Source organism: Eschrichtius robustus, chromosome 4 (assembly GCF_028021215.1).
Source record: "Eschrichtius robustus isolate mEscRob2 chromosome 4, mEscRob2.pri, whole genome shotgun sequence".
NCBI lineage: Eukaryota > Metazoa > Chordata > Mammalia > Artiodactyla > Eschrichtiidae > Eschrichtius > Eschrichtius robustus.
The window spans coordinates 34,674,654-34,746,742 of NC_090827.1; the positions used below are offsets into that span (position 1 = coordinate 34,674,654).

The following is a 72,089-nucleotide window of genomic DNA, read 5'->3' on the forward strand; positions in this document are numbered from 1 at the left end:
AGAAAAAGCTTTTGACAAAATTCAACACTGATTTATGATAAAAACTCTCCAGAAAATGGGCATAGAGGGAACCTACCTCAACATATACGACAAACCCACAGCAAGCATCATACTCAATGGTGAAAAACTGAAAGCATTTCCTCTAAGATCAGGAACAAGACAAGGATATCCACTCTCACCACTCTTATTCAACATAGTTTTGGAAGTCCTAGCCACAGCAATCAGAGAAGAAAAAGAAATTAAAGGAATAAATATTGGAAAAGAAGAAGTAAAACTGTCACCTTCTGCCAACGACATGATAATATACATAGAAAATCCTAAAGATGCCACCAGAAAACTACTAGAACTAATCATTGAATTTGGTAAGGTTGCAGGATACAAAATTAATGCCAGAAATCTCTGGCATTCTTATATATCAACAACGAAAAATCAGCAAGAGAAGTTAAGGAAATACTCTCATTTACCATTGCAACAAAAAGAATAAAATACCTAGGAATAAACCTGCCTAAGGAGGCGAAAGACTTGTACTCAGAAAACTATAAAATACTGATGAAAGCAATCAACGATGACATAAACAGATAGAGAAATATATCATGTTCTTGGATTGGAAGAATCAATATTGTGAAAATGACTATACTACCCAAAGCAATCTACAGATTCAATGCAATCCCTATCAAACTACCAATGGCATTCTTCATAGAATTAGAACAAAAAATTTTACAATTCGTATGGAAACACAAAAGATCCCGAATAGCCAAAGCAATCTTCAAAAAGAAAAACAGAGTTGGAGGAATCAGGCTCCCTGACTTCAAACTATACCACAAAGCTACAGTAATCAAGACAGTATGGTACTGGCACAAAACCAGAAATATAGATCAATGGTACAAGATAGAATGCCCAGAGATAAACCCACGCACATATGGGCACTTAATTTATGACAAAGGAGGCAAGAACATACAATGGAGAAAAGACAGCCTCTTCAATAAGTGGTGCTGGGAAAACTGGACATGTAACAGAATGAAATTAGGACACTACCTAACACCATACACAAAAATAAACTCCAAATCATTAAAGACTTAAATGTAAGACCAGACACTATTAAACTCTTAGAGAAAAACATAGGACAAACACTCTTTGACATAAACCACAGCAAGATCTTTTTTGACCCACCTCCTAGAGTAATGGAAATAGAAATAAAAATAAACAAATGGGACCTAATGAAACTTAAAAGCTTTTGCACGCAAAGGAAACCATAAATAAGACAAAAAGACAACCCTCAGAATGGGAGAAAATATTTGCAAATGAAACAACAGACAAAGGATTAATCTCCAAAATATACAAACAGCTCATGGAGCTCAATATCAAAAAAACAAACAATCCAGTTAAAAAATGGGCGGAAGACCTAAACAGACATTTCACCAAGGAAGATAAACAGATGGTCAAGAGGCACATGAAAAGATGCTCAATATCACTAATCATTAGAGAAATGCAAATCAAAACTACAATGAGGTATCACCTCACGCCCATCAGAATGGCTATCATCAAAAAATCTACAAACAATAAATGCTGGAGAGGGTGTGGAGAAAAGGGAACCCTCTTGCACTGTTGGTGGGAATGTAAATTGATACAGCCACTATGGAGAACAGTATGGAGGTTCCTTAAAAAACTACAAATAGAACTACCATACGACCCAGCAATCCCACTACTGGGCATATACCCTGAGAAAACCATAATTCAAAAAGAGACATGTACCACAATGTTCATTGCAGCACTATTTACAATAGCCAGGACATGAAACCAACCTAAATGTCCATCAACAGATGAATGGATAAAGAAGATGTGACACATATATACAATGGAATATTACTCAGCCATAAAAAGAAACGAAATTGAGTTATTTGTAGTGAGGTGAATGGACCTAGAGTCTGTCATACAGAGTGAAGTTAAGTCAAAAAGAGAAAAACAAATACTATATGCTAACGCACATATATATATATGGAATCTAAAAAAAAAAAACGGTACTGATGAACCTAGTTGCAGGGCAGGAATAAAGAGGTAGACATAGAAAATGAACTTGAGGACATGGGGTGGGAGGGTGAAGCTGGGGCAAAGTGAGAGTAGCATCAACATATATACACTACAGAATGGGAAGCAGCAGCATAGCACAGGGGAATCGGCTTGGTGCTTTGCGATGACCTAGAGAGGTGGGATAGGGAGGATGGGAGGGAGGCTCAAGAGGGAGGGGATATGGGGACATGTGTATGCATATGGCTGATTCGCTTTGTTGTGCAACAGAAACTAACACAGTATTGTGAAGTAATTATACTCCAATAAAGATCTATTCTTTAAAAAATGCAAAGAAGGGAATTAGTGTGCTGGCTGAGGTGATTAATCCTCACTATCAAGAGGAAATTGGACAGCAACTCTACTATTAATACAATGGAGATAAGGAATGCATTGTCTGGAATACAAGAGATCCCTTAGGGCATCTCTTAGTATTACCATGCTCTGTGATTAAAATCAATGGAAATCTACAACAATCCAATCCAGGTAGGACTAGTAGTGGCCCAGATTCTTCAGGAATGAAGGTTTGGGTCACTCCACCAAGCAAAGAACTACAACCAGCTGAGGTACTTGCTGAAGGCAAAGGGAATACAAAATAGTAGTGGGAGAAGGCTGTTATAAATATCAACTATAACCACATGACCATTTACAGCCTTGTCATAAGTATTTCCTCCTTTTTTCCTTATGAATGTGTAATATATTTGCTTAGTATAGATAACAAAAATATTTGCTCAGACTATATATTAATATATATAACAAGTATAACAAATATTGTTTTCTTTCCTCTGTTATTCCCTTGTCACATAACATAGGATGTAACAGATAGTTATTAAGTATTGTTAATTTTACATCTCAGCATTTAAGTTACAGGATATCAGCCAATCCACAATCCTACCACTCAGTCCTCTTAATGCTTTACTTTCTACCTTATTTTTGTCTTCCAACGCGGCACCATTTCCAGTAAAGGCGAACTTTTCTCTGTAGTTTTACTTCCATCTATTGGAAAAGGAAAAGTTCCAAAGCTATTCCTGTGTTCTAGCATGACTGTCTTAGATCCATCAATTACTTCATTTCTCTTTTATCTTCAATCTCTTCCTGCAAACTAACTCGGTCTCAAGTTTCCTCTACCCAGCTCCTATCTTGTCTAAACTGCCATTCTTTTCAAGATTATCCTTACTGATGTATTAAATATATTGGTGTAACCATTTTGTAAATTGGTAAAAACCAAAACACTATTAAGCAAAGTAAACAACTTACAATTTTGTTCCTTTTTCTACTGGACATTTCAACTGAACCGTTTTAAAGTTTCGTCTGTATTACAGGGCGTTAACGTCTGATTTCAGAATCATATTAGTCAAGTCTTAACGGAGCTATAATTAGGCAATATTTTCCAACTTCAAGGCCTCCAATTAAAGCCTAAATTCTTATGGTGAATCTTTGGAATTTAACTTGAAAGAGTACAAGCATGATGACTCCATCTATTCTTTATTGTAAACCATCTTCAGTGTCAGCCTACACGTAAATACTGTGAAAATTTCACCTTTTTTATTTTCAGAGTACTCTTTCATTCTTTCTCACCTGTCATTTTCCTTACTCTCCCCCCATTTTTCGGACAACATAAATTTTCGACATGCCACAAAAGCTCATTAAAAAGATATTTGCTAAAGATAACGGATCGTCTCTAAATGTATACGGCCACCAGTACAGCCCTTACTTTAATAACCACACGCAAGAGAAAGGCAATCTCATTTAGGAACCCTAGCTCATTTCTTGATGAATGAGCCACGACCTCAAACGATTTCCCTTAAATCCGGATTTTGAGTTCTTTTCCTCACTTTCTCCCCAAATGCTCTTCTACTCGCGTTTCCAAAACTTTCCCATTCACAAGATTTTACCTAAATAAAACTTTCTCGGCCTTTCACAAGTAACCTGACTCGGACAGAACGGATAGAGATGGGAAGGTGGAACTCGTAGAGTCGTAGTCACCTCCAACGCGTCCGCTCCCGGCCGCTTCTCCCGGGAAGCCTCCTGTGACTTACACACGATCCCCAGTGACGCTGCGGTAGCCGCCTCGCTCAGCCAGAGGCAGCCGCGCCTGCGCAGCAGCTAGGCTGCGGGTCAGCGAGGTCGTCCCAGCGCGGCCCGGGAGGGAGGAGGCGATTGTGGGCGGAGGACGGTGAGAGGGGAGGGAGGAAAGGAGTGGGGCGGGGCGAAGGGCGGAGGGGCGGGCTTTTCCGGAGGTTCCGACGTCCTTCACTTCCTGTTTGCCGGACCTTCTGAATCCGGGTCAAGGGTGTCCACCTCCTCTTCTCCCCGGCTGTTGCGGCACCGTCCGTGACAGCGGCTCCTGACTCAACCCGGGGCGGGTTTCATCCCACGACCTGCCGGAGCCCGGACGCCCACAGCTGCCGCAGAACGCGGAGGCGCGCTTCCTCACCCACCGGCTCGCAGCCCCGGCCCCTGAGCACCCACAGCCGCCGGGGGACCCCGCTGGCCTCTCCGAGCTGATGCTGAGAGGGACCGCGGGCCCGGGGCGGCGGCGGAGTGCGGGCCTCTGGCTTCTTAGGCCCATCGCGGGCGGTGCCGGTTCTTACGCGCCCCAGGCTTGCCAACTCCCGCCCGGGCTTGGATGGGCCCGCCTGCCCGATAAATGTGGCTACTGAGGCGGCGGTGGCGGTGGTCGGTCCCGCTGCTGCTGCTGCGCTCCAAGTTCACCTCCGCCCCGGGGCTCTCCTGGCCCACCTCGGGGCCGTGGCCGCCCGCTCCTTCCCTCCTGGGCCGGGCCTTGCAGCGTGGCGACAATGGACAAGATCCTGGAGGGCCTGGTGAGTTCTTCGCACCCGCTGCCCCTCAAGCGGGTGATCGTGCGGAAGGTGGTGGAGTCGGCGGAGCATTGGCTGGACGAGGCGCAGTGCGAGGCCATGTTTGACCTGACGACGCGGCTCATCCTGGAGGGCCAGGACCATTTTCAGCGGCAGGTGGGCCACCAAGTGCTGGAGGCCTACGCGCGCTACCACCGGCCAGAGTTCGAGTCCTTCTTCAACAAGACGTTCGTGCTGGGCCTCCTCCAGCAGGGCTACCACTCGCTGGACAGGAAGGACGTAGCCATCCTGGACTACATTCACAACGGCCTGAAGCTGATCATGAGCTGCCCGTCGGTGCTGGACCTCTTCAGCCTGCTGCAGGTGGAGGTGCTGCGGATGGTGTGCGAGAGGCCGGAGCCGCAGCTTTGCGCCCGACTGAGCGACCTCCTGGCCGACTTCGTGCAGTGCATCCCCAAGGGGAAACTGTCCATCACCTTCTGCCAACAGCTGGTTCGCACGATAGGCCACTTCCAGTGCGTGTCCACCCAGGAGAAGGAGCTGCGGGAATATGTCTCGCAGGTGACAAAAGTGAGTAACTTGCTCCAGAACATCTGGAAGGCCGAGCCCTCCACCTTGCTGCCTTCCCTGCAAGAAGTTTTTGCAAGCATCTCTTCCACAGGTAAGGGTCATGACATTCCGAGCAAATATCTCTCGGAAATTTAGTGTGTGGCTGTTACGTACACATCGTGTTTGTTTCCCTGCTCTGAAAACATCTAAATGGGAGAGGAGATCTTAACACCTTCATCCAAATTCTTATTCACTGCCCTATTCAGGCTGTCACTTTGGACATTAAAAAACGGGCAGTGTTTCCAGTTTAGAGGTTGAGAACGTCGAGGTCTAAGACCTTTGGCAGCAAACAAGTTGCTTAACTACCCAGCTTCTGCTCAGGTTATGGAATGCTTTGAAGATGACAGCTACTATGTAAAAGCTTCTATTCATTAGTGACTAATGGCCGCATAATAATGTTTACCGTATCATTATTGTACTGTGAGTCTGTCATCTTGCCGTCATGAGTTTTTCCTCAGTTTCTTAATTTTTCCATTTTTTAATTCATGGACTGTGTGCCATTTATTATTAGATTATCCTAGTTAACTGTGTCGTTGTTGAATATTGACATTTTATGTCTTCAGTAGTTTGTGAGAGTAGATACAGGTGGATGAGTGAAGGGAAAGAGTATGAAGGCTTAAATAGGTGTTTTTGCGCTCCAGGTGTCAATAGCCCACGGATCGTGTCCTTAGAAATCTGGGAGGGATCAGGTGATACTTAGCAGGAAAATGCTTTCTCACCCGGGAATTTTACCTGTATGTTTGCATTCCTTGTTCGGACATGGAGCTTCCAGCTCTGTAAGTTGTGAAACAATAGATCCAAAACTGTGTTCACTCCCTCTCTGCTTGGTACAGTTGTTCTCTGGCTGTTGTTCGAAATTGGACTTGTGAAGGAGGTATCCTCCTTTTATGTTGAGAATCAGAAATAAGAGTAGAGTTTTAACAGGCTCCATGCTTTCCTGATGAATTAAGTACATTTATGAAAGAATTACCAACTCTATATTTGCATTGTCTGAGTTTTGGTTTGTTTTTTAATTGTAATTTTTCATGTATTGCCTGTGTTGCTAGAACAGTTCGATTTCCCCAGAACTTTTTCAGCTGTAGCAGTAAAGGTGCTCATCTTGGATTTGCTTAATTTTCATGTAGTTTAAGCAAAATCCCCCCAAAATTCACCTTAGTTTCTACTTCTTTAAGTGATTTTAAAAAATTTCCCTAGAACAATATGATGACTACTATAATTAATAGGGGTAAGTTACTTTGGAGGATCTAAAGTGGGAATTTAAATGATACCTTGCACTTCTTTTCTGACTACTGCTTTACAAATGAGTATTTTAGCACGACAATAACAATATTAAAGAATGCAAGAAAATAAAGTAATTTACGGACTAAATATGGCCATAGTGAAGAATAGTTTTTATGTAGCAGTAGTTCTGTCGAACTACTACTCTTAATCTCTCGTTTCTGCAGTTTCACATTCCTTGTATGTGAGCGTCTACCCATGAGATGGAGTGTAACAGCTGCTTGGTGGAGGGGTGGTAAATTGTTGCTCTCTCGAAACACTCCCCTTGAACCTTGTTGCCATGTTCCTTTTTCTTTTCCATTGAGAAATAGACGCCTCCTTTGAGCCTTCCGTGGCACTGGCAAGCCTTGTGCAGCACATTCCTCTCCAGATGATCACAGTGCTCATCAGGAGCCTTACGACGGACCCCAACGTAAAAGATGCGAGTATGACCCAAGCTCTTTGCAGGTACTTCTTCACAACACCACAGATGGTAATTGTAGATTTGGGAGGAGGAGATATTTTGCTGTATTTTGTGGGTAATGAAAAACTTAGGGAAATGTCTAAACCTGAAATTGTGGAATCAAATATATAAAGACTCTCCAAATTAATTGAAATGAATTGTTTACCTTACTATAGGCTTGACAGGCATCCAGTAACTCACAAATCTGTTTTCAATTCAGCTTTCTAAAATTCCAAAAATATAGCACACATATACACTTACTGTACAGTCAGGAGTTGGTTGGATTATCAATATATTTTGCTAATTTCTTTGCTCAGTATTGTTGCCTGCAACCTATTTCCTCCTTCTGGGATCTTTTTTTTTCTAAGTATATACTTTTACTTAGTATATACTTTTACTTTCTCTTTCAACCAGGGCCTCTGGGTAATACTTTCTTAGCCTTTGTTTGAAATGTGGTTTTTTTCTTGCTTATTCCCAAGTAGATGATTTGGCAAGATACAGAATTCTAATTTGATAGTCATTTTCTCTTAGCATTTTGAAAATAATACTGCATTGTCTTCTGGCATCTATTGTTGCTGATGTGGAGTCTGCAGTCAATTTGATTATCGTTCCTTTGTGAGTTAGGGTCTTCCTAGTTAGGGTCTTCTGGTAATGTTTATGCTTTTCTCTTTACCCTTGACGTTTTGCAGTTGTATTCTTATATTTCTAGGTGTAAACTTAATGTTATTTTTACTTCTCAGAACTCTTGTGCTTTTATTAATTCAATCATTCGTTCTTTCAGCTGTTCAAATCACATTTATTGAGCACTTACCATGAGTGCCAAGCAGTGTTTAAAAACCTCATTGAACAAATGGGTAGAAATATCTATCCTAACGGGCTTCTAGCTGGGGAGGCAGGCAGGCAATATCAGTAACATATTTGAAGAGCTGCATCCTGATCTCAGAGACGCTAAAATGTGGAAAGGTACAGTCATTGGTGTTCTAGTTTAGATTGCAGGACTTTTCTTGCCTTAGTGGTACATAAACTAAGTTTTACATCCTAAAACTGATTTTGTTTTAGATTTCATTAAGTATGGTAAGTAAAATAATTTCTTATGTTGGATAGTGATGAGTGTTTTTGGAAAAAAGTAGATAGGAAAGCAAGAAAGCATGGGGAATGGTTTGCAATTTTAAATAAGATAGATGAGGAAGGCCTCACTGAGAAGGAGACCCTGAAGTAAAGATATGAAGGAAATGAGGGTGCAGACCTTGTGGGGATCTAAGGGGAAGAGCATCAATACTGTCTTACAATTTACTAGTTTTTCCTTCAAAGGTACCCATTTATAGAGATTATTCCAGTTATTGAGTTTCTTTATTTCAATGACTGTATTTTTCTAATTGAGCTTTTCCTATCTTCCTGTTCTTGTTTCATATCTGTCTGGTTTTGTTTTATAATTTTTTTCCATTTTCCTATGTGCACATATATGTGTGTATGCATAGCACATTTAAATAAAATGTAAGGATTTATTTATTTATTTTTGGCTGTGTCAGGTCTTAGTTGTGGTGCATGGGCTTCTCTCTAGTTGTGGTGTGTGGGGTTTCTCTTCCCTAGTTGTGGCACGTGGGCTCTGTAGTTGTGGCACACAGGCTGTCTAGTTGAGGCGCATGAGCTCAGTAGTTGTGGTGTGCAGGCTTAGTTGCCCTGTGGCATGTGGGATCTTAGTTCGAGAAGAAGACAGGAACCCGCATCCCCTGCATTGTAAGGCAGATTCTTTACCACTGGACCACCTGGGAAGTCCCCTAAAATGTAAGGATTTAGAACAGTGGTTTCTGTGCACCTGTTATAAATTACAGTCATCAGGTAACCTGTAAACTTAAGTATTTATTTTGGGTTCTCAGAAAGCTACATGTGTACAATTCTCGCTCTCTAGCATTTAGTCTTTTTTTCTCTCTTTTTTTTTTCTTATAGTTTATTTATAATGTTCTGTATGGCACTCTTAGTCTTAATTTTTTAACCTCTTCGAAACAACCATCGTGTCCAATTTACGAATTTATTTTTAAGATATATTTGGAAATTAATTTTTACCTATGTTTTAATGGAAAGTTGTGATCCAGTTTCCGTTGCATTTCCAATTTATCTGACATGATCCTATTTAACTTAAAATATACCTGGAGTAATTATCCTTGTATTGCAAATGTAATTGAAAAGAATAGTAATGTTTACTTTTATCACACTCCCACCTTCTATTCCCCCATACTCTATGCTTCCCCACACATAGCACTTGTCATGCTTTACTGTCATTTTCTGTAATCCAAAGAAATGCAAATGCAGATATTGTACAAGAACCAGATAGTAACATTAAAGTATGAAATAGGCCAGGGTAACTGAAATAATAGGGAATGGTACACAAGCATTTTCTAAAAGAGAAAGCTGATCCTCAACTCCAGTTGTCTTGTTATCACAGGGAAATTTGAGTTCAGTGTTGCTAATCTGATTTTTCAAAAGGAGACTGAAATCCAGTTTTTATGTGGAGTTTTCTAATTTTTAAAACATTGGAACAAATAAAACTGAAGGCTGGATCTAGCCCTTAAGCTGCTACCTACAATAAAGTGAAAATTGGCTTTATTCTCTACAAATTAAGATTAAATCTATTTTGTGGCCTTTCATAATATTGCCAATTTTAAGATTTTTCAAATTGCATGTACGTTTTTTTGGCTATAGAGAGAAATGGTTTCATTTATTCAACAAATTTGAGCTCCATTTTAATGCAGATCAAAGATTAAAGATTAAAAAACAAAACAACAAGATCGCTGTTCTTAAGCCCACAATCTAACGGAGGAAACAAGATTTATTACAACTACAGCTAACTGTTCTTTAAATAGTAAGAAATTAAATCAGCCTATCAGAGTTAAGTGTCATTAAAATTCAAATTGTAACCAATACATGGTGGATAAGATTACTGTAGTTAACCATAAAAATAACTGATTCTATAGTGCCTTTGTCTGAGAGGATTGGAGCATATGTAAGTCCAATCAAATTGAAGCAATGCTAGAATATAATTAAAGTGTAGCCAAAGATGCTGCATTATACGCCAGCAGAGCTTAGTTCAGATACCAGTACTACTACTTATTAATTGTGTGACTGTTGAAAATTTCCTAATTTTCCTTATCAGTTTGAGGGCAGAAACCATATTTTACTATTATATTTTTAGCACTTAACACAGTGCCTATTATATAATAGATACTCAAATATTTTTGAATGAGTGGCTTCTAATTTGTGTTACTTCTGACTTGAAGTATCTTTAGGGTGGTTAGGAGATTGGGTACACATGGGATAAGATAAAGACTAGAGGCTTACGAGATGGGAAGCTAGAAATGGAGAGGATGGAGGAAAAGGCTGATTGGGTGATTAGAGATGATGAAAAGCCATGGCCAAGTCGAATTTTGTACTCTGCCCCCCTCACTCTTTACTGATACTCCCCTTAGACCTGAGCTAAAGGGAGTTCTGGCCTCGGGCCCTGTGTGCTAGGGAGCCCAACCTGGTTCTACTCTGGGACTTTGCTCCCCACGGGGAAGAGTCCATACAGCCAAAGAGATGTGCTCACATATACTCCTTCTCTAAACCACAAGTTTTTTTGTGTACGTATTTATGCTAAAAAAATATATACAATATGTACTCATATGTTTTCTTTTAAACAAACAAAAAACAGTTTTAAAAAGATTTACCAGCATTGTTTTCTTTTTTAATTCAACAATATCTCAGATCTTTCTGTGTTAGATCCCTGTGGATAGATTCATATTGATCTATCTCATCTTTTAAAACTCAACATAATATTTCATAGTATCAATACCATAGTATATTTAGCCATTTCCTTATGATGGACATTTAGATAATTTGCATTTTTTCTGTATCACAAGCAGTGATGCAGTGAATATACTCTTTGTACACAAATGCAAGTGTCTCTAGTTTCTACTTCATGTACTTAGAGTGGCCACAGACTTGTGAAAACAAGGCTAACAATAGCTGAGAGACGTGGAACAGCTGTTAGGGACTACTTTAATGACTTACAACCATCATTGTTGGCCAGAAAAACAAGAAGGGAGATAAAATGTGTGCAGGGAGCAGAGAGAACATACAGATAACTTGTAGTAAAATGAGTTTGAACTTTGGAGCCACTCTTAATGTCTGATGGAACATTTTAATCTTAAGAGCAAAAACCTTAATAAAGGTAACACTCCAGTGTTCATGTATTGATAGATAATTTATAACATATCAATATGAAAGTCAGTCCTTTTGACATGTTAGTTGCTCTTTGGGCCCCGTGTTTATGTACTTAGTATTTATATTTTACATTTTGTACAATCAGAGTATTTGTTTATTGCCACATGTGTAAATATTTGGAAGAAAGACATTCACAGTATTTCCAGTGTATTAACTCATTTAACCTTCACATCGGTCCTGTAAAATTTATCCGTAATCTACAGATAAGGAACTGAGACACAAAGAAGTTAAATAACTTACATTAGTATTTAGGGTTCCCCAGCTAATAAATGGTGAATTGAGATTTTTAAACCATATCATTCTGACTTTAAAAACCTGGTTTGTTTTACTATTTTTTTTATTATATAGTCCTCCCATTTGGATTACTGGATCAAATAATATGAACATTTGGCCCAGTTGCTTTCCAAAAGAGTCATAGCAGTCTTTTTCATTGTGGTTGGTGTTTAACATTAAGGATAGTCTCCATCATACCCCATATTACTTTATCTTTATTTCCATTAAACGGGATTGGTACTCAAAAAGAAAAACACTCATTATTACAAAATGAGGCCATTTCAGTATTTACACATGTGGTGCCCTTTTATCTATTTGAAGTTTCTTTTTGTTGTCTTTGTATGGTAAGATTTTGAAAGGGATGAAGAGACCTGTTTCACAATTCAAAATATACTCTTTTTTAACACTGCATTTCATATTTAGACTGTAATCACCAGAAAGGAGAAATTTTGGTTCGTATCTGTATGTCTCAGTTCAGATAGCCATATTTTTGTTTTTTTGATATTTATTTATTTATTTATTGGCTGCATCTGGTCTTAGTTGCGGCACATGGGCTCTTCATTGCAGTGCACGGGCTTCTCTCTAGTTGTGGTGTAGGCTCGGTAGCTGTGGCGTGTGGGCTCAGTAGTTGCAGCACTCGGGCTTAGTTGCCCCGCGGCATGTGGGATCTTAGTTCCCTAACCAGGGATTGAACCAGTGTCCCCTGCATTGAAAGACGGATTCTTAACCACTGTACCACCAGGAAAGTCCCAGATAGCCGTATTTTAACTGTTCTCCTTAGAGTAAATTTGCCTAATAAATTATTGATACCACTATATAGCATGTTTAAAACTTTGCATTTATGCAAAATGATTGTTTATCAGAAATTCTTTTTATGCAAATATGTTATATAAGAAACTGTCAGCTTACAAGATTGGAAACTCCTTGAGTTCTAGCACCCATAATAGTCATTTCTACATCTTGAATAGTACTTTTCACAAGCAAGCTCAGTTTACTTGAGTCACAAAGTGAGTGATTATAACTCCTGTTATTCTTAACTAAATAATGTTAAAGATATTTTCAATGCTGATAGTTTTGTTTTCCTTCAATTTTCAGAATGATTGACTGGCTGTCCTGGCCGTTGGCTCAGCATGTAGACACATGGGTGATTGCACTCCTGAAAGGACTGGCGGCTGTCCAGAAGTTTACTATTTTGATAGATGTTACTTTACTGAAGATAGAACTAGTAAGTGGGAGTGTATAAATCTATGGGAACATATGGACCCATATAATAAGTCTTTTCATCTTTGGGTTGTCCCCTTTAAAGTGTCTAATTTTGAATATGGTCTTGTTTTTGGTTTTCTTTTGAATGGGCTTTAGAAATTTAAAATGCTGCTTAAGATTAGGTAATTAAAATAATTTTGCTGTTTTCAGATATTTATTATGAAAACAAATTCCTCCCGTTATCTCTTGAATCCCAACTAATCAAACTTTTACCACCGTTATTCTGCCAAAGCTGTCTTTGACACCAGTGCTTTCCAGTGTTGCTTAACTCAGGAGTTATTTCTCAAGCCCTCTCTCGCTGACCTGTTAGTCATTTGACATAGCTGATCACTTCCTCTTGAAACACTTTCCTGCCTTAGTTTCCAGGACATTATACTCTCCTGATTTTTGTCCTAGTTCCCTGGCTTCTCAGTCTCCTGTAGTGGATCTTTCTAACTTTAGAGTGCCTTAGAATCGCATCTCTGGTTCACTTTCTTCTCAGTCCATACTTATAGCGACGCGTGGCTTTAAATAATGTCTCTAAGTTAATGACTGCCAGGTTTATATTTCTAGTCCATTATTCTCCCATGGACTCCATATTCACTTATCCAGCTTAGACAGTTGGATCTCAAGTTCAACTTATCCACAATCTAACCCCTGATTTTTCCCTCCCAGACCTGGTCTTCCCCATCTTAAATGACTGCTTCATCCTTCTACATGCTCAGGCCCAAAACCTTGAAGCTATTCTTGTCTCTTTTCATTCTCTCTCAGCCCATATCTGACAAATCCTGTTGACTCCATCTTTAAAATATATCCCGAATTCTACCACTTTTAACCAGCTACATCACTACCACCCTGGTCCAAAGTAATCATCACCCCTTGCTATATTGATTGCAGTAGCCTTGCAGCTCCTGCCCTTGGTCCTCTTCAGGTGTCACACAAGGTCCTACCTGATCTGGCCCACTGCTAGCTACTTCTCTCATCCGGTCTCCCACTATTATTGCCTCCGTCTCTGTGCTTTACTTACACTGCCCTCGTTGTTATATCTCTAGTCCACCAGGGTGGAGGCCTCAGGGCCTTTGCTCTGCTTATTACGCTCTTCTCCCAGTTATCTGTCAGACTTACTCTCATTCCTTTCAGTTTTTTGAAGTCAGGTATCACCTTTATCACAATGCATTTTTTAAATTCCGTATATAAAATAGCAGATCTTTTTGCCACTCAGCACTCCCTCTTCAACATACCCTGCTTTCATAGCATTTCTCTCCCATGTTACTTTTTATTGTCTCTACTCACCCTCTAGACAGTAAGCCCTGTAAGATCAGAGATTTCTTTTTTTTTTATCTACCATTGTATCTCCAGTACTTAGAATAGTGCCAAGCAGCAGTAGGTGGTCAATAAGTATTTGCTGAATGAATTGAATGAATAAAGGACCAGGGAGCTATCACCTTGTAAACATGGTTTGACAGATTTTTATTTGATCAGGGAGTTTTCAGAGTTGGTTAGGTCATTATATTCTCTTGATCTCTGTCATATTATTTCCCAACTTTCTCCCTTTCCCAGAATTTAATAACATATGTTATGACAGAACTTCTCAGGAAAGGGGATATTCACACAAATAATTTTTGGCCCTAGGAAAATAACCACTGATTGGATTAATTATTTCCCTACCAACTCTTAAAGTGGATGTCTTATCTTTTCTGCAGGTTTTTAATCGGCTTTGGTTTCCTCTTGTGAGACCCGGTGCTCTCACAGTTCTTTCTCACATGCTGCTTAGTTTTCAGCATTCTCCAGAGGCATTCCATTTGGTAAGTTATGACACAAGCTTTCTACACCGAAAAGACTTGTTTTAAAATTTCAATTTAATATTGAGTCACATTTGTATTTGTGAAAAGATTGTAGGTTGGTCCTAAATCCTTAACTATTTTCGTGTAGCTTTATGATTCCTTTTAAAATTGAGATTGTGAGATTTCCTTCCAAAGAGTATGTTTTTAGAATGTTTTGGGTCTCACCAAAATTGCTCCACTTGCAATCACAACCAGCAATTGAAAGTTAAAAGTAACTCTTGTACATGAGAGATGTCACATGTCAGTGTCACTGTTGGTTGTCTGTTGCACAGGTGAACAGTGTAGGAGAAAAATGGTTTAAAACCACTGACTGCTTTAGAATTTCAGAAGCATGAAACCATAAGTCTTTGTTTTGTTGCCCCAGAATTAGGGCTTTTCATTCTCTTTCAGCCCATATCCTACAAATTCTGTTGATTCCACCTTTAAAATATAACCAGAATCCTACCACTTTTAACTACAGCAGCTACATCACTGCTTTTGATTTGATTTGATTTTGATTATTTGATTATCAGTTATTGCAGGTAAAAAAATGACAAAATGTTATTTTGGGAACCTGTCCATTTTTCTACCTAGGGGATCACAGGAAAGCAGTGGTTTATGCGGTTACTTGCTTCCTCCAAGGTCTGATCCTCAGTTTTACAGGACTAGAAACTCATTATCAACACACCCACAATGTTAAAATCTTAGGAATACGGACCCACCACAAACGAATTCAAAGGAGACTGATAAAGTGCAGAATTTCAGTTGTTGATTGTCAGCTAGAAATGTAACTAGCCTCAGAGAATTATATACTCACATAGGCTACTTGGTGCCTCATTTCCAAAATCTTCAGGCTTAATAGAAGTAAACCTTACTAACAAGTAATTACATTATACATTATCTCTTAGGGTGAGTGATTTCTGCAGTTCATTGCCCTAATTGGTGAGCTTGATCATCACTTCATAACCTTATATCCATTACACAAACAAAACTCAAACTTGAGCTAATACAGCAGCTATACTAGCAAAATCTTCCAAGAGAAAAAAAACAACTATTTTTCCCTGTCTTCAGGCATGATCATGTATAGGCCATTTGAGAAAAGGTTTATTTTCAGAATTTCTGGGAAGGAAATCATCCATTCTAATATTTATTGCTCTCCATACATTCCTTAATCTCTCTGAAAAGTCACTTTTGCTGTACTCTAAACCTATTTCTTTGCTCAATTTTTTAAAAGATAGAAGATATCTCCTTACCTTGTATTGCTTTTTTTTTCCTGAAAAAAGTAATTGAAATGGCAAATGGTTGACTTTGAAATATTTGGCTACTGAAATAAGTAAATATTAAATCATTTATTTAAAGAACAGTTAGATCTAAAGTAGAAAATTGTGATCTGGCCTAGTAAAGTCTAAAAACAAAGACCTAATAACTCTCTACATTCTGTGTGTAGCCTGACCTGCTACTCAACTAAAATTAACTTGGGCATTTAGTAGTGGATCATGTGGTAGTTAAATCACCTATAACTCTAAATAACTCAGTGAAGGACTCAGGTTTAGGAGTTGCTAAGAATGAACAATAATCTGGAATCACCAGCATCATTATTCATTGTATTATACATTTAGAATATTTTAGAGCAAACTGAGATTGAAATTATAGTGTGTGTTATTATGGACCAAGTTGCTTTTCGTATGCTTTTTATAAGTGGGAAAAAATTTTTAAACAAAAGAGAAAATATCAAAGCTTCTAATTAAATAAGTTATACACATTTTCTCAAATAGTAACTTAAGTGTAATGAGTATCACAATAATGTCTGCAAATATTTAGATTTGCTCATTCAGGAAAAAAATCAACTTTCAGATATTTAGAAGGTAATAACCTGCTTGGATGTCTATCTATATGCTCGTGAAGAACTTAGTCTTATTTCCACATCAGTGATCATTTTGACCACATAGGATGTAGTAGTAGACAATTATGTATATTATCTGACTGCAGAGATCCAATCTACACTAGGAAGATTGTACGCTAGCTTTTAGAAGATTTGGTATTTGTAAATTAAACAATCATTTAAAAACTTCTTTCCTCTTCTCTTCCATCTCTGTCTCTCCTGTCACCTCTGAGGAAACAATATTTTGGATTTCTGACTATTTTAGCAAGGGTGTATCTGATAGATACGGCTTTATGGAGCAGAATTATAATTCAGATTTGCTTTGAAATGTAGAGATGATAGCAGTAGAGTGAACCATTAGGAACTGGTAGTTTTATGGTCAGATTAATACCTTTGTTGGAGGTAAGATTAAAGAAAGTGGTGCAAAAGCTAAAGTGTGATTTAAGACCTCAAAGCATAAGAGTAAAACCAGAGACAGCAGAATGAGAATAGCAGTGTTAATTTAAGAATATGATTTTCTTTCTACAGGAAGGAAGGGAGTTGATTGGGATATAACTATAATTGTTGTCACTGCTGTTTGATGATAAGTCCATAGAGCTATACCTTCACTTTTATCACGAGTTAGTAACCAAAAAAATGTTCTACACTGCTTTTTATTTCGTTCATTTGGCTACTTTGAGAATAGTCTGAAGAAGGGCAAAGGTGGAAACAGGGAGACCAGTTAGGAGGTTTTGCATGAATTGAGTCAAGAGGTGATTGCCAGTTGAAATAAGAAAAGTTCTAGATGGTATATATGGTGTATGCCATGACATATTATATGTTATATTATATGAAGTGATATACAGCAAGCAGTGTCTTTCACTGGACAGTGGGACAGAGACTTTTTCTTTTACTTCATACAAGTTTGTATTGTTAGATTTTTTTTTTTTTTACAATAATTCATTTACAACAAAATTAAACTTTTACAGAAAGATAATATAACAATATAGGAAGTTAGTGAAATTACCTGCAATCTCACTACACTACAATTTTTATGTTTTCCATCATGATGTTTTTTTCTCTATATATTTTAACAAGGTTGTATTTATATTTGTAATCTATATGCAGTTTTTGTATCCTTCTTTTAAAATTTAACATTACATAATAAATATTTTCCCATGTTGCTACACAGAAAAGTTCTTCAAGTAGAAAATAAGAAGATGCTTTTTACATGTGAACTGTAAATATGTAGTATCAAATTATAATTAATAATTAGTTGAGACAAGTATAGCACCGTACTAATGGAATGAGCCATTGCTGCAAAATAGAATTTATTTTATTTTGTTAATAACCTCTTAAATATGTGATTGGCTCTGTATTGACTTTTTATCCTAATTTTATAATGAAAGGACATTGTTGTGCTTATTATCAGTATTAATAGTTTTCTACATATTTATGAGCAATGAGCATTTTAGATTTCGCTTTCATTTTTAACCCCAATTCCTTAAAAATAAGAGAAATTTCTAATTCACTTTCATCTTAGAACTGTCTCTTCTTTTTGGAGGTGGGCATGGGGATTGTTAGCAAGGATAACCATGCTTACATAAGACACCGTCCCTAAAATAGAGGTAGTCCCTTATCTTAAAGAGAGGTACTGCTGTAGCCTGAGCTGTCATTTTATTTTTATTTATTTATTTTTTATGACTGTGTTGAGTCTTTGCGCGCGGGCTTTCTCTGGTTGCGGCGAGCGGGGGCTACTCTTCGTTGGGGTGAGTGGGCTTCTCATTGCGGTGGCTTCTCTTGTTGCAGAGCACGGGCTCTAGGCACACGGGCTTCAGTAGTTGTGGCTCATGGGCTCTAGAGCACATGCTCAGTAGTTGTGGCACACGGGCTTAGTTGCTCCGTAGCATGTGGGATCTTCCCGGACCAGGGCTTGAACCTGTGTCCCCTGCATTGGCAGGAGGATTCTTATCCACTGGACCACCGGGGAGGTCTGATCTGTAATTTTAGTTACATGCATAAATTATCTTGAAGGTTTTTTGAAGTAGACTTTAATGTCTACTTAATGTCTAATTACACTCCGTATAATTCTTTCAAGTGAAAAATCTAAAATTCACACTAGATGGAGCTCTTAAGCTAATTCTGGGTTTATCTTTTAAAACTTTCTCCCTACTGAACAATCTGGTGAATATAATAGCCCTAACATTTTTCAACTTAAGCCATTTTTTAGAATGGCGGCAGTGACTAAGGCTCCTATTTTGTACCTTAATTTGTTTGTACCTTAGTTTTAGATGGAGTAGAAGAATGAGGAGAGGGGTCTTATATGGAATTACAATTATATGTGATTTAAACATATTCTAGAAATGTTTAGCTTCGTAACTTTTTTAGAAAAAGGCAGTGACTAAACATACAGAAAAGCATTTGCTGATCGTGTAACATTTGCATTCCATTTGTAGCCTAGAGGATTTGTTGACAATTTGTATAAATAGAGGAATGTTTGTCTTCTTTTCTGTTCAGATTGTTCCTCATGTAGTTAATTTGGTTCACTCCTTCAAAAGTGATGGTCTGCCTTCCAGTACAACCTTCCTAGTGCAATTAACAGAACTGATACACTGTATGATGTATCATTATTCTGGATTTCCAGATCTCTACGAACCTATCCTGGAAGCAATAAAGGTATGATAATAGTTGCACCAGTATTTGCGGAGCTGCAGCCCATGATGTGATAGATGAATGTGGTGAAACAGTCCTATAAGCAGCCATTCATTTTACTATTTTATGGAAATATGCCTTTTATATGTAATAAAATATGCAGCTGGAATCAAGGTTCATTAATTTTTAGGGAGTAATCTCTTATTTACTATAACTAATCTAAATTAATAACCATATTTCTTCAGTTCTACAATGCCAACAATGATAAGGTGTACCTGTAAATTTGTAATACCTTTGGGGGAGATTTGTTTTAAAAAATGCTACATTAAGTTAATACATACATCAGAGTTGCATCCCAATATCAGAAATGTTAAAATATGTAAGATACATCTTAGAATCAAGGAAAGACAGTTTAATAAAATATTTGACTTATGTTTCTTCTGTTTTTTATTTCATTTTTGCTATGGATTGTTCATGAATGTCCATATTTCTTAGAATCTTTACTTGAATATTTGTGAACATACTGGTTTTCAACTTTGTATAGATAACTGGATCTAAAAAGCGTTGATTCTGTTTGTCTTGAAAATGGGTCACAATAAGCACACTTTCCTCTTAGTAGATTTATTGCGTGATCAGGGTAGAGCAAAAGAATTGAAGAACTTGCCTCAGCTAGGTGTATTCAGAAGTTATTAGAAATCATTTCTATTAACAGTGTTCCTTTTTGAGATCTGAAATAAAATATAAGGTCTCATTATCTTTACTTCTTAGTTATCTGAAGTGAATTCAGAGCATGCTCTTTTTACCGTAGAGTTAGCTAAATCAAACTGAGCCCAGAACACAAGACTGTTCGGCAATTAATGTGTACTACTGGTATGACAGTTTGACACTTCTGAAGTAAATGTCTTTATGTATAAAAGGGTTTTTTTGTTTGTTTTCTTTGGTTTTTTTTTTTTTTACTTATTTTTTTGAATTTTAGAACTTTATTTTTTTACACAGCAGGTTCTTATTAGTTACCCATTTCATACATATTAGTGTATACATGTCAATCCCAATCTCCCAGTTCATCCCACCACCACCACCCCCCGCCACTTTCCCCCCTTGGTGTCCATACATTTGTTCTCTACATCTGTGTCTCTATTTCTGCCCTGCAAACTGGTTTTTGTCATGGATTTGATAGTAATGCTAATCTCTTTCTGCAGTGTCGCTGTGTCCATAGATGAAAGCTATTGCTGTTGTTAAATGTCATTCTTCACTGCTGAATGTTGAAAATTCTGATAACTGAAATAGGCTCAGAAGAATCAAGGATCTCCCTCTTAAACCAAGGGAAGCACCTTCCATTAGCTGTCAGCAACAACAACAACAAAATCAAATCCAAAGATTAAAGTTCCTTCAGAAAATGTTTTCTGAGGTCTAAGTACCTTCGATGGTAATAGTCCGAAAAAGCCTGAATGATTTTACCAACTTTCCTTATTCTCCAGTGCTCTACTCATGCTTGAAACCACTTACACTTAAAATTTTATCTCATATGTCACAAAGCAGGGAAGAAACTGTATCCTGTAATAATTTTTCTATATGGTTAAACATAAGATTGAGTTTTATTTCTTAAAGTCAGAGGTCATTGTGCTTTTATTTTTCATTCCCTGATTACTTTGAGCTTTTATTTCTAAGGGTTAATACTGGGTAAATATTAGTATTCAATGAAAAGGAGATATTATTTTCACTACAAAATTTGAAAGCAAATTGTTTGTTAAGCTTATTCAATTGTGTACTAATTTAAGTCCTCATTCTATAGCCTTTGAATAGCACTGCAGTATACTCTCTGATGTCAGAGGTTTATTTTGAAAACATTTTGCTGGCAAATAGGAAATATAAATAGTTCAAATGTGACTTGAATTCCTGGTTCTTGAGTATTCCTCAGCTTGATAAACTCTACCTTAGGAGATACTCATTCATTTTAGGAGATAATTATTTTTGCCATGTAGTGTAATTCGATTTTTTGATGACTGCTCAAGTATTATCAGTGATTTCCAAACTAAGAGGGAGAAAACAAAGGTTAAATGTCAGTGGAAGAATCTTCTTTATGGTGTTAACTTAATAACAAAAAATAGTTTATATTTTTACACTACTTTTCCTCTTTATGATCTACAGGATTTTCCTAAGCCCAGTGAAGAGAAGATTAAACTGATTCTCAGTCAAAGTGCCTGGACTTCTCAATCCAATTCTTTGGCATCTTGCTTGTCTAGACTTTCTGGAAAATCTGAAACTGGGAAAACTGGTCTTATTAATCTAGGGAATACATGTTATATGAACAGTGTTATACAAGCATTGTTTATGGCCACAGAGTAAGTTTAAATTTGAGCTTTTTTGTTTGTTTGTTTTCATTTTAACTGTTGATGCATGCTGATGAAATGTAAGATGGTGGGATTATCTTCACATTATTTCTTACATATGGCAGAAATACTCATATTTTCATATAATTACCTTATTCAGAAATGAATTGCTTTTACTGCTCAGGAACTTTTAAAATGTTAACTTATATAAATTCTACTTCATGTTTATATTATATATTGCATTTAGAGTCTTTTGAATTAACTCCGAGTTGATATTTATTAATGTAACAGAGGGATTGATTGGGCTTATTTCAGAATTTAAGGGTCCTCAAGTACTAATTTGTTATTATCCTATTTTTTTTAACCTGTGTATCTTTTAAGGTGGTCATGTTTTTTCTGCTTATAGATATTTTGATGTTTTATCAGATCAATAACTCCTTTGTTGCTGTTAAGGAAATTCAAGCTCTGCTTCCCACCCCAAGTTGATAGATACTGAACAACTGTATAAACAGACATGTTTCTTTGCCATCTTACAGATTTACTTTCAAATTCATTTTCTTTTGCAGCCAAGCAAATAGGAAATCAGAGGTTGTTAGCTATGTGAATACAATCTGTAAAGGTACAAAGTAACGATAAACTTTTCCTGAAGGCAAAAGCATGGTTGAATTTTTCTCTTCTGTACCAATAGAGTATTCACGGGACTTGACCAAAGATGTTTACAAATTGAGTTCTAAGCCTTTGTAAGTTTTTATGCCTACCTAGAGGAATCATAAACTAAAAGATAAAAGAGTTTAGCTTTATTTTCTTTTCTGGCCTCAGAATATACTATCAACACTAAGGTGTTTTTCATTTGGTCTGGTGTTTTCTTTTGTCTTTTGGTTTGTTTGTATTTGGGATTTTTTTTTTGTTTTTTTAAGAAAATGTATACTCTTAGACACAAGTGATACTAGGCATAAAGCTAAAGTAATCCATGTCTCACCACCAGAGGTCATCTAATCCAGCCGTCTCATTTTACAGATGATAGAGAAAGCAGAGACCCAAAGCAGTTATAACTGGCAACTACAATTCAAAGAGCACATCTTATTGTACAGTGGCCAATACTATCTCAGAATAAGCAGACAGGATATTTTATTTCTTTGGTAATGTGTAAATTCTTTGTGGTTTAAAAAAAATAAATCTAGAAGTACATAAAATAAAAATCAGACATTCCCATCCCCAAAGGTAATTTGTTAACAGTTTTGCTTGTATTGTTCCAAACCTATTTTTTGTACAGAGATAAGATTTATCTAGTACAAGAACAAATGAATTGTTTTTTTAAAAATATGTTTATAAAGGATCCTATTTATATATTCTTTTCCAGCCACTTGTTTTTTTTCTTTTAATGATTTGTGTTGGAAAGAGTCCCACGTTAGTGCAAATGACAGAACTGTGTCATTCTGAGTAAATAGGTGTACCATGATTGATTTAATCATATTCCTACTGATGAATATTAGATTGTTTTGCTTATAATTAATATCGTTCTGCCCATATGCAGTTATAGAGGATATTCTTTGAATAGGGTGTGCCAAATTGCTCCCAGAAAGGCTATAGTATTTGAATTTGCATACTAATACATGATTGTACCTATGACCCCATGCCTTTAGCAATACTTGATATAATTAGTCTTTAAAAATTTTTCCAATCTGGAGGAAAATGTGTATTGCTGACCATTACAGAGTTTTTCCCTCTCTAGTTTTCTTTGTTCATTTGTGTTTCTTTTTTGAATAACCTATTCTTTCCATTGTGCACCTTTCTGTTGGGTGCTTTTCTTTTTCATACTGATTTATATATACTGTGGATGATAATCCTTTGTTGCATGCTTTCTTCCAGTCAGTATGATTCAAATTTGTGGAGTGTTTTGTTTGCAATTTTTTTTTATTTTATGTAGTCAAATCTGCTATTTATCATTTATAGTGTCTGAATTTTAGGAAGCCTTCCCCTCTAAACTCCTTCCCCACCTTTTTTTTTTCTTTTAAATACTTCAGTAGTTTTGTATTTTACATTTAGCCCATTACTTCTCTGTGGCATTTGTGATGATGTGAAGTCTTAATCTAATTCCATTTTTTTCCCAAATGGATACCCATTTGTTCCTATACTGTTTTTTGTATAGCTTCTTCTTTTCCCATCTGGCACTAGTACCACGCTCTTTAAATCACTCTAACTTCATAGTAGTTTTGATGACGGCATATTTTTTTATTTCATGCAGATTTGAAAGAATTTAAAGGTTGTTTACTTAAGTTATTAGTTAATAGCTTAATCAATTTCTATTTGCTAATCCAGAAGATAGGAATAATGTGTGACTGCACGTGGCCATTGCCAGGCCACGTAGTAAGAGTTCAATTACCGTCATTCTCTTCCTTCTTCACTACATTGTAGGCAGTGACTTTGCCAGGTAAAGGGCCTTCAGGTAAGTGAAATTTTACTTGAGGATAATAAGTTCTTGAACTAACTTCCCTTTAGCTTTTAAAAGAATGCATCGTGTGTATACATGTATACAAAAATTATATTTTATTATCTTTCAGTTTCAGGAGACAAGTATTATCTTTAAATCTAAATGGGTGCAATTCATTAATGAAAAAATTACAGCATCTTTTTGCCTTTTTGGCTCATACACAGGTGAGTGTGTGTGTAGTGTGTATATGTTAATTGCATTGAAAATCTTCTTTAAACTTCACATTATACCAAACTTGGTGAACCTTTTTAACTGATGAAATAATATATATCCTCCCAACACAACAAATCCACATAGAAATCTAAAAAGATACTGCCTAAAATCAGGATATGCTCTAAGTTTTTATTTCTCCCTTCTGCTTTACATTCTTGTAGATGAATATTTTACTGACTCATTATACTGATTATTATAGATAAAATCTGATTTTCTATCCAAAAATAAAGCTCCTTCATGAAGAAATCGTTAAAAATGAATCTTTAATGTTAAGTTTATAGATACTAATCGGTAGATCTTCAGAGTAATGAACAATTAAAAATGAACAATTAAAATAATTTTGTGGCATCTTGGCTTCTTTTTTCTCCCATTTCTAATATATGTACCCTTTAATTATGACTAAACTTCTAAGCTGTAGAACTTAATGGATAAACTGTTTACCTATTAAGTTCTAGAGCTTAACATTTTGTGATGATCATTTATGTCCACAGATTATTCCGAGGAAATGAGTTTATGCTGATGGCAAGAACATCACATAGTAAACAGACATTTATTGAGAGACACAATGTGCAGTCTGATAAACATTCAAAAAGGAATCCTTATGCTCGAGGAACTTATACTTTAAGTTTTGAATGATACATACGAATAATATATATCATTTATAAATAATACATATTATTTTCTGGTTATACTCTGATTGTCTTAGTTTCACAGAGGTCTAAAGGAGCAGGTACTTACAGCCAGAAGAGAGGATAGATTCAGAATCGGTGGAATTGAGTTGATAGGAATGGTTTGTTTCCTGTCTACAAGCGGAGAAATATCTCAAGTATAACTTCTTAAATGGAAAGAATCAAGACAAGATTGACGTATGAGATGATTAGTGATGGCCTATGAGATACTCAAAGGATCATTTATACTATTTTCTATCTGGGGGAAATATGTTCACAAATTAAATTTAACATCTCAGGACCAAGGGAGATGAAATCTCCTCCCTGCAACTCCCAAACATTGTTTTCTAGTAAATGGATTTATGCACTTGCTTTATCACTAGTCTGTATTTACTGTATACTGTATAGAGTCGGCCCTTGAACATCACAGGTCTGAACTGCAGGGGCCCACTTACACATGGATTTTTTTCAGTAAATATGTACTATAGTACTACATAATCCATGGTGGTTTGAGTCAGCATATGCGGAACCACAGATACGTGAACAGATACACAGTATGTCTTTACAGTATAACTTTTCAGTATTCTGTAAAGTTTTTGACTAAGCAGAAGGTCAGCACCCCAACCCCTATGTTGTTCATTGGTCAGCTGTATAGTATATATGTATGTGTGTATCTCTGCATATACATGTAGATATAAATACATTATATATACTATATTAACTTATTAAGTCAGAGCTATTGGGAAAAAATTTTAGGAGGCTTCCAAACTCCCAACAAAAGACGAAAGGAATTAAAAAGAGAACCTAATTAAAGTTCTGTCATAGTTGAGACCGTATCTGATAGCAGCCTGACAAGGACTGTTTTAGGTAGATTTTCCCTATATGATTTAAAAGGCTTTTCTTCTTATAATTAATAAAACTAACATTTATTGAGCATTTAAATTTGTCTAGCTCCTGTGCTAAGTGGTTTACATATATTATCTCTTGATCCTCAAAATCAATCTATGAGGTAATAAGGTAGCATACCCATTTTACAGGTGAAGAAATGGGACTTACATTACTTGCTTTCATGGTCATGCAAACAAACAGCAAGATTGGAATGTAAACCAAATGATTCTGGAACCCATGTTCAACCAGTCCACCAAATTCCTTTCCTTCAAAATGCCATAAACACTCCTATTTTGATAAAAAATTTCCTTAACTGAAAACTCTGTCATATACCACAAATAAATTATAAATTTTCAAGTTATAATCACAACTCTTCAGATGGCTTTTTCAGTTCTTTTTTTTTTGTCATGGCAAAATCTAGGATTTCAACCTAGCTTGCTCTAAAGTCCACTAGCAACCACTTCACTAAACTGCCTCTGTACTAAAAAAAAAAAGCAAGTCAGCAACCAGTGAAAAGTCCCTAACCAGTGTGTTCATATTCTGTACATTTATGACATGTGTACCCAGTCAAGGAAATTTTCACCTAAAATAAGTACGCATGGCTCTGTAGAGTATGCCCCTTATTACTTTAGCCAGGATATATATTCACTAACATTTTTTTCAGATTTGATTTTTTTTTTTAATTGTGGACTCAAGCACATAGAGGGATAATGCCAGGAGCATTATATTAATTTAAAGAGACTTGGGTTCTGATATAATCCCCTCTGCCATTAATTTAGCTATATGACCTTGGGCAAGTCACATAGTTTCTCTAGATCTTAATTCTCTTCTGCAGAATAAGAAGTTATGACTGAAAGTTACCTAAATTTATTTCTAACTAATTTTATGTGCCCCCATGTTTGGCACTTTGTGGTAAAGGTTAAGCCAATGTAATTTTAGTAATCTTTATTAAGCATTATATATTAAGATTTCAGTTATTTGTTTCATGGTGTGAGAATCACTCCCTTGTGTTTTCTCTATCAAAAGAGAGAAGCATATGCACCTCGGATATTCTTTGAGGCTTCCAGACCTCCATGGTTTACCCCCAGATCACAACAAGACTGTTCTGAATACCTCAGGTTTCTACTAGACAGGTAAAAAGTATTTCTAAAGCTATGATTTGAATTATGTTCTTTCATAACAGATTATTTCTACAAAACATTGTTTTTACCTTTAAAGACATATTTCAACTGTTAATCCCTAAAATACCTTGCATTTATTGTATTTTTTAATGTGTTCTTTTGTTTTCAATTTGGTTTCTTTTTTTAATTTTCTTACTTTAGACCAGCTGTTCTCAAAGTGTGGCACAAGGACCCCTAGGGGTTCCCAAAACACTTTCAGGGCTCTTCCCGTTTCGAACTGCATATCTGTGTATATGTAGTGGAGGCCAGATTTTCTTCATATACTTCATCCAGAACAACATATCACGATTGAATGCAGGGCAGATATGAGGATCCAGCCTGTCTTCTATTAAGCCAGATACTTGAAGTATTGGCAAAATGTAAAACAGAGCCATTCTTCTAAGTTTTTTGGGGTTTAGAAAATATAACTATTTTTTATTTAAAATATGTTATTTATATTAACATGTAATGAGTTTATTATTGCTTTTAAATGTATTATTACTTTTATTCTCAATTTTTGAATACAGCAAATATTAATAGGTATAACCACATAAATGAAAGCTCTTGGGTTCCTCAATTTTTTTAAAGAGTATAAAGGTATCCTGAGACAAAAAAATTTAATAACTGCTCTTTAAACCATAATTCAGTGGGTTTGGTAAATTTTATTGTCTTCTTATCACTTAGTTAATAAAACCTAGTATCTTCCTGTATTTCCCTGTCTTTGCCTCCCTTCTGTTATGTGAATGACTAGTAAAGTTAGTTGAACTCAACCTTCCTTCCATTCAGCAAGGATATGTTGAGTGGTTTCCTTGTGCCAGGCTTTCTGTGAGGTGTCAGTCAAACAAAGATATATAAGACAGTTAGTGGACATATATAATTAACTATAATAAATGCTATAAAATAGCAGTATGAAGGAAGTGTAATGAGAATATAGGGCAGGAACAGTTCCTAACTTCTCTTCTGATCTACCTGCTCAAACTGTTCAATATTCCTCTTGATTAAAGGAGGAGAAACTTGATTTTTTTTTAGTTAAGCATTATATTTGATAAGAATAATTTGGCTATTTATATAGGCAACCAATATTTTAAAGTAGAAATGACATTTAAATTTAAGCAAAGTAGCTATATAATGATATACTCTTCTACAGGCTCCATGAAGAAGAAAAGATCTTGAAAGTTCAGTCTTCACACAAGCTTTCTGAAAGTCTGGGGTGCAGTGAAACTTCTTTACAAGAAGTAGCCAATAAGGCAGCTGTACTAACAGAGACCCCTTGCACAAGTGATGGTGAGAAGACATTAATCGAAAAAATGTTTGGAGGAAAACTACGAACTCACATATGTTGTTTGAACTGCAGGAGTACCTCACAAAAAGTGGAAGCCTTTACAGATCTTTCACTTGCCTTTTGTCCTTCCTCTTCTATGGAAAACTTGTCTTTTCAAGATCTGGCATCATCACCCAGTACACAAGATGGTGGTCTAATGCAGGCCAGTGTACTTGGTCTTTCAAAAGAACCAGGAGTCTGTAATCCATCAACAGCTGCCTTTGCCTGTTACTCAGCTGTGAATGAAAGAATGGCTGACAGTCCTGATGAGTTTCGCTGTACTGAAGGCACTTCTGTCCCTAATGACTCTAGCAAGATGCTTGTTAATAAAGATGTACCTCAGAAACCAGGAGGTGAAACCACATCTTCAGTAACTGACTTACTAAATTATTTTTTAGCTCCAGAGATTCTTACTGGTGACAACCAATATTATTGTGAAAACTGTGCCTCTCTGCAGAATGCCGAGAAAACTATGCAAATCACAGAGGAACCTGAATATCTTATTCTTACCCTCCTAAGATTTTCATACGATCAGAAGTATCATGTGAGAAGAAAAATCCTAGACAATGTGTCACTGCCACTGGTTTTGGAGTTGCCAGTTAAAAGAACTCCTTCTTTCTCTTCGTTGTCAGAAAGTTGGTCTCTAGATGTTGACTTCACTGATATTAGTGAGAATCTAGCTAAAAAATTAAAGCCTTCTGGGACTGAAGAAGCTTGCTCCCCAAAACTGGTGCCCTATCTATTGAGTTCTGTTGTCGTTCACTCTGGTGTGTCCTCTGAAAGCGGGCATTACTATTCTTATGCCAGAAACATCACAGGTACAGAGTCCTCGTACCAGATGTGCCACCAGCCTGAAACGCTGGCATTAGCCTCCTCCCAGAGTCATTTACTAGGGAGAGATAGTCCCAGTGCAGTTACTGAACAGGATTTGGAAAATAAGGAAATGTCAAAAGAATGGTTTTTATTTAATGACAGCAGAGTGACGTTTACTTCATTTCAGTCAGTCCAGAAAATTACGAGTAGGTTTCCCAAGGACACAGCTTATGTGCTGTTGTATAAAAAACAGAACAGCACTAATGGTTTAAGTGGGAATAATTCAACCACTGGACTCTGGGTAAATGGAGACCCACCTCTACAGAAAGAACTAATGGATGCTATAACAAAAGACAATAAACTGTATTTACAGGTAAGTTGGAAATATAAGCTTCATCATTTGTGGAAAATATTTAAACAACTGACAGGTGGTTAAATGAGTGCCTTAATTTTGAAATCCAACTTCTGCATTTTCAAGGAATTTACAAAGTGGTGATTTCGAAATTTGAATCTGGGTTTATATGAAATGGGTTCAACCTATATAACTAAATTTTCTTTCTAATGTTACAAATTAGTTATGAAAAGTCACAAGTAGATGCAGTATAGAAGCCCTTGTTTGTTTTTAATTACAAAAGATGTGATCATTGTAAAATCATGCCATACAGAAATATAGGAAGTTTAATAAAATGGAAGTATTTTCCTCTTCCCTTCAGTCCCACCTGCCAGGGGAAACAACTGCTAAATTTGTATTTATTCCTTCTAGACCTTTGTATAAATATTTTAAGGACTAGTTATTGACAGTCAGGTGGATAAAATAAAGGACACTAAAAGGTAGAATATGTAAAGAAAGGATATTTGTCTTCTTTAAGGACCTGATCAGTAGAATCATGGCAATAATAGAACAATTAGTAAATAAAAACTATGGAATAAAGGTTTCATATGAGCTGAATTTACTTACACTTTTCGCACAGAGTTAGCGCTTTTTCTTACTTTAAAGTTAATAAAGACCTTGCTGAAAGCATTTTTCTTTGAAACCTGCCAACTTGCTATCAACATAAAGGACCAGCAGTAAATTGTAGTTAAAATTGTAGGTGTATTAACTGGGTAGTCCGAATGATTGTATGAGTTTAAATAAGTTTCTAAAAATTTTGTGTTTCAGACTCCTAAAGGATACAGAATAAGAGAAAAAATAGTACTGATTTTTACAGGGAAGTTTACTCAAAAGTTTTCAAATTTACTGTATTAAACAATACTCAAATAACGATACATGATACATTTTTAAAGGAGTATGGCAATGTTCCAGAGTCACACAAAAACAATACATTTTACAGAAAAAAAATTAGAAACTCAGAATATTCATTATTCACTGCCGAAGACTCTAACATCCAGTCAGAAGGCTTATGTTCGAGGTAATAGAATATACTCACCCATGTCCTCCTCGCTACGTATCAAATAAGCACTTAGATAGGACTCATCATGATTCTTGAAGATTGGAGAGGTGGAGTGAGGGTAAGAAGGTTAGGTTAAAATAGACATTTTGTACAGTATAAAATATGAAAATAAGGCCCAGTGCAATCTTGACTTTTGGAAATATGCAGAAACTACTCTAATTTATGTAATTGGAATGCCAAAAGCTCTTTTAACCATAACAACTACTTGTATGGCAACCTGGCTCTACATGATTTTCTCTATCTTGCCATTTACCCCATTACATCCTGATTTTACAGTGTTTGTATGTGATGAGCCATTCTTTTCATTATTATTTTAATACCCTTAGGCCATTATAAAGGAAAACCATTATGTACTTTGTTAATTCAGTTTCTCAGTGTTGTGCAGTTGTTCTGAATTCCATTTTAAGTCTCAGATAGGCCAGTTGTTTAATGCAAAAAAGATATCACTAAATTTTAAATTAAGGTATTTATTTATTTACCTGTATTAAGACTCTCAGGCTATTAAAGCTTCATTATCAAAGTGCTTTTTTAAAGCAAATTACAAAAACATACTCAACTCTTAATTAGAAACTTAAATATATTTAGACTTTATTATTTCCCTTTAATTACAGTAATATAATTGGTAAGGTTTGAATTGTGATGTTTCTCATACTGTGTAACTGAATCATCTGGCATCTTAAGTTTGTATTAGGAGACTATAGTGTTTCTTCTGTTTTCCTGATGAACATGTTCTCATAACTGCCAGGCAGTGAGAATGTGTGATGTTGAGATTTTTGTACACAGCCGTTTTCAGCTATCATTTTTTAGTTTTGAACACGTGGAACCTGTATGTGTATGTTTTTGCTCTTATTCTCAATTTTGTTTTTACATTCATTCCTGGGGTATAGTTAAAAGTTTGTGCCCATTTCATAGTAATAATGCTGTGTAATAGATTGCTATGCCTAGGATACAACTTTGGCTTTAAGAAATAGCATTATACCTATTTATAAAACAGTTGTAAAAAACTTAATCAGATCTTAGTAAAAATAAGGGTGTGGAGTTGAGTAAAGTCACAGCTAGATTTACAAGTGTTAGAAAGACTCTTGCTGTTTCTATAGTATTGGCAGGATTAGTGGTTGTGAAAAGCCTAGGCAAAAAAATCCTATCTGACAAACTATTTTCTACTCTGTATCATATAGCTGACACATAGGAGAGCAATGCGAATTGCTGATCTTAATGTAAATTTTGGAAAGGGCTTGTCTCTTCATATATATTTCTCCCCCCAACTTCCATTAGGAGTGTCTCCATTATTTTAGTGTCTGGACTACCAAAATCATGCTTTCAGTTAGGATCCAGTGAGAGAGACGCTGTGTGAGTCGCACCACCCATCCCCATGTGTCCCACACCAGCCGCAGACAGTTCTCTCCTTTCGTGCTCGGTTTCCTTCCTTTGTTTCTTTGGAGAAGGTGGGAGTTTGTCTTAATTTTTTTCTTCATCGTACATACAGAAGAGTATACATTATATCTGTGTAAAGGAAAAAAAAAAGATGGATTAATTTAATGTTTACAGATTTATTTCAATGAGAGATCTAAGTATACTGAAAGGTTTTTGTCCCAAAGCAACAGGAACTCCTTTTTGTCACTAGACCTACAGTCCACTGCTGAAATAAGAATTAATTTTAATACTTGATATAAATTTGGGATATAAATTACATGTGCTCTGAGATTCATAGTTTCTGACATTTACCTAATATTGTCATCTGTATTAAAAGAAAGAAAATGAAAAGCAGTTTCCCCTACTTTTATCCATAGTTTAAGCTTATCTTCTGAAAACAGAATATCATACATTTTTCTCCCTCAGCCATGTATGTATGTATGTATGTATGTATGTATGTATGTATGTATTTATTTAACATCTTTATTGGAGTATAGTTGCTTTACAATGGTGTGTTAGTTTCTGCTTTATAACAAAGTGAATCAGCTGTACATATACATATATCCCCATATCTCCTCCTCTTGCGTCTCCCGCCCACCCTCCCTATCCCACCCCTCTAGGTGGACACAAAGCACCGAGCTGATCTCCCTGTGCTATGCGGCTGCTTCCCACTAGCTGTCTATTTTACATTTGGTAGTGTATATATGTCCATGCCACTCTCTCACTTCGTCCCATCTTACCCTTCCCCCTCCCCGTGTCCTCAAGTCCATTCTCTACGTCTGCGTCTTTATTCCTGTCCCTGCCCCTAGGTTCTTCAGAAACTTTCTTTTTTCTTTTTTTTAGATTCGAGCCATGTATTTTTATAAATAGCTAAGAAAGTAAAAAAGGAATATTGCTTTCTTGGGAAGCTCTCTATCTTAAAATATAATATAGGTTTCAGGTGTCTCAGAAGCAGTGGAGTTACTAAGTTTTGTATTTTGTAGGTCCTTCAACATAGTTTCTGGTGAGAAATCACTTCTTAACAAAGTCCAGACAAAATTTGCCATATCTTTTGAGAGCAGAACTTCTTGAACTCTGCCTTGCATATTTACTCAGTTTTATTTATTTCATTGGGGAACATGATCTGTATCCTAAACCAGATATTGTTTCTTAGATACAGAGTCATATTTTCATTGCTTGTTTAGATAGCTTAATAGATTACAGAGCCAGAATAGAGGATTTTTGTTTCTTATTTTTGTGTCTATTTCTGATACATCCATTGCAGCTTTTATTTTCTGTCTGTAAAGTGTATGTAATTCTTACTTTAATTTTACAAATTGAAGAATGAATTACTATAGCTCCTGAAAAATATTGTGTGGTTGAACATGATACAGAAGAGCCAGCAGTTATAAATGTTGTAAATGATAGAGTTAATGAAAAAAATGTTTTTGAGAAATATCCTGCAAATTAAGTTTTAAAAACCTCTCTAAGGCCTGTCAGAGACTGGTTAATTAGGCCATTCTGCTATAAGGATTTCTTATCTAAGGTCACATTCAGCCCTAAAAATATGTGGTTCTTGATAATTTTGTGTGTTGGGAATCACACAGCAGTCGCTGTATGCTTACTGAGAAACAGGGTGTCTGTAACGTGAGGGATAGATGTCAGGGTAAGCCTGGGTTTTTTTTCTCCATAATAAAAATTGGGCATCTCATGAAGGGGGTAGAATAGTCAACCAAGAAAATTTAGCTAGAAATTGTAAAATAAAATTACCTTGCCAGGAGGAGCAAAGTAATTGGGCTTTTAGTTGAAAAATTGGAAGTAGTACAGTTTTTGTTATTAATGTTGACTGTACTGTGAAACTTCTTCAGGATGATTATACCTAACCATTTAAGGGTTGTGCTGTTGCCAGTGGCTTTTAGACCTTGTTGACACCAGTGACCTCACTTGAAAGTTACAGACTCTTTCCCAGGAACATGGACATATATCAGAATATTTTCTTCCTAGGAGTTTGTGCCAGTTTTAGAATCCAGTTCTACACCTTGCCAAATGAATTTGCAGTTTCTTTATAAATAAATAAATAAGTGCTTATTCACATTTGTTCCTTTCATGGCCAAGTACCTAATAGTGTTCTAGTCTGAAATCATTAATATTTACTGAGCACCTAATATGTGTCAGGCACATAGATGAATATGGTTCCTTATAAAAGTTCTAGTAATCTGGTAGGGGAAAGTTTTAAGTAATACTGTAAGGAGACAGGCTCCATTTTCCTTAGCAGTGTTTTTGTTTTTGTTTTTTTAATAAATTTATTTATTTATTTATTTATTTATTTTTGGCTGTGTTGGGTCTTCGTTTCTGTGTGAGGGCTTTCTCTAGTTGCGGCAAGCGGGCGCCACTCTTCTTCGCCGTGCACGGGCCTCTCACTATCGCGGCCTCTCTTGTTGCAGAGCACAGGCTCCAGACGCGCAGGCTCAGTAATTGTGGCTCACGGGCCTAGTTGCTCCGCGGCACGTGGGATCTTCCCAGACCAGGGCTCGAACCCGTGTCCCCTGCATTGGCAGGCAGATCCTCAACCACTGCGCCACAAGGGAAGTCCCTTAGCAGTGTTTTTGAGCTCTGTTATTTACTGAGAAATATTCTGAGGAAAGGGTAGGAAAAAAAATTCAGCCTTCTTTCATTATTTATACCTTTTACTGTAATCACCCACTTCCAAAATAGCTCCACTTGACAAAGTGTAACCTTTGAATTCTATGTGCTGTGTATTAGAAAAGAAATCCATTCTTGTATATGGTGATGAGTGTTGCAAGAACTGTGATATTTCTGTAGAGAAATTTTAAGACTGTGGAACTTCAGTTTCATCTTCTGTAAAGGGGGGTACTGAAAGAGAATGGCCTTTAGGATCTGTCATTCTGTAGAGTTACACTAGGATTTTGCTCTCTATCTTGTTCGCTCCATCTGTGATTAGGTACTCGACTTTAGTAAGATTTGGTAGAGATTAGTGTAATCGATATTTTTAAAGTTACTGAGATTTGAAGGATGCTTATTAAGGATTAAGGCAATTTAAAAATATTTGTGTAGATGATACCCATCCACTGTATTTAGAATTTTAATTTCATAAAAACTATTTTTAATTTTAGGAACAAGAGTTGAATGCTCGAGCCCGGGCCCTACAAGCTGCATCCGCGTCCTGTTCATTTCGGCCCAATGGATTTGACGACAATGATCCACCAGGAAGCTGTGGACCAACTGGTGGTGGGGGTGGAGGAGGGTTTAATACAGTTGGCAGACTCGTATTTTGATGCTGAAGAGTCCAAAATGCACTGGTCGCAAAACATCCAATACTATGACTGTTTAATTGTCAGACTGTAACAAATATCATATCTATCTTTTAATTTTCTTTTCATTAGACCGTTACACCAGAAAACACACTCAGTGCTTGTTTTTATTTTCTTGACGATACGTTTATTAACAAAATGCATCATTGGGAAAAAAAATCTACCTCTTAAAATTCCATTTGCTTTTATGGTTAGACATGCTTGACCAAAAATTTTCAGAGGCAAATATGTACCTGGTCCCTAATTAAGCTGCATTAAATTTAGTAGAGGCAATTAAATGGTCCTGTCCTCAGTTTTACTGAACAAAAAATAGATTTCATTTAGCATCTTTTATAAAAGAATTGGTGTTAGAGGTGAAGGAAATATCGTTAGTAAGGAAAGAAAGAAAATCTTTTATTTCCTGTGTAGTTACCCCATTATTAAATGCAAGTCTTTGAGAATACTAGAGATGATACAGTCTCTCATGAAGGCAATAACATAAACTTTATCGAGCTCTAGTACTTTTCAGGTTTGTTCAGTGCTGTCTTCAGCATCACTGTATCTACATTTCAAGTACAAATGTTTAAAAAAGGATTATTTATACATATGTGCTGAACTGATTTTAAGAAAGGTGCATGATCCTGTAGGAGCCACATTTTTACCTAAAAATTGCTAACTTTGTAGTGTTTCTAATTGTTTGAGGATTTTAAAAATTCTATTTCAGGGAGTATATCTTCTGTGTGTTTTGAAGGAGGTGAGTTCTGTATGTGCCTTGCAGTACTGTAATTCAAAAATAGGAATCTGGCTGCGGAAAAGTTTTTTACACATGTTAGGAAGTAATTTTTTGTGCTAACATTAAAATTATAACTTTTTGAAAGGTATTAGATTTTCCTGAAGTAAAATCTGATGGTTCTAAATCAATAAGTGTAATAGTTTGTTTATAACTCTTAGAAGAATTCAGAGGAAATCAACCTAGTCAACTAAAAAAATTTTCTCGATTTTGTTACTTAATCCTCAGAATATTAAACATTGATCACATATTTTTAGAGTTATACATTTGTGGGTTTTTTTGTTTTTTTCTCGTTTGAGTCATGTGTTTTGCACAGTTGTTTCTGTTTCACAGTTTCAGATAAAATGTCAAAATGTCAGCCCCTATGGTCCCACATTTTCTCTTGCCAGGAAACTGGAAACAAGTCACTTCTCCTGGGTCTTGATTATACAGTATTTAGGAGTTATCCCAATTGTCCCCATTCCTAAAAGTTTTAACTTATCCATGGTGTACATTGTTCTGAAGATTGGTCACGTATTTATTTTGAAAACATTTTAAGGAAAGAATGTTCTTTGGTGATTTGGGGTTTATCTTTTTCCCAAGCTTTTAATGGCAGTGGTTAAAAACAGAACTCCTCATCTTCATTCTACTACTTCCCACTCCTAACCTGTTTCTAGTCACCAGGAAGATTAGGAAAACTGATTGGATTAGTTAAAAACTGGAAATTCTTTTGCAGAATTGATTGAGATTTCTCTTCCCTACAAGTCACTGAACCAGAAAGTTTTTTTTATCAACTTTCTTTCCTCTGGACTTCCTATTGTTCTAATAATGAATGTCTAAGCTATGTGTTCAGTTATCCACTGGCTAGATAATGATTTATAGTCGGATTATATCAGTCTTAGCATCTATTGAAACTGGTAAAGTCATTTAATACTTGGTAGGTTGATAGTGGGCTCAGCTGCTTCTACTAGGAACTTCCATAAAGACAATGAGACCTACACAAAGTTTTATATATGAATAGCAAGTCATTCAAAGATTTTTATGTGTCAAGGTAATACATATTGAATTTTCAAAATGATAAGAGAAAGATGAAACTCTAGTTATATAATAATACTGAGCATATTTAGATAACTTCATACCACTACCAAAGACTGAAAATTAAAGATTTCCTTTTAAGATTAAAAATATAGTAACATTAATTATTTGCTTTTTATTTATTTATTTTAGAGAAAATTGATTAATTTTTTTCCCATTTTTTTAAACATCTTTATTGGAGTATAACTGCTTTACAATGGTGTGTTAGTTTCTGCTGTATAGCAGAGTGAATCAACTATACATATACATATATCCCAATATCTCCTCCCTCTTGCGTCTCCCTCCCACCCTCCCTATCCCACCCCCCTAGGTGGTCACAAAGCACCGAGTTGATCTCCCAGTGCTATGCGGCTGCTTCCCACTAGCTAGCTATTTTACATTTGGTAGTATTTATAAGTCCATACCACTCTCTCACTTCGTCCCAGCTTACCCTTCCCCTTCCCCGTGTCCTCAAGTCCATTCTCTACGTCTGTCTTTATTCCTGTCCTGCCCCTAGGTTCATCAGAACCATTTTTTTTAATTTTTTTTTAGAACCATTTTTTTTTAGATTCCATATATATGTGTTAACATACGGTATTAGTTTTTCTCTTACTTCACTCTGTATATGAATTTTTTTAATTGAAGCATAGTTGATTTACAATGCTGTGCTAATTTCTGTTGTACAGCAAAGTGATTCAATTATACATATATATACATTCTTTATTATATTCTTTTCCATTTTGACTTAGAATATTGAATATAGTTCCCTGAGCTATACAGTAGGACCTTGTTGTTTATCCCTTCTATATATTATAGTTTGTATCTGCTAGCCCCAAACTCCCAGTCCATCCCTCCCACGCCCCTCCACCCCCTTTACAAGTCTGTTCTGTATGTCTGTGTGTCTGTTTCTGTTTTGTAGATATGTTCCTTTGTGTCATATTTTAGATTCCATGTATAAGTGATATCATATTGTCTTTCTCTTTCTGACTTATTTCACTTAGTATGGTAATCTATAGTTCCATCCATGTTGCTGCAACTGGCATTATTTCATTCCTTTTTATGGCTGAGTAGTATTCCTTTGTGTATATGTACCACATCTTCTTCATCCATTCATTTGTTGATGGACATTTACATTGTTTCCATGTCTTTGCTATCGTGAATAGTGCTGCTATGAACATAGGGGTGCATGTATCTTTTTGAATTAGAGTTTTGTCTGGATATATGCCCAGGAGTGGGATTGCTAGATGGTAATTCTATTTTTAGCTTTTTGAGGAACCTCCATACTGTTTTCCATAGTGGCTGCACCAACTTACATTCCCACCAACAGTGTAGGAGGGTTCCCTTTTCTCCACGCTCTCTCCAGCATTTGTTATTTGTAGAGTTTTTAGTGAAGGCCATTCTGACTGGTGTGAGTTGGTGTCTCATTGTAGTTTTGATTTGCATTTGTCTAATAGTGATGTTGAGCATCTTTTCATGTGCCTATTGGTTATCTGTGTGTCTTTGAAGAAATGTCTATTTAGGTCTTCTGGCCATTTTTCTATTGGGTTGTTGTTTTTTTGTTATTGAGTTGTATGAACTGTTTGTATATTTTGGAAATTAAGCCCTTGTCGGTCACATTGTTTGCAAATATTTTCTTCCATTCCGTAGGTTGTCTTTTCGTTTTGTTTATGGTTTCCTTTGTAAGTTTGATTAGGTCTCATTTGTTTATTTTCGTTTTTTTTTCTATTGCCTTGGGAGACTGACCTAAGAAAACATTGGTACAGTTTCTGTCAGAGAATGTTTTGCTTATTATCTCTTCTAGGAGTTTTATGGTGTCATGTCTTATGTTTAAGTCTTTAAGCCATTTGAGTCTATTTTTGTGCATAGTGTCGGGGTGTGTTCTAACTTCACTGATTTACATGCAGCTGTCCAGCTTTCCCAGCACCCCTTGCTGAAGAGACTGTCGTTTTTCCTATTGTATATTCTTGCCTCCTTTGTCAAAGATTAATTGTCCATAGGTGTTTGGGTTTATTTCTGGGCTCGCTATTCTGTCCCATGTATCTGTATGTCTGTTTTTGTGCCAATACCATGCTGCTGTGATTACTGTAGCTTTGTAGTATTATCTGAGGTCTGGGAGGGTTATGCCTCCATCTTCGTTCTTTTTCCTCAGGATTGCTTTGGCAATTCTGGGTCTTTTATGGTTCCATACAAATTTCAGGCTTATTCTAGTTCTGTGAAAAATGTCATGGGTAATTTGTTAGGGATCTCATTAAATCTGTAGATTGTTTTGGGTAGTATGGCCATTTAACAATATTAATTCTTCCAATCCAAGAGCATGGGATACCTTTCCCTTTCTTTGAATCACCTTTAATTTCCTTTATTAATGTTTCATAGTTCTCAGCATTTAAGTCTTTTGCCTTCTTAGCCAGGTTTATTCCTAAGTACTTTTTTTTTTTTGGCGCAATTATAAAAGGTATTCTTTTTTTTTACATTCCCTTTCTGATATTTCATTGTTAGTGTAAAGAAATGCAACTGATTTCTGTATGTTAATCTTGTATTCTGCTACCTTGCTGAATTTGTTTATCAGTTCTAGTAGTTTTTGTGTGGAATCTTGAGGGTTTTCTATATCTAGTATCATGTCATCTGCGTGTAATGACAGTTTTACCTCTTCCCTTCCAATTTGGATACCTTTTATTTCTTTTTCTTGCCTGAATGCTGTGGCTAGGACTTCAGTAGTATGTTGAATAAAAGTGGTGAGAGTGGGCATCTTTATCATGTCTTGATTTTAGTGGGAAGTCTTTCACCTTTTCACCGTTGAGTTATATTGGCTCTGGGTTTGTCATAAATAGCTTTTATTATGTTGAGATATATTCCTTCTATATCTACTTTAATAAGAGTTTTTATCATGAATGGATGTAGAATTCTGCCAAATGTTTTTTCTGCATCTGTTGAGATGACGGTGTGGTTTTTGTCTTTTCTTTTGTTGATGTGGTGTATCACATCGATTGATTTGCATATGTTGAACCATACTTGTGAACGTGGGATAAATACCACTTGGTTGTGTAAAATCCTCTTCCTGTATTGATACTTTTGTCATGTTATAGTGTCCTTATCTTTCTTTATGGCCTTTGTTTTAAAGTCTATTTTGTCTGATATGAGTATTGCAACCCTACTTTCTTGTCATTTACGTTTGCGTGAAATATCTTTTTCCGTCCCCTTACTTTCAATCTATGTGTGTCCTTTGCCCTAAAGTGACTCTCTTGTAGGCAGCATATTATATAGGCTCTTGTTTTTTTATCCAGTCTGCCACTCTTATGTCTTTTGATTGGATCATTTAGTCCATTGACATTTAAGGTAATTATTGATATGTATTTATTACTATTTTAAACCTTGTTTTCCTGTTGTTTTTATATTTCTTCCTTGTCCCTCTTTTTTTGCTTTTCCTTTTGTGATTTGATTATTTTCTTTTGTATTATACTTATGTTCCCTTCTTTTTGGTGTTTGTGACTCTATTGTATGTTTTTGATTTGTTTTGGTTACCCTGTTTTTCAAGTATGTTAACCCCCTCCTACATCTACTTTGCCTTAGACTGGTAGTCATATAGGCTCAAATGCATTCTTTAAAATTAAAACAAAAAAAAAGAATCTACATTTTCTTTCTCTCGCCCCCCACATTGTGTGATTCTGATGTCCTCTTTTACAGCTTCAGGTTCATCCTTCTGCTGTTCCTTGTGCTTATCGTCACTTTCACAAATAAATTGTTTTTTCTTTTTAATCTGTATACCGGCCCATTTAAATGATTGACTTTCCTGTTGTGATTTCCTCTTTCCTATAGCTTCTTGCCTCTTTTCTATCTAGAGAAATCCTTTCAATATTTCTTTTAGGATAGGTTTAGTATTGCTGTATTCTTTTAGTTTTTGCTTTTCTAAGAAATTCCTTATCTCTTTCTATTTTAAATGGTAATCTTGCTGGGTAGAGTATTCTCAGTTGCAGATTTTTCCCTTTCAAGACTTTGAATATATTTTGCCATTCTCTTCTGGCCTGTAACATTTCTGTAGAAAAATCAGCTGATAGCCCTATGGGGGTTCCCTTGTAATTAACTTTGTTTTTCTCTTGCTGCCTTTAGAATCCTTTCTTTATCTTTAACATTTGCCATTTTAATTATAATATGTCTTGGTGTACGTCTGTTTGGGTTCATCTTCTTTGGAACCCTGTGCTTCCTGTACCTGGATATCTGTTTCCTTCTTTAGGTTTGAGAAGTTTTCAGCCATAATTTCTTCAAATACATTTTCAATCCCCTTTTCTCCTTCTTCTCCTTCTGGAATCCCTATTATGCATAGATTGGCGGGCTTTTAATTAACCCATAGGTCTCTCATACCGCTTTCATTTCTTTTCATTTGGCTTTCTGTCGGCTGTTCTGACTGGGTGATTTCCATTATTCTATCTTCCAGATCATTTACTCATTCTTCATTCTTACTTCATTCATTACTGCTGTTCATTGCCTTTAGTTCAGCTTTTGCCTCTGCAAATGAATTTTCTAAGTTTTCTTGGCTCCTCCTCCTACTTTCTAGTTCCTTTTTAAAGTAATCTGCATTTCTGTCAACAGCCTTTCTAATTCCTTCAGTATTTTCGTTATCTCCTCTTTAAACTTGGTGTCTGTTAGACTGAAGAGGTCTCTTTCATTGTTCTTTCAGGGGAATTCTCTTGGTCTTTTAAGTGGGAGTGGTTCCTCTGCTTCTTCATTTTACTTATATTTCTCTTACTCTGAGTTTAGGAGAAACAGTTATCTACTGTGGTCTTGGAAGGCTATTTATACGTGGGAGTGTCCCTGTGCAGCTTGTGTAGGTTTATTATTTTTGGTGCAAGGGCTCTTTTTAGTATGGATGCCTGCCACCTCTTCCCTCAGCATGTGCTGGCTGTTATCCCCTTGATTGATTGATAGGGGATACACAGATGTGGTGGCTCGTGCACCCTCCCAGAGCCCTCAACAGGGCAGCGGTGGCCAGTACGCACTCCCAGATCTCAACAGCAGAGGTTTGTGCGTGCTCCTAGATCCCACAACAGTGGTGGCAGCGGCTGGCATACACTCCCGGATCTCTCAGTGGTGGCAGCTCACACGTGCTCTGGAGCCTGCAATGGTAGAGGTAGCAGTTGGCACCTGCTCCCTGATATTGCAGCAGTGGCGTGCAATGGTGGCAGCAGCTCACACCCACCCCCAGGGCTCGTGACAGCAGTGTCCTGTCACCTGAGAGTGCGCACATGGGGAAAGAGTCTCCTATGGCAGGTCCGGGCCCTCCCCTCGCCTGCCCCCCAGCAATGGCGCCTCACCTCTATGGCAGGCCAAGGATTCCTCCGCTTGCACGATCGGTTACAGCCACACCATGCTCCAGCCCCTTCAGGCTGTCTCCTCGCAGCCGAGCCCGGTCCTCTCCCTGGGCCTGACCTCTGAAGCCTGAGCTTCAGCACCCAGCCCCCGTCTGCACCAGCAGACATGCATCTCAGGCTGGGGATCGCAGGGCAGCGGCACCGACAATCTGCTCGTCTCTCTCTCCCCATTTTGCCTCCCAAAAACAGGTTGCTGCACTCTCCTCCGAGGCGCCAAAGCTCCTCCTCCATCCAGGCTGATCTCCCCACCAGTGAGGGGACTTCCCAGGGTGCAGGAACCGTTCCTCTTTCACAGCTCACTCCCAGGGCCACAGGTCCCATCCTGATTCCCTTTTTTTTTTTTTTTTGTCTTTTGTCCTACCTGGTTACATGGAGATTTTCTTGCCCTTTCAGAAGACTGAGGTCTGCTAGTATGCAGTAGATGTTCTGTGAGAATCGTCTCACATGTTGATATATTTTTGATGTATTTGTGGGAGGAGGTGACCTCCATGTCCTACTCCCATGCCATCTTGATCGCTCTCCTTATTTGCTGAATTTAAAGTATTTATACCTATGGAAGATTTGGAACCAGAATAATGAGACACTTCATTCAAAAACTCATCTAACTGACCCTTTTCAATAAGCTAATACTTAGGATTGCTAACTATTGCTACTTAGCAATATTGCTAAGGATCATTTTATTCCTCAGTAATTAGCATCTCCATTGCTTTCATGCAGCTTTATTTGATTATCGTATTAGGTCTTTTCTTTCTCCCATATTCCTAACCCTTGTACTTTCCTCTGCCTCTTGCATATGTTATAAGGTCTGACTGAAGGCTGACTAGAGAACTACTATTTCTCTTTAGTTCAGCCTAAGGTAATCAGTTTAAATGAAGCTGCTTATTGCTGCTGAGAAGAGCACATTAATCCTCACTACTAACAAAAATTAAAAACTAGAAATCTAAGTCTATTCTTTCAAGGATGTTTATTGCCACATTGAGAAAAGTAGAATTTTTTTCCAGAGAGATATACGAAGAAGGAAATTCATGTGATGTCATTGGATATGTAAGCCCTTGTAACCCGTCCACTAAGAAAATGCCTGTGCACCTCTGACTCATGACATTTACATAGCTCAAGTTGGAGAAAGGAATATAGCTCATTCTCCAAGTATCTTCCCATCACCTCTCTTCCAGCTGAATAATCAGAGAAACGGGAGCATTGTGTTAGAAATCCCTGACTTTCGTTTCCATACCTTAAGTTTCCAGAAGAATCCTTTGGATGTAGAGGTAAAGATCTCTTATAATGTCTAGAGGTATTGTGGGACTTTGTGGCAAGTTCAGAAGGCCTATTATATTTTTAACTCACATTTGGAAAGAACAAAAATATTTCGAAAGTAAGTCTTAACCTCAAATCCATAATGTTCTTTGTCACTTAGTTCCGTTCTTTTTATGATAATGTTATTTACAAAAGCAGTTATCTTTTCATAGACTACCTCTTCAAAAACTTTTTGCTACCTCTTTTAAAAGGGGATTGAATGCTTATTGTGCACCCAGCACAGTTTAAGGAAAACATAATTGGCATAATCTGTCCAGTACACAGATCTTAATAGAAATCACCATTTTGATGTTGTATTCTTAGTTCCAGTTCTTAATTCCCAGTATATCTTTTCCTATGATTATGCACTTCACATAATATGCACTATACAAAGAGAGCTTTTTAAATGAATATTTCAGAGAAAATAATATATTTATATATGGCATCTTTTCTCATAAGTGTACTTTGTATATATTTTTACCCTCTGTTTTTTCTAATAAGTTTAGATTTCTGAAACTAAATAGTCCTGAAGTAATGGATAAGTTATTCACATCTTAGGAAAACTTATTAGGAAATGTTAACTATGATTAATAACTTAGTAACATAATCTACAAGAATAAGGTTAAACCTTGGGTAATGTGATCTCGTAACTAACAGGTTAAAGTAAAAGCAAGGAAATTTGAATTGAAGTTAACCCAATGACTCTCTTCCACTGGAAGGGAACCAGAAAGCATGTTGCCATTGTTGCTGCTCATGGTTTTCTTTCGGTAGTGAAGGATGTCACCTTGAAGACAAAACCTACACACAAAGGAGGGCAAAGCAAAGCAAAGCAAGAGAATTGTAGCGAAATGGTGCTGGAGTCCTGACTGTACTTCACTCAGTCCTCATGACCTGAGTTTCTTGCTATACCAGGGATGGAAAAAGAAATAACTGAGAGGAACTTGGGACAAGATGGCAGAGTAGAAGGACGCTGGGCTCACTTCCTCTCACGAGCACACCAAAATCACAACTGCTGAACAACAATCAATAAAAAAGACTGGAACCTGCCAAAAAAGATAGTCTTCATCCAAGGATATAAAGAAGAAGCCACAAGATGGTAGGAGAGGTGCACTTGTGATATAATCAAATCCCATACTCCCTAGGTGGGTGATCCACAAACTGGAGAAAATTATATCGCAGAAATTCTCCCACAGGAGTGAGAGCTCTGAGCCCCACGTCAGGCTCCCCAGCCTGGGGGTCTGGCATTAGGAAGACCCAAAGAGTATTTGGCTTTGAAGGCCAGTGGGGCTTGACTGCAGGAGCTCCACAGGACTGGGGGAAACAGAGACCCCACTTTTGGAGGGTGCACACAAGGTCTCGCACATACCAGGACACAGGGCAAAAGCAGAGTTTTCATGGGAGCCTGGACTGGACCTACCTGCTGGTCTTGGAGGGTCTCCTGGGGAGGCGGGGTGTGACTATGGCTCTCCCTGGGGATGTGGACACTGGTGGTAGAGATTTCAGGGAAAGTTCAGCTATGTGGACTCGAGAAGGCAGACGTCTTGCTTGTTTCATCAGCATCAAGACCTGGCCCCACCCAACAGCCTGTAGACTCCTGTGCTGGGACGCCTCAGGCCAAACAACCAACAGGGTGGGAACACAGCCTCACCTATCAGCAGACCAGCTGCCTAAAAACTTCCTGAGCCCACAGCTGCCTCTAGACACACCCCTTGACATGGCCCTGCTCACCAGACTGCCAAGACCCAGCTCCACCCACCAGTGGACAGGCAGCAACTTCTCCCACCAGGAGGCCTGCACAAGCCTCTAGACCAACTTCACCCACCAGGGGACAGACACCAGAAGCAAGAATACTACAATCCTGCATCCTGCAGAACTGAGTCTGCAAACACAGAAATTTAGACAAAATGAGATGGCAAAGGAATCTGTTCTAGATGAAGGAACAAGATAAAACCCCAGAAGAACAACTAAGTGAAGTAAAGATAGGCAGTCTACCCAAGAAAGAGTTCAGAGTACTGAATGTAATGATGATCCAAGATCTCAGGAAAAGAATGAATGCACAGAGTGAGAAGTTACAAGAAATTATTAACAAAGAATTAGAAAATATAAAGAACAACCAAGCAGAGTTGAAGAATACAATAATTGAAATGAAAAATACACTAGAAGGAAACAATAGCAAAATAAATGAGGCAGAAGAACGAATAATTGAGCTGGATGACAGAATGGGGGAAATCACTGCCACGGAACAGAATAAAGAAAAAAGAATGAAAAGAAATAAGGACAGATTACGAGACTTCTGAGACAACAATAAATGCACCAATATTTGCATTATAGGGGTCCCAGAAGGACAAGAGAGAAAGAAAGGGCCTGAGAAAATATGTGAAGAGATAACAGCTGAAAACTTGCCTAACATGGGAAAAGAAACAGTCATCCAAGTCCAGGAAGTGCAGAGAGTGCCAGGCAGGTTAACCCAAGGAGAAACCAAGACACATAATAATCAAACTGACAACAATTAAAGACAAAGAGAACATATTAAAAGCAACAAGGGAGAAGCAACAAATAACATACAAATTCATCCCCATAAGGATATCAGCTGATTTTTCAGCAGAAACTCTGCAGGCCAGAAGAGAGTGACATGATTTTTTAAAGTGATGAAAGCAAAAAACCTATAACCAAGAATACTCTACCCAGCAAGGCTCTCTTTCAGATTCGATGGAGAAATCAAAAGCTTTACATACAAGCAAAAGTTAAAAGAATTCAGCACCACCAAACCAGCTTTACAACAAATGCTAAAGAAACTTCTCTAGGTGGAAAAGAAAATGCCACAACTAGAAACAAGAAAAGTATGAAATGGGAAAGCTCACCAGTAAAGGTAAATATACAGTCAAGGTAGGACATCATCCACACACAAATATGTCAAAACTAGTAATCATGACAGCAGGAGAGTACAAATGCAGGATATTTTAAATGCATTTGAAATTAAGAGATCAGCAACTTAGAATAATCATGTATATATAGACACCGTTATATCAAAACCTCATGGTAACTGCAAACCAAAAATCTATAATAGATATACACACAAAAAAGAAAATGGAATTCAAACACAACACTAAAAATAGTCATCAAATCACAAGGCAAGAGAACAAAAGAGATAAGGAAGAAAAAAGATCTACAAAAACAAATCCAAAACAATTAACAAAATGGCATTAAGAACGTGTATATCAATAATTACCTCAAATGTAAATGGATTAAATGCTCCAACCAAAAGACACAGACTGGCTGAATGAATAAAAACACAAGACCCATATATATGCTGTCCCCAAGACACCCACTTCAGATCTAGAGACACATAAAGGCTGAAAGTAAGGTGATGGAAAAGGTATTCCATGCAAATGGAAATCAAAGAAAGCTAGAGTAGTAATACTCATATCAGACAAAATAGACTTAAAAATAAAGACTGTTACAGGAGACAAAGAAGGGCACTACATAATGATCAAGGGATCAATCCAAGAAGAAGATATAACAATTGTAAATATATATGCACCCAACATAGGAGCACCTCAATATATAAGGCAAACGCTAATAGGCATACAAGGTGAAATTGACAGTAACACAGTAATAGTGGGGGACTTTAACAACCCACTTACATCAATGGAAAGATCATCCAGACAGAAAACAAATAAGGGAAACACAGGCCTTAAATGACACATTAGACCAGGTGGACGTAAGTGATATTTATAGAGCATTCCACCTGAAGGCAGCAGAATACACATTCTTTTCTAGTGTACATAGAATATTCTCCAAGTAGATCACATGCTGGGCCACAAAGCAAGCCTTAGTAAATTTAAGAAAATTGAAATTATATCAAGCATCTTTTCAGACCACAACACTATGAGTGAAAATCAACTACAAGAAAAAACCTGTAAAAAAAACAAACATGTGGAGCCTAAACAATATGCTACTAAACAACCAACGGATCACTGAAGAAATCAAAGAGGAAATCAAAAATTACCTAGAGATAAAAACGAAAACACGATCCAAAACCAATGGGACACAGCAAAAGCAGTTCTAAGAGGGAAGCTTATATTGATACAAGCTTACCTCAAGAAACAAGAAAAATGGCAAATAAATAACCTAAAGCAACCAGAGAAAGAAGAGCAAAAGAACCCCAAAGTTAGTAGAAGGAAAAATATCATAAAGATCAGAGCAGAAATAAATGAAATGGAAACAAAGAAAACAATAGCAAAGATCAATGAAACCAAAAGCTGGTTCTTAGAAAAGATAAACAAAACTGATAACCCTTCAGGCAGACTCATCAAGAAAAAAAAGGGAGAGGGACCGAATCAACAAAATTAGAAATGAAAAAGGAGAAGTTAACAACCGACACCACAGAAGTACAAAGGACAATAAGAGACTACTACAAGCAACTGTATGCCAATAAAATGGACATAGAAGAAATGGACAAATTCTTAGAAAGGTACAATCTCCCAAGACTGAACCAGGAAGAAATAGAAAATATGAACAGACCAATTACAAGTACTGAAATTTAATCTGTGATTTTAAAACTCCCAACAAACAAAAACCCAGGACCAGATGGCTTCACAGGCGAATTCTATCAAACATTTAGAGAAGAGTTAACATCTATCCTTCTGAACTATTACAAAAAATTGCACAGGAAGGAACATTCCCAGGCTCATTCCATGAGGGCAGCATTACCCTGATACCAAAACCAGGCAAAGATACCACAAAGAAAGAAAATTACACACCAATATCACTGATGAACTTAGATGCAAAAATCCTCAACAAAATACTATCAAACTGAATCCAACAAACGTTAAAAGGATCATACACCATGATCAAGTGGAATTTATCACAGAGATACAAGGATTTTTCAACTTCCACAAATCAAGCGGTTTGATACACCACATTAACAAACTGAAGAATAAAAACCATATGATCACCTCAGTAGATGCAGGAAAAGCTTTTGATAAAATTCAACATCCATTTATGACAGTAAAAGTGTAGCTGTTTGCAGATGACAGATACATAGAAAATCCTAAATATGCTACCAGAAAACTACTAGAGCTTATCAGTGAATTCTGTAAAGTTGCAGGATACAAAATTAACACAGAGAAATCAGTTGTATTTCTATAAACTAACAATGAAAGATCAGAAAGAGAAATTAAGGAAATAAACCCATTTACCATTGCATCAAAAAGAATAAAATACTTAGGAATAAACCTCCCTAAGGAGGCAAAAGACCTGTACTGCAAAAACTATAAGATGCTGATGAAAGACATTGAAGATGACACAAACAGATTGAAAGATATACTGTGTTCTTGAATTGGAAGAATCAATATTGTTAAAATGACCATACTGCCCAAGGCAATCTACAGATTCAATGCAATCCCTATCAAATTACCAATGGCATTTTTCGCAGCTCTAGAGCAAAAAAAAAAAAATCTTAAAATATTTATGGAAACACAAAAGACCCTGAATCATCAAACGATCTTGAGAAAGAAAAATGGAGATGGAGGAATCAGGCTCCCTGGCATCAGATTACACTACAAAGCTACAGTAATCAAAAGTTTGGCACTGGCACAAAAACAGACTTATAGATCAATGGAACAGGATAGAAAGCCCAGAACCAAACCCACACACCTACAACAAAGGAGGCAAGAACATACAATGGAGAAAAGACAGCCTCTTCAATAAGTGGTGCTGGGAAAACTGGACAGCTACATGTAAAGAATGAAATTAGAAAATTCTCTAACACCATAAACAAAAATAAACTCAAAATGGATTAAAGACCTAAATGTAAGGCCCGATACTATAAAACTGTTAGAGGATAACATAGGTAGAACACTCTTTGACACAAATCACAGCAATATCTTTTTGGATCCATCTCCTAGAGTAATGGAAATAAAAACAAAAATAAACAAATGTGACCTAATTAAACTTAAAAGCTTTCGTACAGCAAAAGAAACCATAAACAAAATGAAAAAGACAACCTAGAGAATGCGAGAAAATATCTGCAAACAGTGTGACTGACAAGGGATTAATCTCCAAAACATACAGCCAGCTCATACAGCTCAATATCAAAAAAAAAAAAAAAACCCAATCAAAAAATGGGCAGAAGATCTAAATAGACATTTCTCCAAAGAAGACACACAGATGGTCAATCACATGAAAAGATGCTCAATACTGCTAATTATTAGAGAAATGCAAGTCAAAACCACAATGGGGTATCATCTCACACCAGTCAGAATGGCTATCATCAAAAAGTCTACAAATAATAAATGCTGGAGAGGGTGTGGAGAAAAGGGAACACTACACTGTTGGTGGGAATGTAAATTAGTAGAACCACTATGGAAAACGGTGTGGAGGTTCCTTTAAAAACTAAAAATGGAGCTACCATATGACCCTGCAATCCCACTCCTGGGCATATATCTGGAGAAAACCGTAATTCGAAAATATGCATGCACCCCAATGTTCATAGCAGCACTATTTGCAATAGCCAAGACATGGAAGCAAACTAAGTGTGCATCAACACATGAATGGATAAAGAAGATGTGGTATATATATATCAGTACAATGGAATATCACTCCATTGTATAAAAAAAGCCATAAAAAAGAATGAAATATTGCTATTTGCAACAATGTGGATGGACCTAGAGTTTATCATACTAAGTGAAATAAGTCAGAGAAAGACAAATATCATGATATCGCTTGTATGCAGAATCTAAAAAAATGATACAAATGAACTTATTTACAAAACAGAAAGAGACTTGCAGACAAAGGAGACAAACTTATGGTAACCAAAGTGGAAAGGTGGAAGGAGGGATAAATTAGGAGTTTGGGAGTAACATATACACACTATTGTATATATATAAAATAGATAACCAACAAGGACCTACTGTATAGCATAAGGAACTCTACTCAGTATTTTATAATAACATATATTGGAAAAGAATCTGAAAAACTGAATCACTTTGCTGTACACCTGAAACTAACACAACATTGTAAATCAACTATACTTCAATTTAAAAAATAAATAAAGAAAATTTAAAAATAAAGAAAAAGATAAGCCAAAAAAATTTAACCCAATGAAGCTTAAAAAAGAACTCTAAAATATAAGTTCTTCCATATATATATATACTTAAGCATTTACCAAACTGTCATATCATTATAATGTTAGCCTTATTTTTTGTTTTACTAAGTTAATTTTCTTACAGCGTCCTTTTTGGAAGTGAATGAACCTCAAAATGAATGAGGGATTTAAAAAAGCAAGGGGGCTTCCCTGGTGGCACAGTGGTTGAGAATCTGCCTGCCAATGCAGGGGACACGGGTTCGAGCCCTGGTCTGGGAAGATCCCACATGCCGCGGAGCAACTAGGCCCGTGAGCCACAACTACTGAGCCTGCGCGTCTGGAGGCTGTGCCCCGCAACAAGAGAGGCCGCAATAGTGAGAGGCCCGCACACCGCGATGAAGAGTGGCCCCCGCTCGCCGCAACTAGAGAAAGCCCTCGCACAGAAACGAAGACCCAACACAGCCATAAATAAATAAATAATTAATTAATTTAAAAAGCAAGGATTCAAAGTAAACAGCTCTTTAAAAAAATAAATAAAAAGGAAAAAGTTAGCTTATAAAGAAACTGCAGGTTTCCTGTATGAAAAGAAATTTTGCTATAGAAATAATTTTAAAGAAATAAAGAGTTTTATTCAACAAATTAACTATCTGGGCTTTACAAAATCAAAGGGATTTGTTATGTAAAACCTTTAGCCACAGTGTTACATAACCAATGTGGATTTAAAATTAAAAATAGCATCTAAGAAGTCAGCCAAGTGTGTAGCCAGCTCTCATCAGTGTCAGCTATGGCCTGCAGTCGTTTTTCTCTTAATAAATCTCGTATTTTCAAGTTTTGCTTTGTATGCTAGACACACACACACACACACGTCTTGATTTCAGAGGGATAAAAAGGTCAGCCTTTCCTGGCTAGATCAGCAGTTTTCAACCTTGTATTATGTTAGAAACACTTGGAAAGCTTTTAAAAAATAATACCATGACTGGCCCTGGCCCTGCCCCAGGCCTATTAAATTACATGGGGACTGGGCACCAATACTTTTTGAAGTTCCTGACATGATTTAAACGTGCAACCTTGGTTGAGAACTTCTGGGTTAGAAAAGGAGTTGTTTTCTCTAGGGCTTTTATCCAAGGACACTAACATGTTGAGTGTCTATCATATGCTGGATACTAATAGATATTTATATGTCTTTTTAACTTATATCAGCCCTGTAAGTGAGTTCATACCTTTACCCTCCCTTACCCTTTCATGGATAAAGAAAGTGAAGACTCAGATTAAGGAACTTGCTCAAAATTATGCAGCTATAAAATCAGAAATTGAGATTTTTTAAAATCATAATTGAGATTTTAATCCAGGTCTTCAGAACTCCAAAGTCAATGCTCTGACAGAGGGCCAGTAACAAGTAGGAGAAAAATGTGAGCAAAAGACCTAAGCAAATTACATATTAATAAGGGCTTGCAATAAACTTAATGAAATAAAATTTCTATAATCTGTATCAATTATTCTTTTGCACTCCAAACATTATTCAAAAAAAAAAAAAAGTGAGACCTGCTTTGCTAAAACTTGTATGGTTGAGAAACATGGTTCTGAGCAAACTCATTTGCTACACCTGTTTAATCTCTGTTTCCTAGCCTTATTTCTTCCATTCTTCCTTTTCTGTCCTCCCAAGTCATATTGGACCTTGCATAGTTCTTATTCAGACAACATTATATACTTGCCATATCTAGGCTTTTGCACATGCAAGTCTCAGTATAGCACACCATTCCCCTCACCCCACTTTTCCCTCCCTGTTTTCATTTGACTAATTGTTGCTCACCTGTCAATATGCTCAAGCCTTCTTATAAAAACCTCCCAAACTGACTAGTCTCCCCTTTTTTCCTGGGTTGTGTCTTTTGCTTCTCCTTGAAAAGACCATGGCTTAGTAATGGAGCTAAATTAGCCTTAAAAGCTGATCCTCTATAGCAACAAAGATTAAAAGCAGGTCTTAACACAGACAGGCTATTTTAGTTAGCATAAAATTCAAGTTAACTCATGTATAAGCCAGAATGACTTCCTTATATTTCAATGTGTGAAATTTTCTTTTATCATTTCCCTGTTACAATTACAGGATGTTCTTTCCAATCTCCTTCCTCTACTCTTCCTGCGAAAGACCCTGCACCCCACTAAATCATGTTACACAAACATATAACTATAATCCAGGTACAAACATTTCCCCAAAGACCCTATTTTTCTATAAAACAATAGGTCGATGTTTATATTTAACTCTTAATAAACACTTAAATTTTGGGGGAGGAAAAAAAAGCTGACTTTCAAAGGATCAAACTCATCTGTAAGTAATTTAACTGCATGCAGAACAAAATCCAACACTCTTTAAAGTAATACGACAAACCAAGTACTTAAGAAAATAAAATTCACAATATTCAGGATCTGATAAAAAAATTATTAGGCATTCAAAGGAGGAAAATATGACTCATACCAAGAAGAAAAACCAATCAATAGAAACAGACTCAGAAATTATGGAAAGGAAGGAATTGACAAACTAGGAGCTTAAAAGAATGTAAAGAAAAACATGAACAAAATGAACAAAAAGTATGAATAAAGAAATGGGAAATCCAAGAAGCTCAACAAACCATCAGCAGAATAAGCATAAAAGAAACTACACTGGGCTTCCCTGGTGGCTCAGTGGTTAGGAATCTGCCTGCCAATGCAGGGGACACAGGTTCGAGCCCTGGTCCAGGAAGATCCCACATGCCGCGGAGCAGCTAAGCCCATGCACCACGACTACTGAGCCTGCATGCCATGACTACTGAAGCCCACGTGCCTAGAGCCCATGCTCCACAACAAGAGAAGCCACCGCAGTGAGAAGCCCGTGCACCACAACAAAGAATAGCCCCCGATCGCTGCAACTAGAGAAAGCCCGTATACAGCAACAAAGACCCAACGCAGCCAAAAAAAAGAATCATTAAAAAAAGAAAAAAAGAAACTACACTAAGTCACACCATAATCAAATTTGTTAAAAACAGTGATAAAGAGAAATTCTTAAAAGCAACTGGAGAAAAAGAACACATTACATATGGAACAGAGGTTAGCACACTATATACAGCCCTCAAGCCAAATCTATCATGCCTCCTGTTTTTCATAAATAAAATTTTATTGGAACACTGACACACCTATTTGTTTACCTATTGTCTACGGCAGTTTTTACACTACAATGGCAGAGTTGAGTAGTTGTGACAGAGACCATTTATCCTGGAAAGCCAAACATAGTTATTAAAGTACTTTACAGAAGAAGTCTGTGATCCCTGATATAGAAAAACAGCAGAAAGACAGCAGTCTTCTTACTAGAAAACATGCAAGCTGGAAGGCAATGGAATCATCTAAAAAGTGCAGAAAGAAAAAACTGCCTAATGAATATTTGCTGTATTATACCAGTGAAAATGTCATTCAAAATGAAGGTAAAATAGACATTTTTAGACAAAAGCTGGGAATTTTTTTTTTAGTATTTGCACTACATGATATGTTAAAGAAAATTCTTGGTTTCCCTGGTGGCACAGTGGTTGAGAATCCACCTGCCAACGCAGGGGACACGGGTTCAATCCCTGGTCTGGGAAGATCCCACATGCCGTGGAACAACTAAGCCCATGTGCCACAACTACTGAGCCTGTGCTCTAGAGCACGAGAGCCACAACTACTGAACTCACGTGCTGCAACTACTGAAGCCTGTGTGCCTAGAGTCTGTGCTCTGCAATGAGAAGCCTGCACACCACAATGAAGAGTAACCCCTGCTCACCGCAACTGGAGAAAACCACGTAGCAATGAAGACCCAATGCAGCCAAAAAAATAAATAAGTAAATTTATTAAAAAAAAAAGAAAGAAAATTCTTCAGGCTGAAGGAAAATGATACTAGATGGAAACTTGGATTTACACAAAGAAATAAAGAGTGCTGAAATAGATTTGGCACAATTGACTCAATATCCAAGAAAGGAGGGATAGCTTTGGAAAGCTCAAGACTCACACTGTGCCCATGAGCAGCAATTTGGACCTCCTGCTGCATCCACCATGCATCCAACATACCATACAGACAGACGAGACTCCCTTCCAGGAAAAGAAGTATAAACATGGACTACAGCACAATTTGGCAAACTCAGCCTATGAGCCAGCCATCTGTTCATGTAGAAAATCCAAAATAATTAAGAATGTTTAACTTACATATAAAATTTTAAAATTAATAAGCGAGTTTAGCAAGTTACCTGAATATACAGCCAATATACCAAATTCAAATGTATATTTATATATCAGGAATAAGTATTAGAATATGAAATCAAATAATGAAACATACAACAATATAAAAAATCAGTTTTTTAAACACTTAACAATAGATACACAAGACCTTCACACAGAATGCTAAAAAACATTACTTAGGAAATTAAAGAAGACCTAAACAATTCATGGCTTTGGAAAACTCAATATTATAAATACCTAATTTTCCTCACACTGACCTATAGAATCAATGCATTCCCAATCTTGGAATTTTTATTTATATTAATTGAAAAGCTGATTCTAAAATAGAAATGAAAAAATTCTCAAAATAGCCAAGACTCTCTTGGAAATGAACAAGATAGGATGACTTTCTTTATAGGATAACAAGGTTTATTATAAAACGAATTAAGACAGAATGGGCTTATTATTCTGTTCAGAAAAGAGAATCCAGAAATAGACCCATACTTATGCACACATGATTTATGATAATAGTAAGATAACCATCCATCCTAGTTTGCCTGAGCCTGAGGCTGTTCCCAGGATATAGAACTTTCAGAGCTAAAACAAGGAAAATTAGTATAAGTTGGTCACCACAGACAAAGGTGGCACTTCAGAGCAGTGAGGAAAGGATGGCCTTTTCAATAAATTATAGTGGGGCAATTGGATAATTATATAAAATAAAAGAGACTTGACCCTTACCTCACACTATATACAAAAATATATTTCAGATGGATTATAAATCTAAACTGAAAGGCAAAATAACACTTCTTAAAGATTACTTAGTAGAATATCTTCAAAACCTAAGAATATGGAAAGATTTCTTTAAAAGGACCCAAAAAGCTCTTGTCATGAAGAAAAACAATGATAAAATGGATAACATAAAATGAAAAACTTCTGATCCTCAAAGACACCATTCAGGGTGAAAAAGCCGTGGAGTGGAAGATATTTGCAACTCATAAGTGAATATATAAAGAACTACAAATTAAAAAAATAAAGACAATCCACAGAAAAATGAGGAAAAGAGAAGCAGGAACTTCAAAAGACAACAAATTTCTAAGAAACATACAAAAAGATACTGATCTTCATTAATCATCAGAAAATGTAAGTAAAACCACAGTGGTACACCATTAAATGCTCATAAAATGAATCAACTTAAAAAGATTGACAATAATCAAATATGGATGAGGATGTAGAATGTAAAGTCTCATACTTACAGGAGTATGGATCGATAAAACCATTTTGGAAAACCAGCAGTATCTTCAAAAACTGAACCTATGAGTACTCTATTACCCAGTAACTCACTGCTAGGAATAGATTCTACAGAAATGTGTTCACAAAACACATTTTAAAAGGTTTAATGTGATATAAATCATAATGGCCTAAAAGTTGAACTAATCAAAGTGTTTCTGAAGAGTAGAATAGATAAATGAATTGTGGTATATCATATGTTAGATACCTATACAGCAGTGAAAATGAATGAACTCCAGATACACGTTACAACATGGATGAATTCCACAAGCAAAATTTAAGGAAAACAAACCATTAATATAAAGCAGGCAGTCTGTGGATGTAAGAAGTATGGATGTTACCTTTGGAGAAGGGGAGAGGGAAGTGATCACAAAGAATCATGAATGGGGACTTCTGTGGTATAATTCACGTTCTATGTCTTACCTAGTTGTTCATTTATCAGTTGTGTTCACTTTATGATAACATATCAAACTGCATACTTATAATTTTGTACTTTTCTGTATGTCTTTTATACTTCAAAAAAACATTGAAAAATTTCATTATAACTGGCATTTTTTTTTAATTAATTAATTTATTTATTTATTTTTGGCTGTGTTGGGTCTTCGTTTCTGTGCGAGGGTTTTCTCTAGTTGCGGCAAGCGGGGGCCACTCCTCATCGCAGTGTGCGGGCCTCTCACTATCGCGGCCTCTCTTGTTGCAGAGCACAGGCTCCAGACGCGCGGGCTCAGTAGTTGTGGCTCACGGGCCTAGTCGCTCCGGGGCATGTGGGATCTTCCCAGACCAGGGCTCGAACCCGTGTCCCCTGCATTGGCAGGCGGATTCTCAACCACTGCACCACCAGGGAAGCCCAAACTGGCATTTTTTTGAGACTGGCCTAGCAGAGTGTAAAACTAAAGGCCAGAAAGCAGTTAAGAAGCTACTCTGAGAGCCCCAAGGCTGGATGATGGACTTAAGAGAGTTGAAGAAAACTGGAGAGGATGAGAATGAACTGTTTGCATACATCTAAATCGAGTATCTATTTTAAATTTTAAATTAAATTAAAATGTCAGTCCCTCAGGTACACTAACCACATTTTACATGGTCAGCGGCCTCATTTAAGCGGTCGGTGGCTACCATAATGAACAGTACAACCCTCAAAAATAGTGATGAACCACACTGGTGGTAAACTACATCTTATAATTTTACGCTTCCTTCCCATCCTAACTAACCATCATCTGGATACCCTTATAAAAAATTAAATACATGTCTATTCTCTATGAAATAAATGAAAATGTTTAAGAAAAAACTTCTGGGTATCCATCTTCCTGGAAATTTCAGCCTCAATTCTATGTAGAGAATGGACCATATATGACTTCTGAAAGGGGAACTTGTAACAATATTAAAGACTTCCCTATTATTAAGGCCACAGAGCAATAGACTTATTTTTATGCTGCTCCTGTTGACCACTTATTAAACAGTCTGTCCATGGCTATAAGAAAGGAAATAAGTCATAATGTTTACTTGCCCTTTTAGAACATCTTGTCTTCTTTTTAAGTTTATTTTTACTCCTTGGGTTCTGTCCTCTACTTCCTAGCACTGACCCTAGTTTATTTAAACAGACAGTAATAGAAGTGAATATTTTTCAGCATGTCTGCCTTGTGGTATGTGACCTTGCTACCTCACAATATTCCAGTAGAGCGCACTGCTGCCATTCAGTTTCTCCAGGATCATCTATACTTGGCTAATTCCCAGGCACGTGTTTATAAATACTATTCATGCTGTAATTTTGACAGCTTATATTTCCTGAGAACTTCATCATTTTCAGGTGTGAAGGACAGGTTTGACCTTAATTTGGTTCTGTCTGGAGCAGTTTGTTCTTAAACATGGTCCAGAGTTAATGAGGAAAATATTAAAATCTAGGTTCAAAACATGGACAAGTAATTTGCTGTTGTAATTGATGGTACACTCCTGTATGTCTCTGCTGAAGAGTTTCTTGCCTTGGATAATTTCTACCCTCTCAGCTTTTGGTAATAATAGAAGCAACTGCATAATCAAACCAGCCAATGGTCAGAGACAGGTTTATTACTTTCTTCACCCATGGCTAAGATGAACACAAAAGAAAATTAATAATAATGGTAATAATACAAAACTTGCCTCTCAATCTCTACTGCCCTTCCCTGAATCCCGACAAAATAGTATTGGGGAAAACTTCCAAGCTAAACTAAGAATCTTGCTTTGGGAACTGACTGCCCAGAATATTCTGTTGTGTCTTCAGCCAGGACACTGGCTGCTGATATAAACAGGTCAGCAATTGTCTGGAACAGTTTTTGAATATTCCACTATCCCTTGTTGGAACATCATGGGTAGACATTTATAAGTATGCAAAGGGCTGAGTTTGTGTTAAATACTAGAGACAAAATAATAGATTGGCTGCCATCTGGCAAATAAATTCTCTTCCCAGATCTACTATTGACTCAGAACAAGTGCCTTAAACAATCCACATCTCTATTTTCTAGGCAACGCAGTGTCAGTTAACAACACCTAGTACCCTGGAGGCGTGGTTTTGAAGAAGAACAATGAGAGTAATAGTATTTTTTATAAAAAGGATCTTCATTTTTGAAAAAAGTATGATTACAGTTGGCAAGACTTCAGTGATAACCCCAAGCCTCACATTATTCAATTATTTTACTCTTTCCATAGAAGTTTAAGAGAGCTGCTAACAAGGAACCACATGACTATTCTCCTCTGGTACACCATTTCTAAGTGGGGAGGTGGTTTTAATTTTCATACTTTAAATAAATTGATTGATGTAATTTTTTGCCATTTCAGTTTCCAGCAAAAAGGTGTGTTTAACACAATCTTCGTTAAAGTGTCGAGTACATGAAGACAGCCTATTGTTAATTTTGTATATTTGGGGATATGACTGTCTGCAAATAGATTGCATTCCCTCTAAAAGAATGCCTTCACCTTTGCATCCCAATGTCTACCGTATCATCTGACATTTAGTAGGCACTAAATAGATGCACATGAAACTGAACACAAGGTCGTGTTAGGCAGGATCATTTTCCGAGAGCTGAGAATTTTGAATCTTGAAGAAGTTGATAGACCTAATTGGTCAAGAAGTGTCTGGATGGTATGTCAAGGAGAAAGCATGCATGAGGATAAGTGGATGGAAGTACTTCATGCTTTGGGGGATGTGCGCCCAACCAAGACCCTGGGCATAACTGGGTCGAGAATTGACATCCCACCCAAGGTGAACAAATTAGATTTCCTTCCTAGAAATTTGGAATTAGGACTTATAGATAATAGTAATTCTATACTAAAGTAATGTATATCTATTATATTATATTGTATTATATTGTATCCTATTAGAATTTATAATTTATATATAAGAATTATATATATATATATATATATATAAAATATACAATTTATATATAAGAATTTATATATATAGCACTTCAAATGACAGAGTAAGGTAATGTGTAAAAATTTCCATTTGGGTAGAGTAGGCACTAGATTTTTTATTAAATGGGGAAAAAGTATTTGGCTCAGTTGTGCCTTAATCTGTTTAATTACAAGGCAGAGTCAAAATCCATAGGGCAAGAGTAGTAATTTTTTAGCAATTTTAGTTATCTTTAAACTCGTGTGGCTTCTGTTTGGCACTTATTTGATTCTTGGACTCTTTGACTTTTAGAATCGTGCATTGTTGTAGCCCATATTTAATTTGCTTAGATGTTCTGCCCATGAATTTTCTGAGTAGGTACAACTACTTTCTTTAGTAAGTTTAACCTGGTCTTCCACATAGAAGGAGACAACGTGGAGTAGGCCGGGCCTGAGGCCAGGTTTAGATCTTCCCTGTGCTTGAGGATGGAATGACAATTTCTTATGGACTAGCTGAACTGCTGAGAAGAAAGAAAAAGGGAGTGGGGAGAGGAAAAGGAAATAAGGAAGGAACAAGAGATTGGGTTGGCAGGCTTGAGAATTGCTGCTGGATTTTTATGATTTTACTTCATAGCTTAAGGTGCAGTTTTATGGAAAATATTATTTAATAGTTTTAATGATAATTGAGAATTGATCTAATGATATACATAATTATTGGTTGATATAAATATCTTGTAGTATGCATGTGGTAGGAACCTAAATCGATCAACTCGAAAACTTGAATGATTAGTCTTTCTTTAAGCAGCTGCCACTGCTGAGGGCACTGCTGCAGCCACGACCTCAAAGGGCTGTTGTGAGGCAGGGCGGTGGGCGGTATAGTCCTGTCTCCAAGGACAGATGTTAAGAGAAGCTAGAATCCAGGATCCGAGAAGGATAGGCTTGCAAAGGGAGTGACGCCCTCCTTTGCCATTCTCTCTTTCCTACCTATTCCCCAATCTCTGGCCTTCCCCATCTTGCAGTGGTAGATCTAACAAACACACTGTCACTTAAGTCAAGATACCTTTTATTAAAAATCCCCACGGTTTTGGTCTTCCTAAGAACTCACAATTCTGAAACTAGGGAGACAAGAGGCAAAGGCAGGATTGTCTAGTTTTATCACTGTTTTTAACTGTCAATTTTAGGACACTGCTAGAACCCAAAGCAAAATGTTCACGGAAATCCATCAGTGGATTCAGGTATATGCTAGTTTTAATTCTTATTTACACTGGCCTGTGATTATTTATCTGGAAAAAATGAAATGCTCCAGTTGTCGAGATCAAGAAAGAATTTTTCAAAACCAAAGAAAAAAATAAACGTGAGGCAAAGATCTTTTCAGAATTGTCTGTGCTGATTGTGTAAATGATAGTCCAGAAGTAAAAAGGAGCCCTGAAAAGTCACAGATTAGGGAAAGTTAAGGATTACTCAATAACTATATTTAATTTACTACCATTTGTGATATATAATTATGTTTTCTGCAAATATATTTACAATATCGCTGGAGGAATACACAATAAACTGTTAGCATTAATGTTTCCAGGGAGAGAACTGGGCAGGGGGGTGGATAGAGATAGGAGGAAGACTTGTTTTTTACAGTATTTTTTTTTGGTATTTTTTTTGAATTTTGTATCATGTAATTGTATTTTTTCAATTTTTTCTAAAGAAATAACCATTTATCTAACCAGACAGTAAGTGTAAATACATTCTGATCACTGGTGTAAAGTGTTTTTAATCAATAGTGCCTCTCCATTCTATGACTTTTTGGTTAGACCTTTTAAAAACATCAATGTTTAGGGAGGTCTTAAGTGTGTTTACAATAGAGATAATTCTGTTCTATTAGCCTTATGCTAAGGGAAGAAATAATAAGGTAGTTACTATAATAGCCTTGGCATGAATTGGCAAAACAATGGTATCAGGCTGAATTGGTACTGGCAACAGAAAAAAGGAAATAAATGAGGAAAATGAGTATTGAGGCCAGTTTTAAAATCAGCTGGCCCTTGAAACTCTGAATTCTGACATTCTTAAAGGCATTGTCATTCTCCTGTGACCTGAAAAGGTACATTATCTTTAGAGGTTTGAATCTCACGGAGTCACAGATACTCTAAGAAAAAGCCCCAATTGTGTGAAGAATACCCTACTAATATAACTTGCTAATGAGAATTTTCTCTCTCCTGTTGCCCTGTACAAAACTTACTTTTTAGACTGGAAAATTTCAAAGATACAAAAAGATAAGATGTATGATGAACGTTCATATACCTGTCACTCACCTTCCCTCCGCCTTGGGATTATTTTGAAGAAATCCCAGGCATCGTTTCATCCTTAAATATATCCATTTGTACCACTAAATCCTAAGAATTCTTTCTAAAATAAACGTAACCAGAATAAAATGGTCACACCTAAAAAATTAACAATAGTTTCTTAACATCATGAAATTTCAGTCAGCATCCAGATTTCCGGAATTGTCTTAGAATGTTTTGTTTTTTACATTACTTAGAACAATTTCTGTTAGAATGTTTTAATGAGAATCCAAATATGGTCCCTACATTTCAATTGACTCAGATGTGCCTCCTCAGACTTTTTAAGTCTATGGGTTTCCCTCTCATCTCTTCCTCTTATTTTCCTCGCAAATTTTGTTGTTTTCATTGTTGAATAAACCAACAGCCTTGTTCTATAATTTCCCATAGAGAATATCCTTCTAGGGGCTACAATCAAATTACCATTTTAAAGGCACTTAGAATAGTTACTTACTGTATGGTTATGCCTCTAACTTCATACAGAGTTAAGTTCATGTGTCTTTTATTTAATTCTATTTTTAGGAATTGTTTTTAAATTTAATTTTTTATTTTATAATTATGTAAAGTATATACATGATTTCAAAATCAAAACTACAAAACAAGGTATACACAAAGAAGATCAACTTCTATCCCTTTCCCCATCCTACTACTTCTCCCATTAGTAACCATTTTGTTTAATTTCATAGTCTATCCTCCTGTTGTTGATTTTTAAAGCTGCGTATATATTTGTATCCATTCCTTAGATAAATGGTAGCACACTGTACCTGACTTTATTCACCTAATTTTTTAAAAAGTACCTATATCCTGGAGATCGCTCTATAGTGGTAGAGAGAACTAGTCCTTCCTCCCTTTTAGAGCTAGAATCATCCCATTTTGTGGATGGACGATGGCTCATTAGTCCTCACTGGCGGCCACTGAGTCGCTTGCCCGCTGCCCTGTTGTGAAGTGTTAACCTGCTCACGGTCATGCGCACTGCGGAGGCTGTCGGGTTCCACTGTCTTTCCACGAACACCAGAGGTACTGGCAGGGCTTCTGACTCCTGTCATCCCTTCTCAGCTGCCCTCTATTTCTCAGCTTTCTCCTTCCTCTGTGGAAGGCTTTCTCTTCCTCTCTGTTCTCCTACCCTCTCTTGTTCTGTATCGTCCTCACTTCACTCTGGCGGGGGGTGGGGAACCATTCTCTGCGATATCTTCAAGGACCTTATGTCTCCTCCTTTCTCTCTTGGTAGAAGGTCGAAGGACCTCTTTATGTTCCTTCAGAAACCTTCAAGACCTCTTTATGTTCCTTCAGAAACATTATTTTGATAAAATGAGTGGGCATTCAGGCAGTGTCACCGTGGAGGAAACCTCCTCACAAAATAAAACCCTTGGTTCTAGCACTTCCTGGTTTCTGAGAACATAAATCACTAAGCACTCTCATTTCAAACTTTTCTAGCCACAGCCGTCCAATAAGTACCAAAGGCACCACCACGCCTCAAAGGTGCCACTATGGAAAGGACGGGAGGCATTTGCATCTTGTGGGTCCTCCTCTGAAATTCACTGACAACCAGGAGGATTTCTACAACAATCCACTAACAATTAAATGTGATTGTGTTTGCAGAGAGATTGGCCTTGCTGAGAGCTAGAGCAGGACTCTGAACACCGGCCTTGAAGGACAGGGTTAAGAAAACAAAGGAAGAACTAAGAACCAGAAAAGGGTTAGGGTGGGAGGGAGGCTACACAAGACAAGTCATGACTACTTCAGAGTCTCTCCCTATTAGCCTTGACCTCCCTGATCCCCCAAACACACATGCGAGGCAGATCTGGACCTGCCCCCTCATTCATTCATTCATTCATGCATCCCCTCCTTCTTTACACGAGTATTAGCACACCCTGCACATTGTTCTATCATTGGTTTTTTAGCTCAACAATAACTCAGATTTTTTAAATATTAAAATGAAAAATGCTTTCTTATTTTTTATAGCTGCCTAGTATTCTATTGTAAGCGTATATCATAATTTATTTAACTAGACCTCTATTCATTAACATTTTGGTTATTTTCAATAGTCTGCTAGCACAAACAATGACGATACCTTGAACAGGCACCATTTTGCCTGTCAAAAGTATACCTGCCATCTAAATTCCTAAAATTGGAACTACGGGCTCAAAGGGCATATGCGTTTGTCATTGTGATAGGTACTAGTCAACGACCCTCTATGAAAGCTAGAAAATTTGCCCTCCCAACCACTGTATGGCAGGGCCTGTTTCCCCCAGGCTTGCCAGCATCATGTGGTATCTAACTTTTTTATTCTATCCTGTCTGATAGCTTGTAAAATGGTGTCCTGGTGTAATTGCCATTTTCATTTCTCTTATTGTGAGTGAGGTTAAGCATCTGTTCATGTGCTTGGTGGCTTATGTATTATGGAATGTTCTGTTCACATTTTTTGCCCATTTTTCTATTGGGTTCTTTATAAACTGGTTGGAACTCTTCTATTAGGGACACAGCCCTTTGTGATTTGAGTTGTGATCATTTTTCCCATATTAATCTTTTCATCCATATTTTTATCTTACTCATGGTGTTTTTGTCATGCACATGTTGATTTTTTTAAATGCAGCAAAATGTAACAATAGTTTTCTATGGCTTGTAGATTTTGTGTCTCAGTTAAAAAGAGCTGGTGAAGAAGAAAATTGACTGTGCCTTGAAAACGTTCAGTAAGTCTTGAGGAAAAGAAATATTTAAAAGACTGAGAAACACTGGCAGATTATGGGGAGTTCAGAAAGCCCCACCTTCAAAGTGTTGCCATAATACAAGTCTAGGGGAAGGGCCACGCCTGTTCTTGTGCCAGTTTCGGGCAGGGATAGAAACTGTCAAGGAACTGAAGACTAGGGTTTTTTTCTAGTTGATCTATAGCACACGTATAGTAAATTGGATAAAGTGCACCAGCCTTAAGTATACAGTTCAATAAATTCTCACACACATATATTTCCTGTGTAACTACCACCCAGATCAAGATACCATGAATGCCAAGTTCTCGATCACCTGGCTAATGGAGGAAGAAGAGATGCTTAGTTCTGAGGGTTAGAGAAATGTGTCCTTAGCACAACAGAGTCGGAGGAGGAAACAGAATGAAGGTCGATGGACAAGAGTCAAACAAGTATACATGGGAGTAGCCCACTTCAGTCTGATCTCAGGGCCTGAGGGTCCTCCCTGAATTCTCATCATGTTAGAATTTATTCACCTGGAAGAAAAGAAAAGGCTACTGTGCATCCCAAAAGCAGGAGAGGGTGGCTGAGATGTCATCTCAGGCCCACATCTTAGTGAACAAAATAAAGGTAACTCAACGGAAGTAGATTGAAGTGTGGCTTCCATGTTAGAGAGGATGAGGGTTGAAGATAAACATTCAGGAGAACTGACTTACGGTATTGAGCCAGCATTTGCTCCTTTCTTCTTTAACTTTGTCATCCTCGACTCTGCTCAGGTGGTCCAACCAAAATCTCCAGGGGGATGAAGGAAGGGCAAGGTAGCAACCAAAATAGGCCAAAGTGAAGGCAAGGCACAGACCAAACCCTCATTCACCTCCCACTTTCGACAGCTATTCTTCCCATACAATGACAAGAAAAATTCTTCTCCAGTCCGCCCTACACTAGGTACACATTCAACTCTCTAGAGGCATCTGTTAAGGGGGAAACTCCCTCATCCTGAAGTTTCCTTCCATATGTGCCAGTCCTGGCCTCTCTCCATTCTACCATGGAATTCATTTAAAGAATGGCTTAATCTGAGTGGGAAATTTGAGAAAGATAAACTGTGCCTGCCTGGCTCAGCTCCTTCCTTTCTTTCTCCTGGGGTTGGAGCTTCAGTGGGAAAGGCATTCCCCTGCTGCTTTTCCAGGTGTGGGCTCTTCCTGCAATGTGGGAAGGGCTGCCCTGGTCCAGAACTTTTAAAATTGATGGAAAAAGTTCCTCTTCCTGGAGTACATTAAACAAGGCTTTCAGCTCTCAGAGCAAGCCATCTACCCCAAGTTGGCCTTTACTACTAATAAGTAACCTTTGAATCTCCCACCAGCCTTACTCCTTGCCTTATTCCCCGATTCGTTCAGAAACTGGATGGGAAAGAGGGGTTCCACTGATTGGTAGCCCAACATCACCTTCTTTTGACTGCGATTAGTTCCAAACAATATACCTACACTTCTGTTTCCTGATGTGTCAGTTTTCCGAGTAGCTGTTGATCGTATTTCATAAATAATGAGGGATCTAGCTCATAACTTAGCTCCTTTCCCTCCAAGAACTTGTTAACCTTTTTTTATGTTAACTCTACTACTGGTGATTTTTGTAACTTTAAAGAACTGTGTCTTCTGTTCCTTAATCCATCTACTTCAGATCGTACTGCTCAACTCTCTAATTTATAAAATGAGGAATTAACTCCCTCCATTTTGTTCCAACTCTCCTCCTGTACCACCTTCCAGCTTACCAGCTCTACCTTTAATTTTTACACTTTTAAAATTTATAATATTTTTATTTTTATGTAATTTACATACATGTGCATACATGCAATTATTATAATTAAATGTACTAAGATCTGTCTAAAGGCTGAATCTTGAAAACTGAAAAACGGAAAACTTGAATATATAAAATATTATCGTAAAGGAAATGCTGTTCTCAGCAGAACAAAGGGGGTCTTTGGACCCACAACAAGTGCAAAATAATCCTATGTCGATAAGCTGTGCTGCTTGAAGGAACCTTTTCCAATGTCAAGGTCAAATGGCTATTCTTTTCTTACATTCCATCAGTTGCTCAATATCATGCCACATTTTTTGTTGGCTTTATTTTTAGACAGTGAGTTTTATACAGATGATTGTTTTATCCCATTGTATTAGTCCGCTTGGGCTTCCATAACAAAATACCACAGACTGGGTGGCTTAAACAATAGACACTGATATTCTCACGGTTCTGGAGGCTGGAAATCCAAGATCAAGGTGTCAGCAGGGTTGACTTCTGGTAAGATCTTTCTTCCTGGCTTGCAGACAGCCACTTTCTCACTGTGTCCTCACATGGCCTTTCCTCTGTGCATGGGTGGAGAGAGAAAGACCGCTGGTGAGATCTTGCTCTTCTTAGGAGGACACCAGTCCTATAGGACTAGGGCCCCACCTTTAGGACCTCATTTAACTTTCATTACCTTCTTAAAGACTCCATTTCCAAATACATTAAAGACTCCATTTCCAAATTCAATCACATTGGGGGTTAGGGTTTCAACATATGAATTATGGAAGGACACAAATTCAGCTCACGACACCCATGTTTATTCAAAATCTATTTAGTAAATACTACAATAAGTACTCCCCTACGTCTATAAACAGAGAACAGGGGGCTTCCCTGGTGGCGCAGTGGTTGAGAATCTGCCTGCCAATACAGGGGACATGGGTTCGAGCCCTGGTCTGGGAAGATCCCACATGCCGCGGAGCAACTAGGCCCGTGAGCCACAATTACTGAGCCTGCGCGTCTGGAGCCTGTGCTCCGCAACAAGAGAGGCCGCGATAGTAAGAGCCCCGCGCACCGCGATGAAGAGCGGCCCCCGCTCGCCGCAACTAGAGAAAGCCCTCGCACAGAAACGAAGACCCAACACAGCCATAAATAAATAAATAAATAAATACATACATACATACATACCAGAGAAAAGTATCCTCTACCAAGTGTCTAGACACTCACCTGAGGATGCTCTAAAACTAAAACATGGGCTTATCTGCTCTAGAAAATATGCATCAAATTATAAAATTCCAAATTACGCTTGTCCTCAGAGAAAGCCCAGATTCTTATCTAAGGCCTAGAGCTGCCCAGTAGACGATCTAGGATGGGGTAATTGTTCCTAAAGACACTGAGGACTACGCTCTTGCCCCAGCTTCCTCCCTCCATCACTCCCACGTCCTAGCAAAAGTGAGTGATAGATACTCTGACCTACATCAAGGAATGAAGAGGTGATGGCTCAGGTGAGCACCATACAGTGAAAGGCATCTTCAATACCCATTTGTCCAGAGTTCCTCATCTCACAGTTGAGAAAACTAAAACCCAGAAAATCTGGATGATGTTGTAAGTCCAGAAAATCTGGATGATGTTGTAAGTCCAAATTATACAGCAAGGTATACTTTAGAGCCCAAGGCTTCCGGCATTTCATTCTGTGTCCTGTCCATGAAACCATGATGCTTTTCAATTCCCCTCAAGGGGCTTGACGGACTCTGGAATTCAGGGAAGATGCCTGATTGTTCTGGATAAATATCCATTCAACCCTGAGTAAGAACTGTAAATTGTGTCTCTGTTCCCAAATTTGATATCTAATTACTGTCAGGAGCTGAACTGGAGAAAGCTGAGCTGCCAGGTGTTAAGGCGGTCAATTAAGACAACAAGCCAAACAGAGAGTAACAATTAAGCCTTTATTCACTTACCGCAATAGTATAATCAACAGGCAAAACAGGAAAAAGCACTGGCTCCCAGTGTTCCATTTTCCCTCCCAAGAGCAGCTCCAGGCAAGGGTCAGATGTATTAGCACAGATTGGGGGATTGTCTCCCTGCCAGGGAAGCCCTGGGCTGGGGATGGGGGTGGGGAGAGGGCAAGGAGTGGAAAAGTACTGTGTCAGAGTGTAGAAAAGTGACTGCAAGGCCCCTTGATAAGGAGGCCTCTGAACGGAGGTATTTGGACTAGGAATGCAGTTGTATGTGAGCCTGGCCGCCCTGTGGGGTAGTGAATCTGACTATACCCCAGACTGTGCACCAAGTGTGGCGAGCGCAGCTCTCCCACGAAAGCCTGCCAGTTAAAGCCTTAACAATTGCCTATGGTCGGGCTTGAGGGATCACACATGGGATTTTGGCCCGCAGCCAGACTCCTCAATTACATATGGTAACAGCACCTTTGCATACCCCTAGAAGTGTTTACAAAGAGTCTATAACTCTCTAGACATGACTTCTGCTTAAGGCATATTTTGATTATTACAGTTAACCGTAGTCAGAATAAAGCTGATCATCACCAAATTTTCTCCAGGGTGAAGACACCAAAGATGCTATTATTGGACATTAGGATGCATTATTATGAGTGCTTTTCTGTGTTCAAATCCAGAGCTGGGCAAATTGCAAGAACTCACTCCGTAAATATAGGCTTATGTTTCTTCTTTTGTTTTGCTTATGTAAAGATTCAAATATAAATTAAAGGTCCATTATGCGGTGGGTTTTTTTTTTTGCCTGCATATATGACTTTTAAATTTACTTTCTAATCTTGTTACCCTGTTCATTGTATATGGTTTTAATTGTAATCTCCTCAAATCTTTCTTGGTAGAAGTAATTTTGGTAGAAATAATCTTGGTAGAAATAAAGAAGATAATTTTGATAAAGATACTAAAGCTATGTCAACAGGTATGTATTGAGTAAAAAGCTGTGGCTGCTCCCTGATGAGATTTCATCCTAAAAAAAAAGATATTCCTGATAGTATATATGGACCCCCTTTCCTCTTCCTGCCGCCAGACCCCACCTGCTTCCCTGACCCTACACATTCCCTAAACTAGGACAGGAGGACCTGGAGAAAAAGAAAGGGAAAAGAGAAGAAATTCACAGCCTGTTTCCAATCATTTGGTAGAACTTTTCAAAGCGTGCTAAAAGCCAATTTAGCTCTGGAAATGTGTCTTTTAAAAGGCTGGATATTGAACGTGGAAGGGAAATTGAACTGCAGAGCAAGATTGAAGTGTTGTGTGAAATTTCAGTAATTGTGCCCATTAACTGAGAAAATATTTGCTTAGCCTGTCTTTGCAGGACAGCCCCTGGGTTACAACAGAGCTGGAATGTGCTGGCCAGGGCGCTCCACGGCCATTTCCCCTACCACATTTGCAAAGCTGGAACGTCTCCAGCTTTGCCCTCCTATATTTAGTGTATTTACATACTGTCTTCCATTTAAATAAATAACATGCAGAATGTTAACAGGTTGGATTAAAGTAGAAATACACTGCGAGGGAGAGAAGAACCATTAAGCATCATCTGTCTGCTTCTCCCCAGCTGTGCCTCAGGCTTGGAACAATTTTTTTCCCTAGGTTTTAAAATATATATATTATTATTATTATTTTTATTTGACATACAGTAAAATTAACTTTTTTCTTGGGGTACTGCCCTATGAGCTTTGTTTGTTGGTTAGGGTTTTTTGGAACACTTTAAATTGGCTTGGGTGGAAAAGATATTAAAATTAGTTCTTAATTTCCTAGTTTTTCTTGTTGACTTAAGAAAACTCATAGGCATTATTTAAAAGTAGGGATCCAGTATTTCCTTTCCTCCTATTTTTTTGATAACTGATCTGAAAGTCTTCCCCACTCATTTTTTTCTCATTTTGTCTCCGCCCACTCCCTGCGCAATTTTTTCTTTCTTCAATCCAGCTCAGTCTGCTTCTGTATGCAGGCAGCCAACAAGATACACACTGTAGAATCCATTTGGCCTGACTTGCTGTTTTCTATCTTCATGTTTGGACATAGAGAATAAAAATCTGGAAGCATAGGTTTTCCATCTTCTGAAAAAAATAATCCATGCTGTAATGATTGTCCTAAATCTTAAAAACGTGAGTTCCGCTGGCCTATGCTATGAGGTTAATCACAGGTTCTTTTTTTTTTTTTTTTTTCCTTGTGAGTAGGTATATTCCCAATTTTATTCATAATTAAAGAAATGGAGATTAAAACAATAAAATCCCATTTTCACTTAGTGGTGAATACTGGGCGTGGGCCAAGCTGAATCACAGGTTCTTTTGATTAGAGCCAAATCCCAGCTGCCCAAATGCCTTTTAGGCTGGAAATAGGCAGTGCTGTTGCCTGGATCCCCATTACTTTTCTGGCCCCCAGTCAGGAGATCTGACCACACCCACTCCCAACCCTGCCCTTCTCAGCACCGGTCAGAGTACCACCCTTTCAGTGTAAGGCAGGAAACAGAGCTTGAATGAAGTTAAAAGTCATATCTCAATGGCCTGAGACTCTCCATCAACCAGAACCACTAGTGGTCCCTGGTTTCCTTCTGGCCACTCTTTGGGACCACCATGAATACAGGGAAGGCTTCTGCCTCCTTTATTTGCGAATAGAAGTAAAATTACCCTCAGTGATATCTGGGTGAATTCTCTCTCCCCATTTACTAAGAAGGACAAAATATATACATGAAGTCATACATTTCCATCATTTACCCACAAGTATATTACTTAATATTTCTGAATATTTATATAATGTATTAGAATAAACTGTAGAATTATCCTTTTTAAAGGAAATTGCTACCAAACTTAGTCATGAGCAATGAGTCAGTCTCATCCCAGAAATCATTCAGAGGTAGCATATGAGCAAAGATAATGTGAACTTCTTCATGGAAATATGCCAAAAACAACATAGAGAATAAGAAACCTCTCCAGACTATTTTATGTCTAAATCTAAACAATAAGAGAAATATGATAAACCATTGGCAAGAAGGGACTTGAATGTTAGTGCTACTAAATGTTATCAATCCCAGTAAAACAACAACTTGCCAAGGCTGGAAGAGAAACTGTGCTTAACTTCTACTGCTACTAATAAAGAGGGCGAAGTTTGGATTTTCACACAGGAAGAAAGTGTATCCACATGTGCGTGTGACACCAATTAGCAAGGAAGACAGAGAGTGTCATCCCTATATTAAGGGTCCCAGGAAGATGAGGTTCCCAGACAGGGCCTTGGACTCTATGCTCTTTCCTAATATGGAGAATCAGGTTTCTGTTTGGATCTGCCATCAGGACACCTATTATCCCACCAAGAATAATTGCCTTAGGCACAATGAGACACTTAACACAAAGAAACAAAGGGAAGAGCATCCAGTCTCAGATTTCAAGATCAAATCAAAGCAGTGAGAAGAATAGGGCAGAGATTTCTGCTTGTTTTGTTTCCTGACGTGTCCCAGTACTTATAATGATTCTTGACACGTAGTAGGTGATCAATAAAT

General features: G+C 37.3%; 1 protein-coding gene across 2 annotated transcripts; it reads left to right on the top strand.

Moving 5' to 3' along the window:
• The first annotated feature begins 4,355 nt into the window (after positions 1-4,355).
• USP38 (ubiquitin specific peptidase 38) lies at positions 4,356-36,332 on the top strand. Of its 2 annotated transcripts, none has more exons than XM_068542551.1 (10): positions 4,356-5,547; positions 7,079-7,220; positions 12,844-12,973; positions 14,694-14,795; positions 19,192-19,350; positions 21,475-21,668; positions 24,218-24,311; positions 26,943-27,049; positions 28,224-29,583; positions 35,188-36,332. In XM_068542551.1, the coding sequence occupies exons 1-10, from the start codon at positions 4,866-4,868 to the stop codon at positions 35,347-35,349; spliced, it is 3,132 nt and encodes a 1,043-aa protein (XP_068398652.1). In that variant the 5' UTR covers positions 4,356-4,865; the 3' UTR covers positions 35,350-36,332. The 2 variants fall into 2 exon arrangements, with proteins under 2 accessions (XP_068398652.1, XP_068398653.1); XM_068542552.1 differs by having other exon boundaries at positions 7,085-7,220; positions 35,188-36,331.
• The last annotated feature ends 35,757 nt before the right edge of the window (positions 36,333-72,089 follow it).

Bases quoted from the DNA above. Each gene is read 5' to 3' on its own strand.
- USP38 (XM_068542551.1), top strand. From the start codon at position 4,866: ATGGACAAGATCCTGGAGGGCCTGGTGAGTTCTTCGCACCCGCTGCCC. The intron at 19,351-21,474 runs GTATGATAATAG...TATGATCTACAG, and splicing joins CTATCCTGGAAGCAATAAAG to GATTTTCCTAAGCCCAGTGA. The intron at 21,669-24,217 runs GTAAGTTTAAAT...ATTATCTTTCAG, and splicing joins GCATTGTTTATGGCCACAGA to TTTCAGGAGACAAGTATTAT.